The 57,496-nt window shown below is 41.7% G+C and overlaps 1 protein-coding gene, 1 long non-coding RNA gene and 1 pseudogene across 4 annotated transcripts; 2 read left to right on the plus strand and 1 right to left on the minus strand.

The window, feature by feature from the left end:
• Positions 1–19,512: 19,512 nt before the first annotated feature.
• LOC120442381 lies at positions 19,513–21,250 on the minus strand. Its single transcript, XR_005614697.1, has 5 exons — positions 21,193–21,250; positions 20,777–20,952; positions 20,525–20,569; positions 19,749–19,824; positions 19,513–19,616 (listed from the first exon to the last, which is right to left on the minus strand). It is a non-coding gene; the product is annotated as an uncharacterized LOC120442381 (long non-coding RNA).
• A 17,324-nt stretch (positions 21,251–38,574) lies between these two features.
• Positions 38,575–43,393, plus strand: LOC116330294 (filamin-A-like). 3 transcript variants are annotated; one of them, XM_039617913.1, is made up of 5 exons: positions 39,037–39,204; positions 42,264–42,393; positions 42,506–42,598; positions 42,676–42,816; positions 42,916–43,393. In XM_039617913.1, the coding sequence occupies exons 2-5, from the start codon at positions 42,309–42,311 to the stop codon at positions 43,104–43,106; spliced, it is 510 nt and encodes a 169-aa protein (XP_039473847.1). In that variant the 5' UTR covers positions 39,037–39,204; positions 42,264–42,308; the 3' UTR covers positions 43,107–43,393. The 3 variants fall into 3 exon arrangements, with proteins under 3 accessions (XP_039473849.1, XP_039473847.1, XP_039473848.1); XM_039617914.1 differs by having other exon boundaries at positions 42,499–42,598; positions 42,916–43,121; XM_039617915.1 differs by lacking the exons at positions 42,264–42,393; positions 42,506–42,598; positions 42,676–42,816; positions 42,916–43,393 and adding exons at positions 38,575–38,590; positions 41,027–41,121; positions 42,059–42,223.
• A 978-nt stretch (positions 43,394–44,371) lies between these two features.
• Positions 44,372–44,785, plus strand: LOC116330219 (annotated as a pseudogene).
• The last annotated feature ends 12,711 nt before the right edge of the window (positions 44,786–57,496 follow it).

Below are 57,496 nucleotides of genomic sequence, written 5' to 3' on the forward strand. Positions count from 1 at the left end.
GAAATGTACTATTAATCATTCTATTACATGTAGTAGATCATGTCAGATGTAATTCATATTTTAGAGTAGTAATAGTAAATTACTACGTGCAATCAAGATGAGAGACCACGGCTAAAAAGCGAAGGTGGATTTGGGAAGTCTGTCGCAGCCATGTCCTGTCCGTTTGTACGCGAGCAAGGAAGGTGCAAGATTGATAAGGAGAGTTTACAGAATTTAGCGTATATTGCGGGATAGACGGGATCCTTTAGCTCGGCGCGACGGTGTGCTCATAGAGAGATATCGATTCTCCCGTGAGGTTATTATTTACTTTCTCTCTCTCTCTCTCTCTCTCTCTCCAAATATATATATATATATATATATATATATATATATATATATACTTACTGTACTGTATATACTTACTCCCGACTTACTGTGCATGCTTCAGTCACCCCTTGCATGGGAACAGGTAAAAGTGATGGAGTGTTATTCAAACTACACACATAAAACCCACAATGTCAATAAATGTCACAGTACAAAAGGGGTGTGACGAGGGGTGCAGGACCACCACCTGTCTTTATTTGCTCTGCCCTTTTCTTGGTTGCTGTTATAAACAAACAGATTATTCCAGGGTCTCTTGTCATAGACTAAAAGCAATATAAGTGATAAATATTACCATTCTGTAGAATATTCTTATATTTCACTTTTACTTTTTCCCATGTTCTAGTGGGTCCTGTTGTGGCTCTAATGTGAAAGAGGATATGATGTAATATAATATAATGTGGAATGAAATAATATCACATGATATAATGTAATATCATGGATCACTTACGAGTTTAATTTGTCAGCAACTTTCTGCCAGCCCTCTCTCCTTGCTTTTGCAGCCTTTGCAGTGTTCCCCTGCGTTTTAATTAAACTCTGAAACTCCTGATATCCCTCAATCAAGAGTTCTTGGTCTGCTGCCGTGAGATATACTGCGCGCTCCGCCGACATCTTCGCCGACCAATCACAGGGTTGCCGATCAATGTTTCTACTATCGATGCGTAGCCCCTTTTAAGCCACCCAGTGATCTCAGATTACTTCAGCCAGCTATACTAATCGTCAACAACAGGTGCGTTCGGACAACCGGATTAGCGAGCTCACGGTTAGCGCGATGATTTGATCTTGGATGTGTCATTTGATCTTGGATGTAGTAAGCGAGGTACGAAGAACATCCCCCAGGCGCGGTCTGTGACACGGTTGTTGTTATCATGGGTTCCCGAGCAAGTAAGACTGCCTCACAGGGAGACGACACATTCATGCAAGAATTTACTCCCGGCAGTGCGAGGTATTTATATGCTCATAACTGTAATCACCGTAAACCAGTCGTTGGAGAATGTCAAATGTTAGAAGTTGTCAGAAAACACAGCAGCCTTGAAGAGCGTGTAGAGAAGGCCAGCTCACATCAGCAGCAGTTAAGTTATGCTCTGGTGAATGGCTTCCCTCACCCGTTGCTGATTTCATTAAGAAACAAAATGTTAATCATAACTCTGACATGCTTTATGACCGAGTATGTATGAACTGTACCCACCATGCGCAGGAAGTCATTAAAAATAACAAAACGAAGTCACAAAGCGCTGAGGCCGCTGCCTTTTTAGCAGATGAAATGTTGTTTCAGGGACAGGTTGGGAGAGGGCGAAATGGAGGCAGGAGTAGGAGAAATAGAACCTCACGGCAATTAAGGGGGAACCGGAAAAAGAGATGATAAGTGCTATGCATGCAGGGAAATGGGCCACCACGTAAGAGAGTGTCCTAAGCGCAAGCCTGAGTAACCCCACCTGTAATAAATGATTAGTACCCATCAAAACTGCCAATACACACACATGTTTAGATTATTTTTTTAGCTTGCCCTGATCAACAACAGCCGTGCTCCAGACCACAGATTTGATTGAGGTGGATAAGTGTTAAAAGTAATCTGCATTAAGCTTAAGGTTGCTCAAATTCAGTACAATGACATATGAGATGAAGTAAAATAGGCAAATATTTTACCTAATTACGTGCATAGAGGCACTTGACCTGTTTGAAAGACTGTCATCCCATTATGAGCCATTGTTGAGATATAGAGCACACCTGTGAAAACAACTATTATGCTGAACCCTGTATGAAACAGCTGAAAACTACATGATGGAGAAGGTGAGTTGAATATGAAAATGTAAGTCTTTGCCACTGTGGGCAAAGCACGCAACCGCTGTGTGAGGTTGTGTTGCTGTCTCTTCTGAGCTGATGAGCAAGCTACACATTATCAGATCAGGAGCTGGCTGAGAACTCATCAAAGAAAGGGGAAGAGAACTATGATAACTCGAGTATGTAGTGTATCCGTGAGTTCAGCTTCTTCTTTCAGATGCGCAGCAGTTTTCCTGGATCTTGATTCATGTGTGTAGAGTGTTCATAGCATCAGCATCATGTTCTTGTTTATTTGCTTTGTTGGGTTGAAAAATAATTAAATAAACTTGTGATCATACTTATGGATCACCATGGCATATATCATCAGCCATATGATTTATTTATGCAGATGAAAAAGTGAGTGTGAATGTGCCTGATGTCGCAGTGTGTGTGCGTTGTGTAAAGCGTAATTGTCTCCACTTGTGAGAGCGGTGATTCTGCAGGTCACCAGCTAGTGTAAAGAAAAAAAAGAGTAAAACAGAGACAAAATCTACATTGTAGATGGAAAATAATAGGAAAAAAGTTTTGTGTTTATTAGCCAAGAACAACTACAATCTCATTTTCTGCTTTTAAGAAAGGAGAGTTCTGTGTGTTGGTTAAGCAGTGATAATAATAATGGAAATGTCTTAGTTTTGTCACTTTCAGATGAAACGCAGACCTGGATCAATTTCCCATATGCAGCAGTCGGAAGGAAATTATAGTTTAACATCTGTGAAGGGGAGAAATATTTTACTGCTATTATTTGCTGCTATTTTGATAATCATCATTACCGTTTCATGTTAATAGTGATGTTGCTTTTCTAGATGCATTCAGATGTTCAAATATATTGGTATCATATTAGCCTTTATTACAGGTCCAAGAAGAACCACTTTAAACGGTTGAGTTGAATCTATAATTTAAATGTTTTTAATGCTTCTATGATCTCAGTGTTTCTGTGTAGAAGGCAGAGACAGGAAAATACACTCTGTGCCAAAATGAGACAGGAAAGCAGCGTCTGCAGAGCATGTTTTGCAGAAGTGAAACTGAAGCCAGAGTTTAACTGCAAGTTAAGAGCAGGGTGTTATTATGCATGTATCGTTGATTAACACACACACTTAGTTAGAGGGATCACTGATAGGGGAAAGTTCAAATTGTTTTGCTTGGGGTGGCTTTTAGACTATATTAGGAGGAGCAAACATATTGGCAGATCTGAGATCATCATTCGAGTGTGACATTTAGGCCAAAAGTCACTCATAGTTTAGCTGTATGAGCTCAGGCCTTATGTCTGGCTATGACAGAGGGGTGAGGTGAAGCTGGGGTGTGGGAGGTCATGACACGCACGCAGTACACAGCATGCATGCGCCGCCTCGCATGCACGCACACACACATACACACCATAGTAGATCTATTTTGGTAGGGCAGAAGTGAAGATGTATTTTTGCTGCAAATGCAGAATTGTGCCGACGCACTTAGAGGAAGTGCAACAGATGTCCTAGGAGAAAGCGACAGCGAAGGCGAGCTGAGGGGAAGCACCGACCGAAGACAATGTTCTTTAAAACTATGTTAAAGTTCACGGAACATTTTGTGGTTTAAGTTGACGTAAGCTGTACTTTGTCTGTTTTTGCAAAAGAGGGGGCTTTGTTGTCTCAACCCTATAAAACCTTTGTCTAAGTATTTTAAGTTCAGTTCGATTGCTGACTTTGCCCAGCTTCGGACTCCACGCGTGTAAACAATAAATCTTCGCTTTGATCACATCTTCCGGACCAGAGTTGTTATTTGCTTGTGAGCCCTCCGTACTCCTTTTCTCCAACTTTGAACCTTAACATTTGGGGGCTCGTTCCGGTGGTTGGAGAGGGAGAAAGACCTGAGGAGGTGCTGGACAGGGTCCGAGGTGGTCGGGCGGACAGACGGTAATCAGTGGTCTGAAGTGAGAGACAAGCCGGCTTAAACAAAGGTAAGGCACATACCTGTTGAATTTTCCAAAATGTGCTAGATTGGACATGTCAAATTAAAGTCTACTCACTGAAAATTACTGGTGAATGTCTGTTTTTTAATTTTGGTGAAGTTTTCATGAAGTTTACCGGTTGAAGTAATGATAATGAAGTATAAGTGACAGTACTGAGTAATGAGAATAAAGGAATGAAAAGAGAAAGCAGTTGGACTGCTAAGTGAACTCTTAGAATGATAGGGAATTTGGTCATTGTGTGGGTTCAAGTCCCATTGGTTATGTAACCCTGAAGAAGTTTCTCGGAGGTGACGCTCCCTGCTGGATAGAGAAATCTATCCTTCACCTAGCTGTGACTAGGGATAGTTTCGGGCAACATTCGAGGAGGACTTGGGAATCTCCAAAACTGTTGAGGGTTGTCCTTAATCTTAATCCTGTTTTGGGTGTAGATTGTTGTTTCAAATTATTCTAAATTACTTTAGGACGAGGAGTCTGGGACCCTTAAGAAGCGCATTTTTCTCCTTGGTAACGCTTGCACCTGGGCAGGACGCTGACCCTTGGCCTACCCTGAAGAGTAGGGATAGTACCGTCGACAGCGGGGGAGAACTTGGGAACCTCCGAAATTGCTAGGAGTTAGAGTCTCCTATTTGCGCTTTTTTGGCTACGATAAATTTGGTTAGGGCATTAGCAATCGGGCCACCGTCAGGGACGGAATACTGGCTAAAATTGGTCGCAAAAAAAGTCAGGGACTTTTATCGGTCGGACCGTTATGGATAAATTTGTCTAAACTTCGTAGGATTTAAGAGGCCTAGAATCTGTGCAGTTGTAATTAAAGACGTCTGTAATATAAAATATGAGATCTATGAGTAAGATCAGTCTCTGTGTCACCAATGCACAGCCGGATGTGCACTGATGGTGTGTGTAAATGCAAATGAGCAGCGGTGATGCGCAGAGAGGGTGGTTTCAGTTTCGAGAGTATTGAGCTTTATGACTATTGTTTGCCAATTTCGATAAATGCCTGTATATAAGAGGTTGGTTTTGCTTATCACGAGAGTGTAAATACAGTTTGAATATATTAGTGTGGATGTATAGTAAATGACTGAATTTTGATAGATGTATATTTCGTGAGCCATAAATGTTGGTGTGTTTTATTTTTCAGTTATGTGTGTATGGGGAGAAGCTGTGAGGACGATGAGAGGTTTCAGTTTTCTTTTTCTTTTTTCTTTTGACTTGCTCTTTCTGATCATGGAAGGCATGTCCAAAATACTCGTATGAAAGCGTATTTCGAGTGATTTTAACCGTGTGAATGCTGTCAGTATTTGATTTGAGTGACTCTGCATGATTTGTCTGAGTGAGTGGAAAATGGAAGTTTGAGAGAGAAAAGGCAGTGTGTGTGAGACGAGTCATGGCGTCTGAAAGAGGTTAGAATATTTAAAAGTGTGTATGAAATATATTTCTTTTGTGATGTAAAATAGGATGTTTAAAGTTTGCAAGTGCTTTAATTCAAGAAACGCGTGAGTGAGGTTATGAGAAATTGAGTTTATTTTTTTCTGATGGAAAACATATAAGTGTATACGCTACAAACTGATCTAAAGAAGGGTGAAGGGTGATGTGTGTGGAGAAGTGTTAGTTGTTCTGATGTGTGAAAGAGCTCTATTTAAATGTGTGTGAGTGAAATGAAGGTGTATTGTTTTTTAGATCAAGATCTAGTAGAATTAAAGAGGGTTTTTAGACTATAAATATAAAGAGAGACAGACTCTGGAGAGAACAGGAAATAGTGAACAGGAACTCTGCATGCCCATAAAAGGAACTGAGTGTGTACAGAAAGAACACAGAGAGACAGATGAGGCCCATGAAGCAAATGAAGCCTTTAAGAAAAAATGAATATAATACTAATTGTATGCTTTAGTGTGTCAATACAGGTGGACGTCTCTCAACTTTGGAACCTTGAGTGCAGCACCAGAACAATAGATTAATAGAATTGGGAGAAAATAAGCCAGGCTTTGGCTCGAAATTGTGCAGCTTGATCTCTCACTTTGTCCCTGAAACTGAGAAGAAGTTCAAAGGACAGTTAATCGCCTGATGAAGACCGACAGAACATCGTGGACTTGAATACAGCAGGCAAACGGCAGTGCCACTGATCCAGTAACACTGATGACGACTGATGACCAGCAGCAGCATGTAAGACTAATGCAACATGTACTGTGAAAATACAGGCTGGGCAGTTGAACAGTGGGATAAAGAATTGTGGAAGAGCACTGGACATTGAGTGATATTTTGCCATGCTGGGACTTAACTTAAAAGAAAAGACTGTAAAGAAACAGAGAAGAAGACAACAGCTGAGTTGAGACTGTGTTTGCTGGAGCTTTGAAGCACGAACAGGACACTGTGAATGAAAAAGAGACCAGTGAGAGATGAAGTTGGACAAGTTTAATTGCGAGAATACAGGATATGTTTGGACTGAAAATTGAAACCTGAACTCATGACTGTTTAGGGATGTCCACCACAGCATAACAAAGAGGTAAACATTAGAAAAGGTGAGAATAATGAAAGAAAATAATTGTCATTACCTTAATGAATAGAAAACACACATACAAATTGTTACATGTGAGATTATTTTTGAAATGAATCAGAAGTGAGATAGTTTGAATCTAAAGCTCAGTGGTGAAATGCATAAATTAAATATGAATATATAGGATGCAATGAAGAAACAGCTTACACGTAGTGTACATTAACATGAATACATAGAAATGCAACGAAGAACTCAATGAATTAATTCAATGAAGAAGCAGCTTACACTCAATTAACATAAAATGCAAGGAAGAACACGCTTACATGCATGGCATAATTGGTGTTTCTGATCAGAGATAGAGAAATGGGTTATTTAAGCACTTGTGATAATAATGAAAACGTCTTAGTTTTGTTATTTTCAGGAGTAAAGCAGACTTGGACCAGTTCTCCAGACGCACCAGTCGGAAGAAAATTATAGGTTAACATCACTGGATAAGTTAAGGCAAGTTTCTGGGTGAATTGTTCACAGCATGATGTGTCCAGGAACCTGAAAAGCAAGCCCTAGCTCCTGGCTGAAGACCAGGAGGGTGGTAATTTAAGGTGGGAAATCAAAAATGTGGGTTAGTAACTCGGGGAAAAAGAAAACTGACTGCTTAACTGGAGAATTGGGAAGTGTCAGGGAGACTGTGAAGCCATAGATGCAAAATAACATATACCCATACACACACAAACAGAAAATGCATTAACCTTATAAAGACAAGCTCCTGAAGCTTAATGAACAGATATTGATTAAAAACCTGGCTAAGAACATAAGCATATGCAATGAAGATCTGCTTGCTGCTTGTATGAGTGAGAGAATGGTGTGAATGGTTAATAAAATTGATGGAAAGATTTAAAATAGATGGAAAAAACAAAAGAAAAGTGTTTATAAGAGTGACTTAGGAGTGCTCTCGTACTGAGTGATCAAAACCGGTGATTAGTATAGAAAGAAAATGAAAATAATTCAATAATGTGATAAGGTTTAAACATGTATTTCTCTTGTCAAGTTGGCTGTTGAGCTGTGTGTCTATGCAAATTAGCTGGGGCAGAGACACTTCCTGTGTGCGTGTGTGTCGGAGGCTTTCAGTTCAAGAGAGAGCGGTGGCTGTTGAAGATTATTTGGCGAAATATATAATGGTAAAGTATCAGGATATTTGATTACGGTGGTCAGGTCTGTTCAGAGGGGCAGATTTGGACAGGAAATTTAAAATTTAGTGAGGGTACGTTGTTGAAATCGGTGTAGATCTTATGCTGAATGAACACATGGTAAAGTGAGGAAGGGAGACATTGTGCAAACGGTTTTTGATCTTTTGACAAGGTTTTCAATGTGTTGAATGGGTGAAATTTAAGATTGTTTAAGATTTTTTGGGGTTGTTGTTTTTCATTTTAATAGAGGGAATTTTGATAAACATGGACATGTCTAAAAGGGCCCATAGTTTTTGGAACAGTGCACTTAAGAAAAAACCTGTCAGGTGATTTTGTTTTGTACTTTGATGAGCTAATAATCAGCTCTCTTTTTTCATTTTTGTTCTAAGCAGGCCTGGAAGACAGTGAACGGACGGCGTTGACAAAATTACCAAGTATGAAAATCAGGTGGGCTTTACAGAATTATAATTGATTACAATCAGAGACTGATTGGCGGTGAGTCTCTGTCTAAAAAATGATTGCAGCGAGTCAATCCAGTCAAAAGTATAGAGAACTATTTTCCTAAAAAGGAAAACGAAATAAAACAAATGATTGAGCTCATTTTGCTGATGTGGAGCATTTCATTATTATTTCATTATTTGCGCAGAAGGCTGCAGTATCAGCAAAAATATCATGTGTGAATGCATGTGAGTGAATGTGAGTGACTAGACTAAGGTGGGGATGAATAAATGTGGACAAATTTATCATGTGAGGAAAAGAAAGGGGATGCTGATTTTGGGTTGCTGATGTATGGTTGGAGAAAATTTCTTTTTACTGGGGTTAGATTATGGGATTACATTATATTGTTGGAAGAATGCAAAATGCTAAAAGGGAAACATTGTTTGATGAGATTCAAGTTACCATTAACTGAGGTAACACATGATTAATAACTGTTCTGTTTAAGTTTGTTTTTGTCATGACACAGATTGGATCATATAGGGGGAGAGTTGAGTAAAGGTTTTGTTTCCAGGAAATTCCAAGGATCCAGAGTTCGATGGAGCAACGAGTTTGAGAAGATTTGACATGATGATTAAATTGATTTTGTTCCTTAAATACAGGTTTTCAGGGCTGGAGCAAAATACCGGAGAGGAGGATGGCTGAAGTGTTCTGAGAAATGATATGATATGACTAACCTTTTTTCCTTTTAATTGGTTAAGCTTGGGTGAAGCATTTTGAGTTTTTTGCCACATGAGATGTGTCAAAAAAGAGAGGGGTTTAAGATTTAATTTATTTAATTTGAAATGGGTTTTAGTATGATTTTATAATGATTGGGGTTGTTTGATAATTTAGATATGGTAAAACTGAGGCAGAGATTGTTAATTTTAAAGAGAGGATTAAAATGAACTGAATTCTGTTTAGAAGATAAATTCCTGGGGTTAATAAGAAGTTGTACACCAAACTTAGAGGGAAATTGTGGGAATAAAGGATACGCTTTGGGGAAAATAGTGAACATTTTATGAGTAGAAAATGTGGGATTTCTTTTTGATTTTTAGAATAAGTTGTCACAGTGACATAATGTTAGAATGTGGTTATAATGTAGGCTTTAGAAACAGATAGTAAATAGATTTATTTCTAGGGTAGAGGAGAGCTTTTATGAGGATGTTAAAAGTCTCGCTGACTCAAGTGAATAATATTGGAGATTATATATGTAGAAATGATTTTTATACACATTGCGTTTTTGTGCCTTTAACGGAGTTGTGGCTCAGAGAGTCGTCTCTTGAGGGTCACAAACTTTTGGTTAGCGTTAATGATTAGCCAATCTACTGTGAGAATGACCTGAGTTATTGAAGGATTGCACACGCTTACAGACATATAGAGTTCATTAAGACACATGACAGTACTGATTCCAGGCAAAAGGCCTGAAATTCATTTAGCATTTAACTGAATAGGAGTTTCGCTTGTAACTAAATTGGGTGACATGTAAAATATTGAGATAACACATGCAGCTCTAAATTAGTCTTATTACATAAAATGCAGGTACAGAATAACGAACGCTTGTCGAAGTGACCGAGGTTTCTTTTTTGCTTTAAACCAGGTCCAAAAGGGGGAAAGCTTATGTACTTTGGATAAGACTAATAAAATATAATGACTGATAAAGTATAAATTAGAATGAACCATTACAGTAAGAGCAGCAAAATGAAATAAAATGATATATTCAAACAGGTTATCACCCAGGAAATGGGAGTTCAAAATACAGTTAGAGTTCAGCTTTTAGCTATGATGAAATTTACTCAGGAGCTATTGATTATATGTTTACACTTAGTCAAGTAGAGTGGTTGTTTTTCTTTGATGCTTTAGTAGAATAAGCTGTTATAATGATTTTCTTGAGACATTTTCTTGTGATAGGTGACTTTAGATGAGAGGTAGGCCCTTGCAGCAGTGACAGTTTGTGCATAGGATGTTGGTGATCAGATAAGGAACCAACAGGAAGCCTGCAGAGACGTGCAAGCAGTGCTTTAAGAGTTTTACAAAGGTTGAGTAATGTTACGAATACGAATACGCAATTAGGTTCATGTTTTGAGTAATAATAGGTTAAATCAAGTTTGAATAAAGAGAGCACTTGGGGAACAGAGTAAGTTAGAGCATAGTAGGGAGAAGGTTTTTATCCATCACAGTTAAGGTGAATCTAGTTTTACACTAGGATCTACTCCGTGAATTATTAGTTTCGGTCATGCTTTTCTTTGTTTTGGTGACCTCTGGATGTTATCCAGAGGTCAAAAGGGGAAGTGTGAAGGGGAGAAATATTTTACTGCTATTATTTGCTGCTATTTTGATAATCATCATTACGTTTCATGTTAATAGTGATATTGCTTTTCTAGATGCATTCAGATGTTCAAATATATTGGTATCATATTAGCCTTTATTACAGGTCCAAGAAGAACCACTTTAAACGGTTGAGTTGAATCTATAATTTAAATGTTTTTAATGCTTCTATGATCTCAGTGTTTCTGTGTAGAAGGCAGAGACAGGAAAATACACTCTGTGCCAAAATGAGACAGGAAACGCGTCTGCAGAGCATGTTTTTGCAGAAGTGAAACTGAAGCCAGAGTTTAACTGCAAGTTAAGAGCAGGGTGTTATTATGCATGTATCGTTGATTAACACACACACTTAGTTAGAGGGATCACTGATAGGGGAAAGTTCAAATTGTTTTGCTTGGGGTGGCTTTTAGACTATATTAGGAGGAGCAAACATATTGGCAGATCTGAGATCATCATTCGAGTGTGACATTTAGGCCAAAAGTCACTCATAGTTTAGCTGTATGAGCTCAGGCCTTATGTCTGGCTATGACAGAGGGGTGAGGTGAAGCTGGGGTGTAGGAGAGGTCATGACACGTACGCAGTACACAGCATGCACGCGCCCTCGCACGTGTACGCACACACACATACACACCATAGTAGATCTATTTTGGTAGGGCAGAAGTGAAGATGTATTTTTGCTGCAAATGCAGAATTGTGCCGACGTACTTAGAGGAAGTGCAACAGATGTCCTAGGAGAAAGCGACAGCGAAGACGAGCTGAGGGGAAGCACCAACCCGAAGACAATGTTCTTTAAAACTATGTTAAAGTTCACGGAACATTTTGTGGTTTAAGTTGACGTAAGCTGTACTTTGTCTGTTTTTGCAAAAGAGGGGGCTTTGTTGTCTCAACCCTATAAAACCTTTGTCTAAGTATTTTAAGTTCAGTTCGATTGCTGACTTTGCCCAGCTCCGGACTCCACGCGTGTAAACAATAAATCTTCGCTTTGATCACATCTTCCGGACCAGAGTTGTTATTTGCTTGTGAGCCCTCCGTACTCCTTTTCTCCAACTTTGAACCTTAACACATCATTGGAAACATTCGGGCCAAGTTTTTGGCTAACTTATTTACAGCACCATGTGTCCCTCGACCTCACAAGTGAGCTCTCACTCCTCCCTGAAGACAAGGAATGCAGTTCCAAAGAGCAATAACATGGCAGATAAGAGGCAGCAGCAAAGTCCTGAGCAAAGAGTCCCAGCAAGCAGCAGCAGTGTGGACAAACAGCATCGGAGAAGAAAAGCAAACCCATCATCCTGACTGATCGGATGAATGACACTGTGTTTCCAACAAGCTGCAAAGTCACTGTGCTTGCGAAAAGGACTTTTGAGGAGAACTGAGGAGACTGTTGGAGTTTGACATTTGCCACTTTCGGAGCAAGATGGCAAGAAGAGACAGTGGAACACAGGACAAAGCTGAAGAAGAACTGCCGGCTGTTGGACTGTTGAAGTGGGAGAGGACAACAGAGTGAGAGCAGTAGGTGAGAACACAGAGGAATTGCTGTTGTTTAATGTGGGAAATCAAAATTTGGGTTAGCCAACCTGGGGAAAAGAAAACTGACTGCTTAAGTGGAAAATTGTGAAGGAATCTGAACCACTGCAAAAAGAAACATATACAAAATCACACACACAAGCAGAACATGCATTAACCCTACTAACACAAACACAAGAGAGCCCATGAAGATTAGACAACATCTTAAGCATGTGAGTCTGTTTATCATCTTGTCCAAGTCACTTCGTGTGATGAGAAGTGATGCAAACACCAGTGGACTCATAGTACATTAGTTAAAAATGATCAAATAATAGCAGAGAAGTGTGTAGCGAAGGCAACTTTAAGAACATGCCCTGCTGGAGATGCAGCTCCACAGACATTGATTAAACCTGCCTAATAACACAAACACACATGCAATGAAGATCAGCTTGTTCTCTCTCATCAGTGTTAAAATAGTGTCAATTTAACAGACACTTGTTATCAAATGTTGAATTTACCCAATGCTTACAGTTAACTCTCTGGGTTGCAGGACAACAGTTTAATTTTTGTGGGAAAAAAGGAAAGATTCTGGTTTGACCAACCAGTGATCAGACAATAAATTTAGTTGTTAATATAGTAAATTGGGAGATGCTTTCTGCCTGATTGATGCAGCACAAGTAATTTACTGTATGAGGGAAATTCCATTTTTGTGATAATATTTTGAACATGCATTTCTGTTGTCCTGTCATCTTAGTGGGTTAATAGCTGATATGCAAATTGGTTGATGGTTCTTAGATTAAGGAAAGGTGACTGAATTCTAGCACAAGTGAATGGGATGTGTTGGAGTTTGTTAGAGTGGAGACTCTAAAACACTGAGTTTCCTGTTGTGATGTGCGAGTGAATCCTGCACCCAGATACACAACTCTGAATACATAAGAACAAACGTTTTTTGTAAAATACCTGATGACATGTCACATGTTTTATGATGACGGGGAAAAGGAAAACTAAATAAAATTTGTGGCCTAAATGAGTAAAAAGTACAGATTAAATTCATAGCTAATAAGACATTAGGGTTATGTTGTGTGTTGTGCGGCTGATGGTTGGTTTGGAGTTTATCTAGCTGATGATTTTTCTTTTGTTGTGAAGTTGAGCCTGCCAATTAATATGATGGTATGATAAACCATGCTAATGGTATGATTTACCCTCCTGAGATGAGGAGTGTGTGTCATGACTTAACGAGGCCTTTTTATTTTGATACTTTCACAGTGCACTGAAAGTTTTGTTTGATGACCTCGTTTGAAGCAGATCTGCACGATTAGAACGGAAGCGCTATACGACACGTCGTCGAGAAAATTGTTGCAAGTGAGTTTCTCCACATTAAAATGGGCCCAGGAGAAAGTCACTTATATGGGACAATTAGAAAATAAGTTCCTGTCCAAAAGGATTCAACGAGGAAATCCAGTCTAAATTCTTTTCTTTTTGAAATGACGTCATTTTGCTGAGAAGTGGAAATGAAAATGCGACGTTAATTTCCACTATCAGCAAAGAAAGAATGAATGAATGCATGAATGAATGAGTGAGAGAAAATAAAACTGACTGACTGGTAAAAGCGGACAGAAGCTGACAGACTGACTGACATCACTGTGCGAAGTTAACCCCCACCTGACAAAGGTGCAGATGAATCTATGTGTGTTTCTTTTTACAGGAGCAGAAAGATGACAACAACATCGAGGTTACGTGATGATTTAACCTTTTAAATGCCACTTTCTGTGTCTGTGCATCTACCAGGGGTGTTATTCACTACCTTGTGTTGTTCACAGAGGTGACTGTGAGAAAGTGTGTATACACCTGCGCAGCGCTAACTTTTCTACAGCATTACAGTTCTTCATGTGATTTGATCATGTGATTTATACCAGGATGGCTGGTTGATGTTTTCCTACTACAGGATTTCTGGGTTCATGTGTGAAGAAAACTGTGTTTACAGGTTATGGGTGATGCTGTTACACTGTGTTGTTGGGAAAATGTTAAAGGTTACTTTGACGATGTGAATAACATGTGAGACATTTCCTGTGTTTAAACTAGTGTCACTTCTTTCCACAGCTATGGATGGCTAACTTTATGGTCTTTTATAGCACCTCTGGACCCTGTCAACTTCTGCCTGACCTCCAGGATTGTCCATGTGTGTTGCTGATGTTTGTTTTTTCTAAGAGTGCATGTAGAGGATTCAGCAGAGACGGACAAGTAACATGAGAAAGCAACTAAGAGATGCAGTGTTTGTGGAATAGTTTGATATGGGGCTCATTAGCTGGCCACTACTGAGCTCCTAGTGTTAAATACATGGAGTGACTTTGCTTAAGGGAAGTCACCGGTTACACTAATGTTAACTGAGTACATAGGATGATCCATGTCTGAGGCAAATTATGCCAATAATTGTAGTTTACTGATTTGAGAAAACCTGCACATGATACTTGTCCTGCTGATGCTGAGTGCTTTATTACTCTAATGATACAATTGTTTATAAGTGTGGAGTTTGATTTCACTTCCAGATCTTGTTTTCCAGGCCATGATGGTGTGTATGCAGGCTCCAGGCGGAGCCAGATGTGAAGCAAACTTATTATGCAAAACACACTAACAGCTTTTATTGCAGGGTTATAGGTCCGGGGTGGTGCTGCTCCAGAGGGGGAGACGCCCTGATGTTGCCTGGGACATGATCTAGCTAACCTTTTTCTTTAAGACAGGAATCTGGTTTTGATGAGTTGACTCATGGGAGTGTCCATGCGTCAAGAGGAGGGGTCCAGAATTACAAGAATTACATGAAACTATGTTTTCTATGTTTTCTGAACTATGTTTTTTAAGATTGTTGCAGTGATTTGTGTGATTAACAGTTCATTTACGGGTATTAAACCTATGCAAAGTGGTGCATCTGTGTTCAGATGAGGCTTTGATGGTCCATAAATGAAGCTCACTGAACTAAAGAATGTGGTTTGATGATGCTTTACATGCTTTCCAAGTAGGAGTTTTTCCTCCTAGCAAGGAAATGCAGGTGCAGCAGTTAAAGTATTGCTGAAAGGAATCTCCTGAGAAACCTTCAGAGGCCCAGTGAGAAACAAGAACCATCCCAGGCATAGCTGACAGTCCAGGCAGTGGTTGAGGTCAAAGGTCGAGCTGTTTGGGGCCCACCATGGGATCAGATTTCGGAGCCACAGCAAGGACCATGAAGCTGCGTTGGAATGAGAGCTGTGCCAAGGGGCTTTCAGACGCCAACGGAGGAGATTGTGGACAACAGACGGGCACCTGAAGGATGAGGGGAGCGTGCCAAGCTCCACCGACAGCGCAGGGGGAGTTCAAGGATGACATCATGATTCTGTGAAAAGCACAGGAACCAGAAGCTATGGTGGTGATGACAGCAGTTTCCTATGAACATCACCTAATGCTGTGTCACTGTACTGTGCACACGATGGCACACTGAAGACTGCTGGGATCATAACAGCAGTAAGATAACTGGATCCAACATCTTTTCCATAGAGGATTTTTCCTGCAGAGGACGGACAATGGAGGATATGTATCCCCACAGTACAGAGGCCTGAAGTGAGGTGATGGGGTTGGCAGAGAGGCCATAAAACTAGAGTGCTGAAGAGCTCTGCAGCTTTCACGATGTTGACAAACAACAAACTCAATGTATGTTTGATTGTCTATTCTACGTACATTTGGACTCTGGTCCTATGAACAGTGATGGAAACAACTGGAAGAGACATTTATGACGTCCTGCAGAACTTAAACCACTCTGCAGAGGCGATCGCGATTTACATGTCTTGCAGAGGAGCACCACCAAGCTGGAGTGTTTTTGAAAATGTTAATTTCTCTTTTGACTGTTGACAATTCATTTGTTTGCTTGTAGGATGCAGTTTACCATTGGATGAGATTAATGAGAAATTGGATAACTGCTAATATATTTGTCAAACTGTGTACGTTTACATATGCTGAGTATAAAAATGTTTGCATTGACACTGTCAGACATGAGGTATTCATAACTGGGGACTTTTCTAGCATAATTGTCAAAAGGGGGGAAATGTTAGATTTGTATTGTGATTGTCATTTATGCTTAGAAATATTTACTCATATATGCTTAGAGGTGTATAATCGATTGTGTAGTGATAGGAGGTTTGATCCTTAATAGTCTGCAACGGCATTGTGTGCATTCCAGAGTGTTCTGGTTTTCACACCCACACTCTGGGAGCATGGGAGAGGTTGTACCTTGTCTTATTGCTTTATGGTAGGATAAACGTATCTATATCTGTTTTAGTCTAAGTGCCTTTTGTTTAGATGGACGGCTCTGGGGAGTCTTCCTGGGGTCACAGTTTGACCCCCCCACACACACACACACACACGGTATTCTTCGTTCACATGTATACCTATATAAGAGGTCATATGTTAATGACCCTATGCATATTCATGTAACCACAATAAAAGGAGTGCTATGGGGAACCTGGCTGAGAGTCTGACGGAGGTCAAGTGGGTGGAACGACACTTGGCTCCAGGCAGGTCTCCCTCATGCATGAGTACTACAAGGAACTTTGCCTACTTGTGTCTTGTTTTTGCTGTGTAGCAAATTGTCCTGAACGTTCCAGCGAATAGGTTTATGTTACAAACCTATCATTAATTTATACTGAACATTTTAATTTCACATTGTAAATGTTAGAAAATAAGTGCTAAGCACACGTGGAAAGAGTGAACTAAGTACAGCTTTATTGTGGAGTTCACTGGATTCAAAAGTCAGAAATCCTGGCTCAATGATGCACTGGAGCCATGCTCAACATGACCCCTGCACTAATGCTGTAATGTGATAAATACTAGTGCACATGAGCATATGAAGAATTGCTCAGCGAGCAGCTTATCGGCAGTCTCTCTTTACTATCTCTATAGTTTTGCAGTTGTGCTTTCCTCAAGATAAGTAGCATCCAAATCTAGACACATTATCTCTTTTTAAGGATGGATTTATGAAGGTTGGTGCATGTCATTTAGTTTGGTGTGTAAGCAGTTAATCTGTCAATTTTTCCGTATGGTTAAGATTACACTTACACAAGCACATATCTCATACAGCCTTTCACAGACTTCGAACACATGCACTTGTTGGCATTTATGAGTGTGTTTATACCTTGTTGAGTAGAGGCAGGTAGTTTCTTACACAATCCATTTTTTTCAAAGCTTCTCTGAGATCCCGGGACTCGCCTGGCGAGATGTTCCTGATGTAGATTATTCGTGCTCCATTGTCAGTCACTTGCTGCTTCAAGAAAACCGGGTTAACATGAAAAAAACAACAACCCACAAACAATATGACATTCCAAACATTCTTATACTACAGTTCCAAGATCAAGGTCATAAGTTTGCACTTATATTCACACAGCAGGTACGCACCCTGGCAGCTATCTTCATTATCCAAACAATTTATAATTGCAGCTCTTGCTGTTTTTGATAACACTGGTTGAAAAAATATTTAAACTAATGTACACACAGTGCTGTGAAAAACGCATTTGGCTCCTTCCCAATTTTGTAATTTTTTGCACAAGTTTCAAATCATTAAACAAATGTTTAAAAAAAAATACAAAATGCATTTTTAAATGAGGATTTAATTTATTCCAGGAAAAAAGTTCTCCAAACCTTTCCTAGCCCTGTGTGACTATCTGAAAAAACGGGTATGTCCCCATTTTTCAAGGTGTTTTGACTTGGATGTGAGTGCTTCCAGTTATGACTTTATACTCTGACCAATAAATCTAAAGGTATTCTAGTGTAGTCTTTGTTTCTGAGATATGTGCGTTACTTACATAGCATAGCCGTTTCATCAGAGACTTATAAAACTCAAGCTGAAAGAAAAAAAACAGTTAAAAATCATTACATCACTTCGGATTCGGTTTGATTTATTTCAGCTTAAAGATATTTTTTTTCTACAAAAAGAAATATTTGTTTACATTTATAATCACACTTTAAATAAACAAGCAGAAACAAATATTTTCAAATAATTTTAATAACATCTGTCACAACAGTAGATTGCATTATCTACACACAGTGCTTACCGGCGTCATTAAAATGTTGCCCTTCTCAACCTGCAGTCGAAGTTTAGACCCATTGAGAATAAAATCATGTTTTTCTGATGCTAGCACGATGTTTTTAGCTGCCACTGCTGTCGGCATGAGGGCAAAAGCCTGAAGGAAAAACAAACAACCAAACACTGATTTTTACTGAATGATCATGAAGACAGGCACTCACAAAATATGTATTAACTAACTAAATGTTAGTTAGGTGGTCTTAGAAAAGATATTTAGAGCGCCATTAAAATGAAGGTCATAACCCAGCCCAATGCAAACTGGTGCTTACCATGCGTGCCTGTGGTATAACGTAGATCGTGTCGTCGTAATATTCAAATCTGTGTCGAGTGAGCAGACCGGCGATGTCCTCCTCTGCGTAACAGCCATCGTGATACTCTGGCAGGTTGCTTATTAACAGCACCTTGTAATCAAGCAAAACAAGCTGTGCAAACGAAAAGAATTTCAGGATCAGTTTACAATTGCAATTGAAGAAATTCCAGACAGAAATCTGAAAAATGCAAACATTAACTTATAAACTCTGCCTCACTTTGAGCACTGTCTGCAACTATGAACACAATCAGGTACCTATTACAAAATGTTTCTGATGCTAATTTTCCTTTTACTTTGCTTCTTTTTTTCTTTTCTTTTTTTACGTAGTACAGCTCTTCCTTGACTCACTGATAAAAAAGGCAGTAAGAGTCAGCTATGAAAGTACTTTTCATTTAAGGTGGATCCATAAAGAGTGATAACTGATTCACAAAAGGCAATGTGTAAATAGCACTATTGCACATTTCAAACTTGGGAAGGAAAAACGTTTTTAAGCACTCAAAACCACCATGTCCTGGATGACTGTGCATATAATTTGAACATGTTAAACTAGCTTTTCAATAAAGGAGTTTTAGTATGTGTTAGTACATGAGATAATTGTTTTATTACAATACTAAATCGGTAACCAAGAATGGTGCAATTCTATTGGTGTCTATACTGACTACAAAATCTCTGGTATTGCGACATCCCTAGTGAATTTTTAACATTTTTCTTCATTTACACCTACTTGAGCGTCACCTGACAATGAGATATAACCCAACTATAGGCTTTTAAAACAAACTGAACTATTTCAGATCAAAACTTAACCACTTTGATAAAGCATGTTTTTCTTACAGGTATGATTTAAGTGTTTTTTTAATGTTACCTTTAAATTGGGAAGTTTGACTGTCTTGAGAGAACCTGTAAAGTGCAGAGCAAAAGAAAAACAAAAAAATAATTATAAAATAGAAAATATCTTCACATTGAGAAATCTTTCATACAGATCTTTGGGGATTTCTTACGGATTCTTTCTGGACTCAGTTGCTCTTGTATCCGCTCCCAAAATGTTGGGTGGGTAACAGCGACCGGCTGATCCTTTGAGATCTTCTCTGCAGTCACAGAGTCTTGGAATAAAGGAAATGTAGTTAAGTTAAATAGTGGTAGTTTAGATAGGATGCAAATTACCCAGCTGATCTAAATATAAATCTGTGTGGTTGAGGCCGTTTCTGCTTTGGAAGCCAAGACTTTTGGCTCACCGTCAACTGCAGCACCTTTAATTGGTTCAACAGCCTCCGTAGCCTTGGCTGTATTTTTAGGTGCCACCGCAGCTTCCTTACAAACACACACACAACAAACATACATTAGTTTGTATTACTACCAAAACTGTTAAGTTACTACATTCACACTAAAAATCATACACGAGCACTTGTCATGAGCTTACAAGTATTTACAGACAAGTTGGAGTCTTCCAGGCAAACTACAAGCAACTGTGGCAACTTGCAAGCAACCAGTGCGATTCCAAGGATGTTTTCAGTGCAATGTGTATATATAGATTTAAAAAATGCATAATGCAACACAGCAAAATAAAAACAAAGTACAGTGTGTATGCTTTCATAGCATTAGACTTGAGCGTAAACTTTCTGACATGGGGATGACTATATAAAAGCTCAGTATAATCCAAAGTAACCATGAATTTGAGGGGTGCGAGACTATAGAAGAAATGTAAGGATAACCGACTGACTTTAAACCGCATAATGAATGCAGGACTACAACCGTGGACGGACAGTATATTTATAGAGAATTGTAGCTACGGTGCATAAATATCTATCTTAGATTGCAGAAGCAAACCAGGAGACAAACAGGAGAGGAACTTTCTCTAGATTCACAAGTAGGTCAATGAACTCATCCATCTATAACAGTGAACAAATTTCAGTGTACATACCTGTAATTTTGACCTAAACAAAACAACTGACTTAGTTTTTCAAAATTTTTCCATAGCAGAAATCACATCACTGTGACAGAGACTACTTACAGTCCCTTGTAGCCTCACCATGGTCGGAGGGGAAGATTTACCAGCCTGTGGAAACACAGAGAAGAAAAATATGAACAAACCAAATGCAGATTTCATCATGACAACTTGACTCAAAGTATCTGCTTGTATAAATCTGTGTTGAAGGATTTAATCTTGGTTGTGTGGCATCAACAATCACGTCATCTGTCACTGATCACATTATAAATTGTCCAAAACTGTGCATTCATGAAAAAAGGCATAATATGAAGTCACCTTTGTCTTCTCTGTGCTAGGCGTCCCTTTAGTTGTTTCTGGAGATGCAGAACGTGAGGACGATGATGATGATGTTGATGGGGACTACTTCATCTTGACTAGCTGAGCCAGCAGGGCAGGAGCCAAAGTTTTGACAACAGTCTCCAGGTCAGACTGTTTTGATAAGGACTGGAGAGCTAAAAGATCACAGGTCCAAAAGAGATTCACACTTTCGTGGGTGCCAAGTCTCGAAAATCATCTACTGTTTCTGAAAGTTTTATAATAGTAGAAAAAACTATACTGACATTTCTGGTGCCACTGGTCTTTATTTATCCTTTACATTAGTAAAGTTAAGGTTGTGAGGGGGGAGGATAACTTTGATCTTAGAAAAACTAATGAGTACATACAAAAAATAAAACATGAAGCAATTTTCAAACCTGATGTTTCCGGCAGTTTCTTTGCCAAGATCTTTGAGCTGCTCGACTTCTTTTCGCCTAGGAGATGACCTCTCAGTCGACGATCGCCTCTCCCAGCTTCTCCTCGGTGATGAACGTTTCTCATCTCTTCTTCTCGGTGAGGATCGTCTCTCGCGGCACCTTGAGCGTGATCGATATCGTGAAGAGGAAGGACGGTCATACCATGAGGAGTCAGAATGAGACCGGGACCTGAAAAAAGTATGGATCAAAGAACTTAATGACTCATAAACATCTCAAAGCACACACCCAGCATGGATACAAAAGGTAAATTCTTGTCACCAATTAAGTTTTTTTAAGTTTATATTTTTATATATATGTTATATTTCGCCCTTTAACAATCCACAGGAGAGCTAAATCTTCTTGATTGATCCTAGTTCTCAAAATGTTTGTTGGACAGACCTGCGATTCTGTCTGGACCTGTACAGAGATCGTGATTGGCTTCTGTGTCTCTCCCTTTGGGGGCTGCGTGATTGAGAACAGGAATGACTGTTCCTCCTATGCTCCAAGTCACGGCGGCGACGTGGGCTGCGAGAGCGGGAACGGCTACTTCATCTATTTCTTCTTCGCTGTTTCTTTGACGAGGAGCCCAAATGTGAAATTTGGTGCAGCAAAGGAAGGCACATCCATAAAGAGAGATTCAACAATCAGTCAAATTAAAGCTGGTGCTTGTGTAGCTCATGACTGGGCGCAGCGGGTGCTTATGTTTGTGGTAGTAAAAGTCTTGTGACACCGAAACACTAACTTAAAGTATGAGTAAAGAAAATCAGTATTACACAAAAACAAGGTGCCTACTGATATGAAATAAAGGACAAAAGACACTATTCTTCACTCTAGTGACAAAAGACAAAAAGGGGAACTTTTACATTCAGCAACAGTTCCAGAAAAAGCAAAGCTGAATGTGCACTGTGGAACAGTAGCCCAAGGACAGAGACAAATGAAAAAACAGCCATCTTCCAACATTTTCTGATGCACAGGTTCTTCATGCTTGCAGATTCTTCCTCATCATGTCATCTGAGGCCTTGGCTCCATTGTTAGCAAATGCCTTGAATGTCTTCGCATGGGTTTACATCAAGTCAAAAGACATTAAATCTATCAATTGCAAGTACAGACCACTCAAGTTTCTGAAGGTCTCTTTGAAGTAGTGTTTTTAAATTACAATATCTGGTAGACATATAGTTAAGTTTAGTCTGCACTGTAATCCTTCAAAAATTCTGTTACAGAATACTGAATTGCAGAAATATGTGAAGATTTGTCCAAATGTTTGCAGTCCAAGTTGGTAGTCTTCCTACAGTCATCATTATGCAGTAATAGTGAATGAAACAAACCAAATAAACTTTAAAGTAGCATCCATGAAGCTTTTTCAAAACCAAAATCCTATAATGGGATTCAAAGTCAAATAATTAAAAACAACCCCAAAACAAAACAAAAAAACATTGCGTTTCAAATAAATAAAAACTGACTGAAAGCAAAAACATCAAACAATCTTCGACTTACCTTCATCTGATTACATTCCTTGTTACACAGAGAGCAGGTATGCGGAAAGACCCTAGGTGAAGTGGCAGTGTAGTCTTGCATCTGGGCCAGCACTGGGATATTCCTTGTCACTTCTAAGGTAAAAGGCAGATTGTCAGGAGTGATCTGATCTTCAGAGTATGAGATCGGATGTTCCAGGTCCTCTTTTTCAAGTCCAAATTGCATAAGGATGTTCACAGCTGTTTCTGAAGTAGACTCTGCAGAGCCCACAGGTTTGGACCTCTTTATGTCCTCTTCCATTGAAGTCTTACTCCCTTCTGGCCTGCAGCTCATTGGCATAGTTAGCCGTGATGGGATTGTTCCTCCAGATTTTGCAGGAGTCGCAGATGAAACTCCAGAAGAGCTAAAGCTGGACCCAGGCCCAAGATGAGGAGATGTCTTATGAGAGTCTCTCTCTGCCTGCATACTCGACTGTCCATAGCGCCCCTGGGCTGAACTTTGTTTCCCAGAGGCATAGAGGTTATATAAGGGATGGGACATGGTGTTAGCAACCTTCAGAAGGTTTAGTAGACTGATGGCTGCAGCTGTCAGGAAAGGGGGGTGTTGTGGATATAAATGGGGCGCGTGTATTGGTTCGGCCACCAATAGCAATAGCGTTATTTATCTGTGTCAACGCAAGGTGGGCTTTCAGCTGAGCCAGCCGCAAGCATGCAGCTTGCTGTCCGATCAGTAAAGAGCTCCCTGGGAACCCACCATGTAGGGGGCTCTGTTTGGGCCCTGGTGCAGGAGAAGGGGTGTAACGCTTCGATGGCAATGGAAAGCTGGAAAGTTAAAAATAAAGAAAACAAAGAAAAAAGGTTAATGAGTTGTACTGGGCCTCAGAATCTTGGAAAGATGAAATCCACACAGATGGACCTCGACTGGTGCAAACTGCCATAAGTCATGAACACATCCTCCTACCCCCTAAACATGATAGCAACAAGCAGGATTCACTGCACTGTTAATGTTAGCTATGTTATATTGCTGCCTCTGTTCGGTGGTGTCGAGCCAAACGGACTTTAACGTGTGTTTGAACGAGCTGACGGTTCACTCGTTAAGCTGAAAGAAAGATGCTTTAATCACAGGAGTCACACATGTGTCCACTGGACCATCTGGGAACTCTTCTTGTTTAGCACTCGTAATAACACAAACACTAAATCCTCCTTCTCTTGTGCTGTTTTGTAGCAGTGTGTACACCTGAGACTGTCACCTGTCTGTCTGTCCTGCACTCTCTCTCTGTTTCTTTCTCTCTGATTGTGGAATAAAAGTATGAACATGTATTTATAAGTTACACTTGTGTTTGAATCCTGCAGCTTATCACACATTTGATTTCCATGTGTGACAACTGCAAGTGTCCAGAGTGAGGACAGACTGAGGGACCCACTGCTGCACATCATCTGTGAGGCTTTGCACCCTGATGATCCACCAGGACAAACTCAGCAGTGTGTGAGGAAGAGGAGGAGGAAGAGCCAGCAGCAGCTGACAGATGGAGAGAATAGACAGACTGTTCCCTGTTTGTGAAGGACTGCTAGAAAAGTTTAACATAACTAATTGTCTGTCCTGAATCAGTCTTATTAGGTAATGTTCATCCCAGTGTTTTCAGTGTGGGAGAAAGTACTCAGGGCCTTCAAGTTACACACTATGAAAGGCAGCAACAAGTTTAATATTCAGAAACCTAAAGTATGTATCAGCAGCAGAATGGAGCTAAAAATAAATGTTTGTTTCAGTTCTATGAAGCTTTGAGTATTTTGGATTAGTAGCACTGCTGTGTTTGTTGCATCATATTGCTGTAACTGTTTATATGCTTTATATATTCTGAGGTAAGTTGATCTATAGTGTTACATCATATTCTATAAGGATGTGATGTCCAGTTTGACCCATTTAGTAGAAGTCAGCCTGTTTAAGGCTCTGATATCTATTCTGTATGACTTAAAGCAGTTATGACATGGTCTGATTTTCTCACCCAATAATGGAATATTTCATATATCAGTCTACTCTTCATTCTATCAGAAACAGCTATCACAGCGAGTACATTTTCCTTTTTACACATGTATGTAAGCATTGAGCCAAATTTAGTAATGCCAACATACTAAAAGAACAATATTTGTCTTTTATATATGATACATCTATATATACACTGTGTTATGATTTAATGTTGTCACTGTTTTGTTTTGTTATGTTTAAGGATTTGTTCTCGTTTCCTGTTTTATTGTGAAGGTCTGCGTCTCATGTGAGTGTGTTCAGTTTTACCTCTGTCTCGTCTTGTTGATTATTCCCAGCTGTGTTCCCCACCTGTGTGTAATCTCCCTGTGTTTCCCTGTGTGTATTTAAGTCGCGTCCTCTGTCTTTGTAGTTTGGCTGGTCTGTCTGTGTATCCACCATGTCTCATCCGTGTGTTTCCCTGCTGCCCAACCGTCATCTGTTTTCTGCTCGCGGTTATTTGTGTTCAGGCTTGTGTTTCTGTTCAGGGTCAGTAGATTAGTTTTCCCAGTATAGTTTAGTTCTCTGTTCACCATTTTGTCCATCTCTTTTGTTGTGTTTGCCTTAGTGGCACCAGCCATTTTTAGCCAACCTGGTTGTCCATTTTAAGATAAAGCCTCTTCTCACCCACAACCTGGTATTCATCTTCTTTTATGTTGCGGCCTTGAGCCGGGTCGTAACAGAATTGGGGGCTCGTCCGGGATCCGTCTGTCTTCGCTGGAGGGTCCGTCTTTATTTCCAATAATTGTAACAGTTCTTTATCTGGTCTTCTCTTATCTGGATATTTTTGAAAGATTCTCCTTATGGAGTTGATTCCCTCTCTAATGTCTATATTTGTATAGAGGCTGTCAATATCAATGGAAAATAAAAAAGCATCAACGGGGACTTCTATTTGTTTCACTTTCTCTACAAAATCATACGTATCTTTAATGTAGCTTGCATGCCTAATAGACAGAGTGTTCAGAAAATAATCCAAATATTCAGCTGTGTAATACGTCTCACTGTCACAGTCCGAAACAATAGGTCTTCCTGGGGGAACCTGGAAAGGAATGCTCCATTTGGCAGGATCCTTATGGATCTTGGGCAGCATGTAAAAGAGCCGTCCCCTTGGTTCAGCGGAACCCAGCAAATAGTTCCTTTGTTTTATGTTAATGAATTTCTTTTGGTGTAAACTGTTAATGATTTTTTCCACCATTGGTACTGTTTCTAAATAAATCGGTTTATTTAATTTCAAATAATATGTTTTATCCTTTAATTGTCTGTAGCCTTCCTCCAAATACTGTTCTCTATCAAGGATCACCACAGCACTTCCTTTATCCGCCGGTGTGATGATGATTCATTTGTTTTCTTTCAGTTCTGTTAAAGCTTTCAATTCTTCAGTTGTCAAATTGGGTTTAATATGGTCTATATGGAATTGGTTTTGGAAGTACTCATCGTCAGTCCTCACCAAGGTGAGCACCTTAGGTGGAAGCTGGCCGATCGGTGGAGACCAGTCTGATTTTGGAGTGAAAGGCTGGGGTTCACAATCATTCTTATCCCCGTAGAATATAGCCAATTTCACACGTCTGTGATACTGTTGGAGATCATTCTTACACTGTAAACGTACATTTTTATTGTAACCTTTTGTGGGGATGAATGTAAGGCCTCTATTTAGTAGGGTCCGCTGAGCAATGGAAGGCTGGAATGTTTTGCACAGGTTAATTACACCATCAGTTACCTTCTCGTCACTCCGGCCGTCCGCTCGCCCCGGCCGTCCAGCCACGATCTCCTCTCCGGTCCCTGCGCCGTCGGACCACGGTCCACTGTTCATCCGTGGCAAATGTGGACATGTTTGTGTGTCTCCTAATGACTTTAGCTGTATCGTATGGTCACTCTTGACCGTGCTGATGATGCTAAGCGCTAACGGATTACTCGTACTACTGACTTATGATTACTGAGCGCTTTATTTATGCTCAAACTTAATAAATCATAAAACATGTACATACAATGCAAGCCAAAGTCGCAGTCAGTCCGATCATGAGACATTTGTATACAAAAAGTCCATATAGTACAGTAAAGTGTCCCAGTTAATATACACAACATACAATTGGCATATAGTATTCTAATGGTCCATTATCACAGATCTGTGAAATTAGTTCACCCTGAAACTTACATAGGGGTTGAGGAACAATCATAACAACAGAAAAGAACAGGTATATAATGTATTACCTCAATATCACCTTATACATCTAACCTTATGACCCCTGACCTCCATACAGGTTTTAGAGTGGATACAATAATGTGTGTTTTTTTATGTGTTTTCCTATAGGGCATCGCAGTGAGGGGTCCCGGAGAAACCCAAGTGAGCGGAAGGGCGGCACGGGCCAGTTAGGGGAAATCAAATTTGGGAGTCCGGTCCCCGAAGGGGACTAATGCCCAATTAGTCTTGCCAATTAGTGGTTAAGACGGTTAGGTTTAGGCCCAAAATCACCTTTTGCATAGGGTCCACTGAGGTTAGGTTTAGGGCCAGTGTCTGGGGTGAGATGCTACTCAGACACCCCTCACCAGAATCCTGACTGGGCCACATAAGACACAAAAAGAACAAAGGTAAGAACAATAAAAGCAACTATATACAGTATCTGAGATCATGTTCATTTAAATCCCTTTTCATTAAGACCTGTTGGGTATGTCGTATCTAATTTGGCAATCCAAATCTTTTCAGCTCTCCTCCTCTGTTCTGTTGTCCACCTCAGATTCGCCTGCACTGCTGTGGCACCAACAGATTCCCAGCCATGTGCTACAAAGTGGTTTACCAGGTACGTGTGAGTGTTCTTCTTGTGTAAGATATTGTATCTGTGCTGGGTGAATCTAACCAAAAGTGTATTTCCTGTTTCTCCCACATATTGGATTCCACAGTTCCTACAAGTGATCAAATATACACAGTTTTTAGATCTTGGAGTCCCTTTGCACAGTGATAGAAAAACATTACCATTGGAATAACTGTGCACCCACTTGTGGTGCTGGAAAAATTGCCCTGATCTCTGCACTTAGGCTCAGAGAGAGGTGAGATTTTAGCCTTTACAAGGAGATAACTCAGGTTTTTGTTCCTCCTGAAGGCTGCAATTGCCTTGTGATCCTGAAGCATATGTGTATCCTGAGTGAACCTTTGAAAGTTGCTCTTGATAACTCTGACCAGTTTGCAGATGGAGGGAGAATATGTGATCACCACTGGGATGAGGGGAGAAACATCAATTGGCTTGGTCTGCAAGAATGAATTGAAACATTTTCTTAAAAAGGACCAACAGTACCCCCTAGTGGAGAGAGCTGAGAATAAAATCTTGACAGCTTCCCCCAAATCACTCTGTTGAGTGCAGATCCTGTGAAATCTCAGTAATTGGGATTTAATTATCCCTGCAAATGTGTGTTTTGGGTGAAAACTTGTTCTGAACAGTAAGGCATGTGTATCTGTAGGTTTGAAAAAGACTTTAACATCTAATTTGTGGTCATTCGAGAAATTTGGGCCCTTAAATGTAGTTGTGTCTAAAAAATCAATTGAGGATTTATTAATGGTGGATTTCAGTTTGATGGAAGCATTATGGTCATTAAGAGTCCTCAAAAACACCTCAAAGTCTCGCTCAGGATGTTGCCAAATCCCCCAGATATCATCCAAGAATCGATAATAATATAATGGCTTTTTAACACATTTCTCCAATGCAGAGGTCTCCCACTCTGCCATGAAGATGTTGGCATAGGCTGGGGCAAAGTTTTCCCCCATTGCCGTAACCTTAATCTGTAAATAGAATTCCCCGTTGAACTCAAAATCATTCCTCATGAGGTTTATTTCCAATAATTGTAACAGTTCTTTATCTGGTCTTCTCTTATCTGGATATTTTTGAAAGATTCTCCTTATGGAGTTGATTCCCTCTCTAATGTCTATATTTGTATAGAGGCTGTCAATATCAATGGAAAATAAAAAAGCATCAACGGGGACTTCAATTTGTTTCACTTTCTCTACACTGTGGGCGTAAAAGTCCACTGCTGAAGGAGCTGCTCAGTGCTCGTACAGTCTCATGCAGGGGGTGGGAGGTGTTGTCCATGATGGATGTTAGCTTAGACAACATCCTCTCCTCCCCAACCTGCTCGATGGACTTCAGCGGACAGTCCAGGACAGAGCTGGCCCTCCTGACCAGCTTGTTGAGTTTCCCCCTGTCCCTCTCTGCCATTCCACCACTCCAGCAGACCACAGCACAGAAAATAGCAGACGCCACCACAGTGTCATAAAATGTCCTTAGGAGCGTCCTGTTCACCCCAAAGGATCTCAGCCGCCATAGCAGGTGGAGACGACTTAGACCCAGTAGAGTGGTTGAAGGAAAAGGAAAAGGGGGACAGGTGAGGTGCATTTCATGTCCCCGGTGCTATGGGGGGTTGCAGAGAGGTGTGACGAGCTCTGGTGGATGGGGGAGGGAAGTGCTACTGAATCAAACCTGTTAAACAACTGGTTCAATCTGTTAGCCAGAACCTGGTCTCCAGACTCTGGACCCCCTCCGCTCACAGTGCTGCATCCAGTGATGGTGTTCGGTCCTCTCCACACACCTCTGGTGTTGCTCTGCTGGAGCTGCTCCTCCACCTTCCTCCTAAAAGGAAGCATTACATTTAGAAAATAAAATACTTATTTTATATTTGTTTGTATTTTTTGTAAGATAATACGCTATATACACGGAGTTTATCTGGACGTAGTGTTTTCAGTGTCATCCAAGTGACTCTAGAGGATGAAAACCTGTTGGAGTGTGTGCTAATGTCTATAGCAGGGGTGTCCAAACTACGGCCCGCGGCCCATTTTTAATTGGCCCGCAAGAAATTTTATAAATAGAATAGAATATGGCCCGCACTTCAACTTTTGCTTGAGTGTATTGCACTTCTTAGTTTTAACACCAGGGGAAGCTACTGTTGATCAAGGCAGTTGCTCCACCAAAAAGGACAATCCTAGAAGAAATTTACCCCAAGTTACTAAACATGGCAGAACCAAAGAAGCGAAAGGTAGAAAGTGAGTGCAGAAAATTTCAGACACGGTGGGAGAGTGAATATTTCTTCAAAGAATTCAAGGGGAAGTGTCTGTTTTATCTGCACTGAAACTGTGGCAGTTATGAAAGAGTATAATGTACGACGTCATTATGAAACCAAACATCAGGTCTATGCATCCTACACTGGTGCTGAGCGAGAGCAGAAAGTAAAGTAAATAGTAGCTGTCCTGCAGGGTCAGCAACAGTATTTTTGTGCTCAAAAGTCCAGGAAAAGGCTCCAATAGCAGCTATGAGGTGGCCCAACTCATCGCAAGACGTGGAGTTACAGAGGAGCTGCTCGATCTTAAGAGTCTAAAAGGCACAACAACGGGTATGGATACTTTTGAAGCTGTGTCAGACTCAACTGACAAAATGGGACTTAAATGGGACAAGCTGTGTGCAGATACAACATACGGGACTCCAGCTATGGCAGGTGCGCACAAAGGAATGGCGTCTATGATGTGCGCTGAGGTGAAAGAGGCTGGAGGTGAGGCTGTTAAAATGCACTGTACTGTTCACCAAGAAGCCCTTTGTGCCAAGACAGTCAATCTTGGAGATGTAATGAACACTATTGTAAAAACTGTCAACATAATTCGAGCAAGAGGACTGTAGCACAGAGAATTTCAGGCTTTCCTTTCTGAAGTGGATGCTGAATATGGGGATCTACTCTACCACTCGGAGGCGCGCTGGCTAAGCCGCGGCACCGCGCTGAAGCGTCTTTACTCCCTGAGGTCAGAAATTGACCATTTTTGAAAGAGAAGGACCGACCTCTTCATGAGCTGAATGACCCTCTATGGTTGGCAGACCTTGCATTTTTAGTTGATCTTGCTGATCATTTAACCACCCTGAACAAGAGCCTACAAGGGAAAGAGCAGCTTGTACCACAACTTTATGCGCACATGAAAGCATTTTGTGTGAAGGTCAATCTCTTTAAGACACAACTGCACAACTTCAACGTTGTGCAGTTCCCCACACTGTCCAAGATCACAACTGCTTATCCACAGGCCAACCTTTCTGCTAAAAAAGGGAAATATGTGTCTGTGATTACATGTCTCGAAACAGAATTCAGACAGCGCTTCCAGGATTTTTCTGACAGTTCTACAGGAACTTGGAAAAGGAAAAGTTTCCTCTGATGAGACGCCATGTGAAAAAAATGATCAGTCTATTTGGCTCAGATTTGCTCCATGATCAAACGACATTTGTCCGGATTTTTGGCACAAGTGACGTCGGATCAGTACCGCAGCTGGATGGCCCGATTTACATACCCAGCGCAGCTGATACTCACCAGAAATCTACACTATTGGACAGACGAGCCAAAAGATCAGATCACCTTCTTTGAATAAAGCTGTGGTGATAATGGGGAGGAAGAAACAAGCACCAGCACGAGCTGGTCTTTGCCAACAGCTATCTCTGCCAGAACAGAGACCAAAGAAAATACACTGACACCTCTGATCTGCTCGAAAAGCTTAGATTCATTTTAAAAAATTAAATGAAAACATCAATATACTGGCAACTGTACAAGGTGGGGGGGAAAGCCATCGTAAAAACATTCATGCTTAGACAAACATTTAAAAGCAAATGATGGTTTCATAGGTTATCACTAGGCTTTATGTAGCCTGAGGCTTGGTGTCAGAAGGTGTGGATGTACAAGAACAATGACAGAGGTACATACTGTCTCCCAGGCCTGTCACCTTGACCTTGCTAAGGTCCAGCATGGCTGCCACGCTGCCACTGAAAGGGCTCTTGGGAATGTGATCTCCACCGTAGGTCACGCAACTCCCAGGGGACCCTGTCACGGGAAAGGGAAGCGATCCACATTCTCCCATTTAATATGATGCATAACAGCCAGAAGAACGCTTCCTTGTCTTATAAGAACCCACATAATACAAAGTAACTACAAAGTAACTACAATCCACGCCCGCATGTGTGAGCATTTCTTCTCTCGCCTTTGCACAGGTGTATATTTAACAGTGTGTGTTGGTGTGGTTGCTGATGATTTCAAAGTCATTCACAGCCTGCTGCTACTACTGCTTTGACTGGTACACAGTTCAAATGACAGCTCAAAAGGACCTGTTTACATTCGCGTACCAACTATAACCCTGTTTATTCATGTTTATTCTTGTTTTTAAATCCTTGCGATTGTGATTTTAATTTTGATCTTGTCAATTTCGTCAAACATTTTCATAAAAGTGTTATGAAGAGTTGTTCCATGTAGTATGACGGAAAACATTCAGACCGTATTATAGACCAATAAACTAAATAAACGGACTGTTTTTTGTTAGCACTCTCTGACTTTGTGAGGCAGTACAGGTATTCTTACCACTGCGGCTGAGTCCTGGTCCCTCTGCCTTGAGAAGGATCCACTTTGACCCTGAAGGATGTCATTGGAATAGCCTAAACGCAAACAGCCTTTGTCCTGATGGCAGAGGACAAAGGCTGTGTTAGCATGTTACCTTTGCAGGTAATGCTCTACAGTCATTTTTAGCCTCAAACAGCAGGTGGGTTAAATAAGTTTCCCTGTAATATCTGTTGTTTGGAATATTTCTTTGACATGAGCATATGTTTGCGCTCTTTACTCTCACACACACAGTTTTATGGAGCTTTACCTTGACCAGACTCTGAGCAGTCAACAGTGAAGTATGTTGGCTGGAAGGCTTGGAGGCCCGTATTTGCCACTCCAGGGTCAGAGACCTTCACCTTGTTTGGATGACAGCCTGCTCCGATATTCATCTGTGGGCACAAACACCAAAACTCTAGAGACTTTTCAGTGAGAAGAAAAGGCAAACCCTGCATGCAAGAGTGAAAGTGAGTGCATACTCACCCTGAATGGACTCTCAGTCTCCCCAGGAGACCATCACAGTGTGCTTCACAGGCTTACGTGGGGTGTAGGTGCAGGTGTATGTGCTGTTGCAAGAAATCTAAGAATAGTTGTGTAAAGATATTTTTTTTTTTTTTTTTTTTTTTTGTAAAGATATTTTAAGTGGACAAAGAAGATAAGGCGTTTGTAAACCCTGTTCAAGGAATTCTATCTAGCAAGATATGTAAAGATATTTGAGATTAAAAAAAAACAACAACCCCAAAACACAGGGAAACATAGGAAATAATTTTTTGTCAGGCAATGACTTGTTGGTAGCCATGACAACAAGGAGGTCCCATAAATCGGGCTGGGCTGTTTGTTGCTGGCAGGAAAAAGAAAAAACAGAGAAAAATAAATATCAGGGGAAGCCCAGGCTGAACAAGGTTCATCCCTTGGAATTTTCACTCCAAGATGCCCTGCCTGGTCCTCCCCCTAGCAGATGAACATAGAGAGGCAGGTGAGCCGAGGGCTCGAACCCGAGCCTCTATGTTACGAACCTGCTAGCCCACCACATGTCGCCACATGATGGGCGAACAGAACGTGGAATATCCTTCTACAGTGGCTTGCAAAAGTATTCGGCCCCCTTGAACTTTCCCACATTTTGTCACATTACAGCCACAAACATGAATCAATTTTATTGGAATTCCAGGTGAAAGACCAATACAAAGTGGTGTACACGTGAGAAGAGGAACGAAAATCATACATGATTCCAAACATTTTTTACAAATAAATAACTGCAAAGTGGGGTGTGCGTAATTATTCAGCCCCCTGAGTCAATACTTTGTAGAACCACCTTTTGCTGCAATTACAGCTGCCAGTCTTTTAGGGTATGTCTCTACCAGCTTTGCACATCTACAGACTGAAATCCTTGCCCATTCTTCTTTGCAAAACAGCTCCAGCTCAGTCAGATTAGATGGACAGCGTTTGCGAACAGCAGTTTTCAGATCTTGCCACAGATTCTCGATTGGATTTAGACACCAGACAGGTCAGGGATAAAGTTATTGAGAAATTTAAAGCAGGCTTAGGCTACAAAAAGATTTCCCAAGCCTTGAACATCCCACGGAGCACTGTTCAAGCCATCATTCAGAAACAGAAGGAGTATGGCACAACTGTAAACCTACCAAGACAAGGCCGTCCATCTAAACTCACAGGTCGAACAAGGAGAGCGCTGATCAGAAATGCAGCCAAGAGGCCCATGGTGACTCTGGACGAGCTGCAGAGATCTACAGCTCAGGTGGGGGAATCTGTCCATAGGACAACTGTTAGTCGTGCACTGCACAAAGTTGGCCTTTATGGAAGAGCGCAAGAAGAAAGCCATTGTTAACAGGAAACCATAAGAAGTCCCGTTTGCAGTTTGCCACAAGCCATGTGGGGGACACAGCAAACATGTGGAAGAAGGTGCTCTGGTCAGATGAGACCAAAATGGAAATGTTTGGCCAAAATGCAAAACGCTATGTTTGGTGGAAAACTAACACTGCACATCACTCTGAACACACCATCCCCACTGTCAAACATGGTGGTGGCAGCATCATGCTCTGGGGGTGCTTCTCTTCAGCAGGGACAGGGAAGCTGGTCAGAGTTGATGGGAAGATGGATGGAGCCAAATACAGGGCAATCTTGGAAGAAAACCTCTTGGAGTCTGCAAAAGACTTGAGACTGGGGCGGAGGTTCACCTTCCAGCAGGACAACGACCCTAAACATAAAGCCAGGGCAACAATGGAATGGTTTAAAACAAAACATATCCATGTGTTAGAATGGCCCAGTCAAAGTCCAGATCTAAATCCAATCCAGAATCTGTGGCAAGATCTGAAAACTGCTGTTCACAAACGCTGTCCATCTAATCTGACTGAGCTGGAGCTGTTTTGCAAAGAAGAATGGGCAAGGATTTCAGTCTGTAGATGTGCAAAGCTGGTAGAGACATACCCTAAAAGACTGGCAGCTGTAACTGCAGCAAAAGGTGGTTCTACAAAGTATTGACTCAGGGGGCTGAATAATTACGCACACCCCACTTTTCAGTTATTTATTTGTAAAAAATGTTTGGAATCATGTATGATTTTTGTTCCTCTTCTCACGTGTACACCACTTTGTATTGGTCTTTCACGTGGAATTCCAATAAAATTGATTCATGTTTGTGGCTGTAATGTGACAAAATGTGGAAAAGTTCAAGGGGGCCGAATACTTTTGCAAGCCACTGTATTTAAAGAGCGCAACGTGCACATCGGGCACCCAGCCTTTCGCAGGAGACCACACATTTTTACACTCAAATACTCACCACATTTCACACACTCACACCTGCTTTTTTTCCCTGCCCACCTTTTTCTCCACTTATTTATCAACAACCACTCCTTTTTCATCTCTGCTACCTTGCCTTTATTACATCCTCTTAGCTAGCATCAGTGACCGGAGAGCAACAACAGCAACCCAGTGCTTTTCTCATCATTTCTTTAGTCACGGTCAATTCATTGGCCTCTACAGATTAGCTAAACCAACTTTACAAAACAAGTTTCCCCGAAGAGCCCAGTTGTCATCTTAGCTGCCTAGATTTGAGGACCTAGCTAAGGACGGTAGTTACGGGCACAAACACATGTAACTTACCGAAAAAAAGCCTCGGGTCCCTCTGTCACTGTGCTTATTACTGCTGATAATTTGATGTAAAAGTGGGAGACAGTCTGAAAAAATGAAGGCAGAGTTGGTAGCCTGAAGAGAGAAAGTGCAAGTTGTGGAAGGTGGAGTAATAAGCGAGCAAATAGTTGAGGAATGAAGAGCTGACAAGCATCTGTATTTTCCGGTAATAAAAGGTAATAAGAGAGATGTAGAGTAGGCGGAGGAGTTGGCGAGAGCAGGAAAAAGGAGAAGCAACTTGGCTTCTCCCTGCCCCCCAAGAAAGGGTCGTGGCAGCGAGTCCGTGAGGGGTTCGAACTCGGGCGCTCAGATGCAAAGCGCCACTACGTACGTCTTACGCCAAACGACCAGCCGCAGAAACTGGGGGAAAAAAGGACATTTATCTTTTGTTCAGCAATACTTGTTTTTTGGGGGGGGGGGGGGTTCTGTAAAATAGCTATTAAGTTTATATAATATTGTATAGTATTGTATAGTATATATAATATTGTTCCACACAAAAACTGCAAAGCCACACAAGTCCCAGCGTCTCCCACAGCAGCAGCAGCAGCTGTGAAAACAAAGTGGACAAAGGATCAATGAGTCTGTGCTTATCGGCTCTCCGCTCTCCCCCAAGCTGGCGTTGTTCTTGGTAGCCATGACAATGGAGATAGTCCCAGCTTTATAAATAAAGGCCCCAACACCCCAAAAAAGAAAAAAAAGAAAGAAAAAAAAACCGGGATTCCCTGCGCAGACCAGGAATCCCGCTAGCAGGCTGAAGCTACAGAGATGATTTTGACCGAGTGAGACTCGAACCACCGCCTGTCTGTGCTTCAACCTGCCAGGGGCCGGCAAGTGCTCTGCGCCACCTGCCAGCCGTGGAATTCCTGCAAATTTGATATATTTGACTTCTCTGAAGACGAATGATTTTTGAAAAGGAAAAATAATCATTTTAATGTGAGGCAAAACATGTATGGTGCTCGGTAAAGATGACACGCCGACTCACTTCTTCTTTTTTTGTTTTTTTTTTGTTTGAGAAAGTTTGTTTTCATATTAAACCAATGTCAGTGACGTCATTCTACGCCACTACCACAGGTAAGGAAAAGCCTGAATCTGTAGATGTTTTTCTTTTCTTTTTGTTGTCTAAAACACAAAAATCCCGAAACAGTCAGCTCACAAAGTTGCAGGTTGGTGGGAATTTGGCAGAACAGCCAATGACTTAAAGCATTTAGGTGCATATATCTTGCCACAAGACATGTGTGCTAAGCTAGCTAAATTAGTTTCTGTTAGCGAATCAAGTTCAAGCTCCTCACATATCATCATCCAGGGTACAGTCATATGCTGATGAGGAGATCCCATGCAGGCAACATTAAGGCAGTGTAACAAGTTAAATATGCACTAATTTTAAGGTATTTCCTAATATCTAACCATTATGATAAATGTTTGCCTGCAACTGACACAGCCAACACAAATGTCATTGAAAAAAACCAAACCCTGTGATACCATGTTTTTGTTTTTCTAGAATAGAAGAAGCACATTTTAAAAAGCCAGTAGGAATAAATCTTTGTTGTTACTGCATGATTAGAATGAAGTAACAACAAGTCTGGCTGGAATAAGAAGTGGTAATCTGTGTACTGTGCTAGTGATCTGCATAATTCACCTTAGATGGTCATCTGTTTGGATGGCTGAAGTGGGTTAACGACACAGCTAATTTCATCAGGCTGCTAATGAAACATCTAGAATGATAGATGGTTAACTACACAACGGAAGCAAGAGCATTACAATCACTTGATTTAATTAAAGATTTTCCCCCAAACTTTTGATCCAAATGAGCAAAGTACTGCAACCATCTGAACCTTCTAGGTGTTACATGTTACAGTGTTGCACTCTGGCCAGCTTTAAAAGTGGAAAAGTCTTTGTGTGGTTTACTGGGTTCTGTAAATGAGGCTCCTTTCATTTGTGAGACTGTTGTTCTTCTCTTTCCTTTTGTCCACCCTTACAAGGTGAAGGTGCTGCCCACCCATGATGCCAGCAAGGTGCGTGCAAGTGGATCCGGCCTTAAAACCACTGGAGTGCCCACCTCTCTGCCAGTGAAGTTCAACATTGATGCCAAAGATGCAGGTGAGGGACTGCTGGCAGTGCAGATCACTGTGAGCGCATGAACATGGACCACACAATAATGTAACCAAAGTGTTGATATTTAGGTAACAGTTTTTGTTTTCTCCTGAAGGACCCAGACGGGAAGCCCAAGAAGCAAATATCTGTGACAACCATGATGGGACCTACCTGGTGTCTTATGTGCCAGACATGACTGACAGGTACACCACACTCATTAAGTACGGAGGAGAAGAGATCCCTTATTCACCCTACTGAATCAGGGCTCTGCCCACCCGAGATGCCAGCAATTGCACTGTCACTGAATGTTGTCCAGTGGCCAGGTAGGACTCAGTCCCTTGGTTGCTTATAGACTTTTAGTTTTCTTTGAAAACGGCCCTTTAAGTCACTTGAGCCATGACTTGAGTAAGCACTGTCCTGTTGAGTTTGTGGGCTCAGATGACAGGCTTTCAGGAGCAGGAAGGCTAAAGGCTGTTTAATGTCTGATGTAACTGTGTCAGACATTTGCGTTCTCACGTGCATGGATAATATCTTGCAAACTTCAGAGCTGCAGTGCATGTGTAAAAGTGGCTACAAAGCAGTGCATTAACATGTGTTTTGTCTCTTTGCGTAGCTGCTCAGTCCATCCAGACTCCTCTCCATATGCAACAGTGATGCCGGCTCTCTCCAAGTGATTCCTTCATCATCAACATCTGCATCCACGAGCCACCAGCTCAACAGCAACATCTGTCAGCTGTGCATCCAACTGGAGGCCTTCGCCTGCTGTGCTCAGGCGCTGGGCCTGAGCACAGCAGGCCCAGCGCCTGATGGTGAGGAGACGCTGCTGGTCAGCCAGGCGGCGCTGAGCTCCATATGGAACATCAATAAGGTCTGTGGATACGCTTCCCTCAAGGAACTGATCAATGAGAACTCTGACTACCTGCTTAATGACATATCACTCAACCTTCAGAGACTCAGCCAGCATCCACAGGTAGTTATGAGGTGTTTTTGTTTTTAACCCAAAATGGACACAGAAATAACTGCTGGAGGGTTTACCCGATTTCCTCCTTGGTCTGCTTAAGCCTGTGCTGCCCTGAGCTTGTACTGTATTTCATTATAATCCTGTCTTGTTGGCCAGGCTCCACCGGTGTTGACAGTTCTGTTGACTCACTCTGACTGCAGCCTGCTGGTCGGGGACATGGTTCAGGATCTGGATCTCAGCTACGAGCGCACAGCTGCTCTTTTCTGCTCGCGCTGCACGCGCTCATGAAGGCACTGGGTAAGATTTCAACAGTGATGTCAGCTTGAGTCTCACGTATACTGGGAGTCAAAGAGGACAAGGAAGAAAATGTGACTCATTGCATGCTCTGCCACATTTTTTATGTTGCTTAACTTTATGTTTTCTGCAGTGCCTTTCAAAGTTTCTATCAAGGAGTACACTTCAGGATGTATAATTTGCTCGTTATCAAATTATCAGTATCTTTGGAAACATTTAATACATCGTGATGGTTTAATTGCTGAGTGGTTTTCTGTTGTAGAATTAATATTCATAATAATATTCATACAGAAGTTTTACAAGCCCTCACAGTAAAAATGTATGAATTAAATGTTACTGATGGGCTCTTTTCAAAAACATCAGCATCTGTGTCACACTGATTTTGATTAGCTGACTTATTTTATTGTAACCAAACCTATGCTCATATTGTTGTCTTGTTTTTCCTTTAGCGAGGTGGTTTCCTTCCACTTGTAGCAGGACCAGTACGTCTGCCAGCTCCAATCAAAGCTCCGGTGACCAGGAAGACCTCAGCATTCGCCAATTCCTGCTGAATTACCGCAAACAGAAAGAACTGGCAGAGGGCATTGGAATAGAGGACGATGACACTGAAGACCGAGGTAATAGGTCTGTCTAAGGGCCAGTGGAATATCAGCTGTAGACTGTAGTGGTGGTTATATTAGATTCAGAGTGTAGAGGAGATGACCCTTTTATGACCAGCAGGAAGGCACACACACACACACGCAGTGTCTTAGGTTAATGACACACCATATGGGGTTTACAATGGGGGGGTTGCTTTTATAAAACTGTTTGTAACAAAGAGTTGAGATTTGCAGAGGGACTCCCGGGCCATGCACATCTCCATTCTCGAAGATGAATAAGTGATAGAAGACAAATAAATGGTTGGGAAGTAACTATTAACCCTCACTATAAAGACATAAATGGTAACTATAAGTAACCACACAAGAGGTTTACTGCAGTGTAACTAAGGGAGGGTTCAGGGTCACCTGATCCAAGGCTGACTATATGCTTTATCAAATAGGAAAGTTGTAAGTGTAATGTTGAAAGTACAGAGGGTGTCTGTCTCCTGAATCCAGACTGGGAGCTGGTTCAGAGCAGAGCCCTGAAAGCTGAAGGCTCTGCCTCCCATTCTACTTTTAGAAAGAGCTAGTCTGAGAGTGAAGAGCTGTACCGGGGTGATGTGGTACCTTAATGTGTTTAAGATATGACGGGCCTCATAATTCAAGACCTTGTTGAAATATTGCCATGTCTTTATAACTCAGTCTTCCTACGTGTTGCATCATTGCTGGAGATTTGTTAGGACAGCTCAGTGATCTGTGGTTTGTTGGGCTCCTCTGAAAATATGACACAGTGTCTGAGAGTAGTGGAAGACAGAGTCAGTGAGCCTTCACTACCATAACTTAGCCAGTGAGTATGTAGACATGAACTGACCTGTCACTGGAGATACTGTCACAACAGCTAGATATGTAGTTCTTTACTCCAGGACACCGTCCAGCTGCTGGGAGCAAGCCCTGAAGCAGTCAATGACATCTGCTGCAGCAAAACTTGCATTTTGCTAGTGTTTATACTCAAAATCAGTATATAATAATCAGTCTCAGAAAGCTCTTGTGGTTGTTAGTCAGTCCTACCTTCTCTGTTTCAATGTATATGTGAGAAGGGAATTGCATAAAAAGGTAGATGTGACTTTATAATCTGTAATATCTCAGGTATGAACCAAATCTGGTGGATACCGTGCTGTTGGAGGCAAAGGAGCCAATGAGTAGAGAGGCGGTACCCCAAAGTTTAAAGCCAACTACAACTAATATTAATTTATTTTACGTGCATTTTCTTGAATATTGACTTGCTTGAATATTTGAATTTTAACATTGAAAACTAGTGATAAATATTACTAAGATTGTATGGATTAACTTTTTTTCTTAGGTGCACCAGCACAAAAGTTAGGTGCACCCAAATTTTTCATCGCATCGCTTAACCCCACTGTTTTACATGTTTCACTTTATTTTAATTGCTGTCATACAGACAATATTGATTTGTAAATGATTAACTAACAAGCTTGTCGACACAAAGTTCTTTATTTGGAGCACAGTTCTACAGGAAAGATAAGTTACTGAAATAGTGCTTGTGCTTAAAGTGCTTTGGCACTCTTTGGCAATATTGTAGACAATGTTAAACTTGATCATCATCTGGGCCTCCTCTGACAATCTGTTTGCTGCTGCCTGCCGCTGAAAGGCAGTGGGGAGAGGGGGCACTTGGGCAGTGCATTTATCACGACATGTAATGTGTTTTCTGGATACACTGGTGCTTTTTAAGCGTTCAGAGGTTGATGGCTCTGTGTCAGAGCACTGGCTATGAACTTCACACAGATCAGACGTAACGAAAAAGTTATCAATTGTTCTTTTCATCTTTTCTCATTACCCACAGCTACATCCACTTCTCAAGCGCCACAGCCTGGTGAGTATGTGATCTGCGTTCGCTTTGGAGGGGAGCACATCCCTAGCAGTCCATTCCAAGTCGCAGTGAGTGAGCTGCATTTAATCCTACGTGCCTACATGCTGTTTTGGCAACTTTCATGAATAAAACTGAGTTTTCAGTCTCAGTCAAAACAATCGCAAACAGGCAGAGTACAGTTGTCAAGAATGACCCTCGAGTTAGAGAAGCAGTAGTGTCTTATGATGAGTCTTAAGCTGCGTCAAGTCAACGACATGAAGCACCTATGGGCGAGATAACTCGAGTAGATAGGACGTGGGCAAGACCCAAGATAAGCTTTTCTCAAATTCTACATAAGCAATTTAAGTGAGTGCTAATAAGAGTGACAGATGCCACCGACTGAAGTAAATGCATAAGCAGTCCCAGATGCCAAAGCCCTGATTGAATATCTTTGTTAAAGCCAATAAAGTCACATATGTTGTGTTGCTGTGAAAGCAGGAAACTGCCCATGCTGTCCAAAAACAGCTTTTTTTTCCTGCTGTAAAGGTGGACATGGGAGCTTATATGAGAATGACTCTTGGAGGAATCACATTGTTTGTCACAGCTGTACTGGCTTCATTTTTAATTGTTTTTATTTTTCAGCCATTTAGTACTGATGAAGTACTTTTAAAGTGCATTTAAGGAAAGTTCTCATTTCTCAGTGTCAGTAAGACGGTATAAAGGAGTGGGGTCTGTATAAGAAGACATTTTCAGATGAATAGGCAGTTGATGTAGAAATGGCGCGCATTACAAGTCGAACTTGATAATGAAGAGTGTTTACGTTGCTCCTCAGTACAGTAACTGCTGAGGTTACAGGATTTACGAGTGCCCTGGAGCACAGATCCATTCCCCTACAGAGGCTTTGTGATTGGTCCTGATGGCTGCAGCCGTTTCGCTATATCACTTTGACGCCGTTTTAATCCGCTCCAATGCCTTATCTTTTTCCCTCTCTCAATTCCTCCATCATCCCTGCCTACACCCTCCAAGTACTGGAAGGAGCTCCGTCAGACCAGCTCATGCAACAGAGCCAAATGCCCCAACAGCCCTGGGTATCTAAAACCTCAGCCTCCGGTCTCTCGGCCTTCTCAGCTTCAGTTTTTGTTCAGCTTCTCCCTGTTGTCCCTTTGTCATCTATAGCACACATGGTCTCCTTTCATCAGACTGCATCATTGTCTGCTGTCTCTCATTGCAGGTGTTTCATCACTGAGAGGGTGCGTTCTCTCATTTCTCTCTCTCCATGTCAAAAACGGGATGCCTGAAACACATGGACAGTTCAGCAGAGCTGCATAATGTTAAGAAGCCACAGCCTTCTGATGTTACAGGTCCTGTATTAATTTAGTCTGTGACATGTTGTCGCTGTAACCAGAACTGTTGCCACAATCTCTTAACAACCTGTGATCTGACGTGTGCACTTGCGTGTCTCTCAGGCAACAGACCGACCAATGGGAATGATCTGGCTGGATGTGGCAAGTCTGAGACCATTTGACCTGGTGATTCCATTCACCATCCAGAAAGGAGAGGTCACAGGTAACAAGTCTACTTAATAAACAGATAGTTTGATCATAATGATGTGTGTGTGTCATTGTTTTTGTCCTCTGCTTTAGGTGAGGTCCGAATGGCATCAGGCAAAGTTGCTAAGCTTGACATCACAGACAACAACGATGGCACAGTTGCTGACAAGTACGCTCCCACAGAGGCCGGTCTGCATGAGATGGATATCAAATACGATGGCACCCACATCCCAGGTATCTGCATATGGTCAGGAGAAATGCGTGGGAATGAAGTGCATGGAGAAAATAGTTTGGAAGGAAGTCACTAACTGCTCTTTTTCTGTCTGTCAACAGGAAGTCCCTTGCAGTTCTACATGGATTGCATGAACGGTGCCTATGGCCCTGGCCTTATCCACGATCCATCTGGAGATGTTCCAAGACTACATGCCTGGAAACATTCTGCCCGAAACCCACTGCTTCACCCCTCCCCTGCAGCTGAGCCACAAACCACAGCCCACCACAATATGATAGAAAAGGTGCATTGATGCCATTAGCATGTGCCCTAGGAATCACTGCTGGATCTCTAGGTGACGATTCCATGAGGATGTACCATCTGAATGTGGGCTCAGCTGCAGATATTCCACTGGACATAGGAGAGCTTGACCTCATAATGACCTGTCCCCTTCCACCCCCTGCATGAGACTGTACGAGCATTGAGCAGCTCCTTCAGCAGTGGACTTTTACACCCACAGTGTAGGAAGGAGCGCGACCGCAGGTCATTCTTGCCAGCAGCTGTCAGACTCTACAGTAGATACATCCAGTCCAATGAATTTAATGCATGCTGTAAATATCCTTCACATTGTTGATATTGGTCTGGTTTAAAATGTTCAGAAATATCATCTTTAGTTGATCTAATTATTAAAAATGTTCCACATAAATACACAGCTGCTTCAGTGTTTGCAAATGACATTAGAATAGAATAGCCTTTTATTGTCCTTGTACATGCAAAACAACATTATAGGTGTTGCATGCTGACTGTGCAAGAGTAAAATATAAACAGTAAGGCAGCAGGAATGAATACGGAGTAAAATGTGCAACATCTGTATGCTTTGTGTCATCCAGTTTTGAGGGATTGCGCGCACTGAAGTGACCTCCCAAAGTATTGCAAGTGTCCTGCATCGGCGTGTTTTCTCGTGTTCCAGCACTGTAATTTGGCTTCCTTTCATTAAAATCACAAACAACCAATCTGAGATTCACTTCCTCTCGCCATTTCTTTACTACACAGAAGAGAGACACCCCCACCCCCCAAACTGCTCCTGCTCTTTAAAGTCACTAAGTAACTTTAATCACTTTGTTAACTGTCATTGACTTTGTCATCATGTGCTGGGGGCCAGCGTTACTTCCACAGGGTTGAATAACTGTAGTTGTTTCAAATCTGGAGGCACTTGAGTCAGTGAGGGACAGAAGGTCAGTGAACAAACTGTACATTTTGAGACTAAAGTCAAAATGTGGACATTAAAGCTGTTGTTTCAAGTCTAACAACTGGCACAGCTAATATACCCTCTAGTGTCGAGTGATACAACATACATTCTGTTTTCTTTGTGAGGTTGTAATCATCAATATTGTTGCGTCTGTCCTTTGCCCAGTTATTTAATTTTGTAGTGATAAGAATTTAAAGTCCTTTACTGAGGTGCTCTGTTGGGTCTGTTCAGATGTGTATTCAGGAAGGATTTTTCAACATCTTGTTCACATTATGATCAATTCAGACCAATTTAAAGTTTTTTATATAACCTAAAAACAGTCTATTCCTATGATTAGAACCCAAAACAGTTTCAACATTTTACCAAGAGTGAAGAGTTCAGCTGTTGAGCGGCTCATCCCACCATCGCGGATCCCCACTCTGCCTAAACACACCGGTCCTACCCCATCAGGCTGGATGCCTGCTGCAGGATCTGCCCGACCGCCGCCTGCCCTACATGATCTGCAGCTCCCGCGTGCACGACATCCTGATTTACACTGATGTAACCAATAGCAACCGGAAATTAACGCTGATATGGAAAGGGGAGGGTGGCACTTGGGCTCTAGAGAAGGACGTGAAGCAGTACCTGATGGAGGTGATGGGGAAAGAGCTGCCTACACAGGTCAATGACGTCACCATGACCATGAAGGTCAAAGGTCACTTCGATATGAGCTGAAGGACTGGCTGGTCAGCAAAGGTTTCTGACTGAAAGAGCTTCCAGTGCTGGCATTGACCTGCTGAAGGGACAGAGAGCCGTGGAGGAGGAGGCCTGTCAGCAGGAGCACACTTCAAAGCCTGCTTCAGTCCTTATGCAAGCATGACTGCTGACCTGGGCCAAGTTAACCAACTCTTTGACAGCAGTAAGATGTGATGTGACCACTGAGTGTAAAATGATGCAGGTCAGTTTAAGTAATCATCATTAAACGTAGAAGCATAGCAACTGCCTGTTTAATGTCATCCATGATTTCTCAGAAAAAATAGGTAAAAAATCTCCACTCACCGTTTGTAGATTCTTCAGACTGAGTTGCAATTTGAGTATCCACATTATTATTTACATTATACACATTAGGACATTCATTACTACAACAGTGTGCAACAACATTAAAATGACCTGCTTTATGTCATGTAGGTCCTTTAACACTGGCACTTTTCTGTGGAGGTCAATGTGTAGAAATGCTACAGGTGGGCTGTTTGTTTGTTTGTTCTTTAGTCAGTGTGGCCGACAAGATGACGTCAGACGTCTGTGATATGAGTGTGACAAACGCTTTCAGCCTTAAAGGGTCCAAAAACATTTATTACTGGTGAAATTCACAAATCTCTACATTCACACTGAGTGCAGCACGGAACAATAAAAACATTTCCAAATAAAACCACAGCAGGTTGTGATGGAAATACACATGATATAAAAAATTACACAAGATGAAGCAGATTTCTTTAAAAAAAAAAAAAAAAAAGATAATTTAAACAAGTACTTTAAGCACTTTGGCAGAATTGGCTTTTACATGTGCTATATTTCATAATGTTTAATAAGCTTCATACAGTTAAGCACAATCACTGCATGACAGAAACACAAGCTTAATCTCTCTTAATAATAACAGTATACAGCTTATTAAATAAAAACAAACAGGTTACAATGCTTTTATTTTAATTTTAGTAGAGACTCAAAACTTAGAACAGAAAGCTGCTGGGGTTTGAAAAAGAACTGAACAAATATTTTAAATATACTTTAATCGTTTCTGGAGCAGCCTTTGGGATCTCCAAGTATTAACGTGCTGTTTCTGCTCCTGGTGAAAATAGTTCCTTCTGAATTAAAATATTTTAATGTTAAATGTAATTCAGAGTCAGCTGTTTACATTAGAAGAGAACATTTTTCATCAGGAGATACGACAGGTGAAATATTCAGTTTAAAATCTACTGACAGCTCTCCAAGTAAGACTTTAAAATTAAATAAAACAGTCTGGTTATGAAGCTGAACTTTAATCTCAGCCAAACTGATTTGCTCAGGAACAAATAAACACCAAAATAAACCCAACATTAAGATTAGAATAAGAATAAAATTGTAAGAAGTCATCAGTTGATGCAGTTTAAGGACACTTGTTCTTCTGTGCAGTCTCACCTGGAGCTCACGTTTCTAGTTCATGCCATCATGACCAAAGATTCTTCAATTAATAGTTTAAAGATGTCCATGAATGCACTGCTAACTGCTCTTCAACCTTATAAAAATCAACATGCATTTTGAATATGAAACACTTTTACAAAACCAAAAGCTTCACTGTGCTTAGTGATTTATCTGTCTAAAAAAACCAGGTTCAGTTTGTAACTGAGAGAGCGGCTCGGTGGCGCTTATATTTCCAATAGAAACACAATTTCATATGTTGTAGTAACAACACACTGCCACAAGATGGCAGCCTAGGCCTACTTTACCATGCTGTTCCAGTAAAAAAGAAAAAGTGACAGAGCCTTGAAAGAGTGACAGAGACACTTTTTATGAACTCATCTGTAATGTGTCACCTTTTCTGTAGAATGAAGAAGTGCTTCCCTTCTTTTAAAGTAAATACAGGCTTACAAAGATCCTCTAAACATGTTTCTGAAATAATCCTAAACACAATCATGAAATCAAAAATGCAAGAAACTATTTATTTAATCACTCTTCTTAACTTAATTCCTTAACTTAGTAAAAAGATAAACAAGGACTTTTCTGCTGTCTCACCTGTCAGTTTTCATGCTGTTGCAAGAACAGGTGGAGGTGCAGGTGGAACTTTGACTTCACTGTGGTTTGTATGTGCAGGCAGGAGTGTGACATCTCACAACAGCAGAGGATTGTGGAGCACGGTGACTCCTGCTGCGACGCCCCCGTCTGAGTGTCCTGAGCTCTTGGTCCTCAGCAGATGGCCCACACACTCATTTATCACCATGTCTTTACCCTGCCTGTAAGAAAACAAAGAAAAGGCTAACATTACAAACAGCCAGCAACCAATCCCTTTTATTCCACCGCCCAAAAACCAGTGACAAACACTAGCTAATATTAACTTGGAATCAAAGTCCACTAATCCCCAGGCTCCCAGCATAACATACAGTCCAACACAAACTCCACAAACTGTCTTGCTTCAGCTGACTTTCCTTCACCTTCTCTCCAGAGAATCTGTTGTGCTCTTTTCAGCACGAAGCCACACTCCTGCTCACTGATCGTCACCTCTGTTTAACCTGGTCTCAGCAACTTTGTCCCATAGCTTGCACATCCTTTCCACCTCCATCTTTCTTCTCAGCAACCTGATACATACCTTTTCTCCTTCCTTGGAGAAAAGGAATACTTGAAGAGAAAGAACAGCTAAATACTATCATAGTGGAGGTGTAAAATTACTGCTAAAATAGCTCATATGAACCCTGATACTGAACTATGTATTTATCAAAACAAATGATCTGATATTACAAAGAAAACTAATGATTGTTTTTTACAGTATTAGCCCAGAGTGATGTAAGGCAGGGTGGTTAGTCAGCCATAACTTGCTGACAACTTGTATCTGGTAGCTTTTTCACATCCTAATCAATGTTGTTGTCAAGTGTGTCTCATATACACTATTATCTCAGTCACAGTACAGCATGCATGAATCACAGTAGATACACAGTAATGCAAAACAGCAGGCAGTCATGTATGTGTCGTCACTGTTTTGACTGAGGCTAGCTCATACATGGAATGCAAGCAAATCCTGCATGTGTGTGCAGATCCATGCACTGCTTAAGCTTCCCTAGTTTAACAAATGGTGAGCAATAAACAGAAGCTTCAGCATTTGCTGCATTGTCAACATTTTGAAAGATGCGTCTGTCCCCCCGCTGTACCTCCTCCTTCTCACTGAGGCTTCAAGACAAACCGTTCTGCTGCTGCCAAGGCCATTGATACTGTTTTGTCCCTCTCTGCACCCTGTAGACGAACGCAACCACAGAGAAACAAATCAGAGGAATAAATGTGAATGACATTGCTTACACTGAACAGCAACACCCAGGTGAGGATTATCTAATGCCAAATTTTCCAAACAATGAAAAACTCGTGTCCTTTTTCTCACCATGTCTGGAGTGTAGAGGTCAGCCAATGTTGCTCGGATCTGCTGCACAGCTTGAGGCTGGTCTGGGAAGAACCTCTCCAGGACTCCAGGTCTGGCGAGCACTTGCTGAACCTTCTTGGTACCAGCCAGGTGAGCGCTGATATCTGGACCCTTCACAGCTCGAGAGCGCTCCATCAGAAGACGAGCATCCCAGCTCTGCAATTGAAAACAGACAATGAATTCTCTGCTTGTCTTTTTATCATTAGATGTATTTCAGTATTAAAAAGTTCAGTTTATTGGGACACTTTGTGCAAGAAAAATTTTCCCCCCATAAAATAGCCTCTACCATTTCACTAACTTTTGGAATCTTATTTCACTGCTGCTAATAACGTTTTACACTCTGTCACAGGTTTTGTAGCTTCGTTCGTACAAACTTTCTCGTGGTTGAGATTCTTGACCAAACAGCCAGCACACCGACCAGCAGAGCGTGACAATAGTTGGTTTATATTACGCTGAGATTTGACAGACAGAGACAGAAGAATGAAGGAGAACAACACAGAGTCACGCTATCAAGGAGAACCTGGACGGTAGATTCAGCAGTTTGGCTTGAAACTTGCAAACTGTTTTAACTTGTTATGTCCGATTAACTTTTCCTTCCAGGGTGCTCGCCAGTTTTCTTTCACTTGTGTCCTGTTCCTGCCAGCAGAATGCACACACAGCTGCAGTAACTACACACAAATGCAGACACTTGGCTGTCTTCAGCAACAAAAACGCCATCAAAAAAGTCACATTATCAGAGCAACATCAGAGAAACAATAAAGTCTAACCATGGAAGGTTTTTTATAAATATATGCATAAAAACACAAAAACAAATAACATCAACAATGAGCACCTTTCGTTTTGCTGAAAGTGATATAGCTTTCTGTTCCCATCAACTGAAACCGCCAACATTTCAGGTGTGCATGCTGGGCAGCTGAAGCTGACATCACAGCACAGCTGCTCTTCCTCATCAAGAAAGCTGTGCTGCAGTGCAATCAACTATTACATTTAGGCAAAGATTACTTTTCATCCCTAAATGATTGACGGTCAGAAACTCTGACCTTGTCTCTACAGACAGCAGAGAGCTGCTGCCTTTCTGTGGGTAGGAGTTCATTTTTACCCATCACCCCAGTTAAATTTCACTGGGGTCTGTCTCATTTATATGCCAGAACCAACACTTTGAAGCACTTTTCTTTGATCACTTGTAGCTCAATGGAGACACACATTTATGATCAGGTCCCCCAGTTTGAGACACATTTGCACAAGCACACAGATGACCAATATCTCACAGTGGTTTAACACAGTTCTGTCTGGGCTAAAGTACAGACATCGAACGCTATGACAGACGGAGGCAACTGTGACCCTTGCAATTTTAGAAGAAGTCTGCTTGAAAGTAATCATGGACAAAATTCATGTTTCAAATTATTCTAAAAATGCACTTCAGCAAGTTTTTTTTATAATGTCTACTAAAGATGTTTTCAAAGGCTTTCCCAGATATGGATTATTTCTAGTCCCAGATTAAAAGAATAATTCAGTGAAGACCTCAAGTCAAGTCAAGTTTATTTATAAAGCACATTTAAAAACAACCAAGGCTGACCAAAGTGCTGTACAATAAAATACAAATATAAAATACTATAAAACACAGGTACATAAAATACCTCACTGATAAAACAATAAATTAAAACAATAGGTTAAACCTTGCTAAAAGCCAATGAAAAGAGGTGAGTTTTAAGAGCAGTTTTAAAAGTTCCTAGGCTTGTGGAGAATCTGATGTGAGGGGGTAGACTGTTCCACAGTCTGGGTGCAGCCACAGCAAAAGCCCTCTCTCCCCTAGTCTTTAATCTGTACCTGGGAACATCTAAAAGCATCAAGTCTGCTGACCTCAAAGATCTCCTGGGGCAGTAAATGCTAAGAAGCTCTGCCAGGTAAGGAGGTGCAGTACCGTTAAGAACCTTAAAAACCAGCAGTAAAATTTTAAAATCAATCCTAAAAGCAACTGGGAGCCAGTAGAGAGAGCAGAGGACCGGAGTGATGTGGTCTCTCTTTTTGGAACCGGTCAGCATGCGAGCAGCAGCGTTCTGCACCAGTTGGAGGCGATGCAGACAGGAACGATCTAAACCAGCATAAAGGGAGTTACAGTAGTCCAGCCGTGAAGTGATAAAAGCATGGACCACCCTTTCTAGATCGTTCCTGCACAGGTAGGACTTGACTTTAGCTAAAATCCGTAGGTGATAAAAAGATCCCTTGACTACTGAGCTGATTTGTTTATCAAATTTAAAAGCACTGTCAAAAGTAACACCGAGGCTCTTAATGGAGGAAGTACATTCAGAAGTTAGGGGTCCCATAAAATCAAAGGAAGGGTTGGGGTCTTTAGGAAGCCCAAACACAATGACTTCAGTTTTACTTTCATTTAGATGTAGAAAGTTAAGAGCCATCCAAGTCTTAATGTCAGACAGACAGGAGAATAACGGCTGCAGAGAGTCCTTACAGTCTAACCTCAGAGGGAGGTAGATCTGAATGTCATCAGCAAAAGAGTGGAAGGACACATTATGTTTGCGCAGCACATCGCCCAGAGGGAGCAAATACAGAATAAACAGCAGGGGGCCTAGAATGGACCCCTGAGGTACACCACAAGTTAAAGGAGCTCTGGGAGATGACAGTTCACCGAGGTGAACAGAGAAACTCCTGTTATCCAGGTAGGACTGGAAAAACTTTAAAACAGTACCTTTCAAACCGACACAGTGTTCTAAGCGGGATAACAGTATGTTGTGATCGACAGTGTCGAAGGCTGCTGTCAGATCTAAGGTTACTAGGACAGCAGCACGACCAGACTCTACAGTTAAAAGCAAATCATTAAAAACTCTCAGTAAGGCGGTTTCAGTGCTGTGACGAGCTCTAAACCGGACTGAAACTTCTCATAGAGACTGTTGTTGTCTAAAATGACTGGAGCTGCCTGAAGACAACTCGTTCCAATACTTTGGACAGAAAGGGCAGATTGGAGATGGGCCTATAATTAGAGAGTATAGATGGATCCAGGTTAGGCTTTTTGAGGAGAGGTTGAACAACAACATGCTTAAAAAGTGTTGGGAAACAACCAGAGCTGAGACAGGCATTGATCAGGACCAGAAGGACAGGTCCAACTGAGTCCAGGACCTGCTTCAGAAGACGAGAGGGGATAGCGTCAGTGGAACAGTTGGTAGACTTGACCTTGCAGACTGTTTCATGCAGCTGAGAAAGAGAAATTAGCTCAAACTGATTAAAGGCAGATTGGCACGGAGAGAAACACAGGGATTGAAAAGTGGAGGTGGAATGACAGACTGCAGGAGGAAATCTTATTAACAAAGAAACATAAAAGTCATTGCAAAGGGTGGCAGAAGGTGTGAGGCGAGTGGGACGTATGAGGATCAACAATGGAGTTTAAAACACGAAACAAAGTCTGAGGTTTATGGACATTACTGCTAACCAGGTTAGATATGTAGGAGGACTTAGCCTCTTTAGCAGCTTTCTGATAAGTTAAAAGAGAGTCTCTCAGGATATTGAAGGAGATTTGCAGCTTGTCCTTTTTCCACTTTCTCTCAGCACACCTGCAGGAGCGCCAGAGAGCGCGAACAGAGTCTGTAATCCAGGGTTCAGCGTGAGCTTTGGGACGGAGTGATTTTAGGGGAGCGATGGAGTCCAGAATAGAAGTGCATGTTGAATTAAAAAGAACAGTTAAATCTTCTGCACACAGGGAGTCAATCCAGTCCACCGTGGAGAGCTCAGAGTTGTTAAAAGCAGCAGAAAACTGGGATGGTACATGGGTATTGATGATCTGGTGGCGGCGTGAAGGAGCTTTAACTGCAGCAACAGAACATTGTGCAGTGGCAGAAAACAGAACAGGACGGTGATCAGAGATACACGCACTCTCACAGATTTCAGAGACGTGGATACTCAGGCTGTGGGACATGACGAGGTCCAGTGTGTGACCTTTCTCATGTGTGGAGCCAGACACACACACCTCCATTTAAACAACTTTAAGCCTAGCACTAGGCTTAATCCATGTCTGGGAAACTGCAGCCAATACAGGAGAAATCTGCTCTCTCTTTCTAGTCCCTGTCAGAACTCTTGCTGCAGCATTTTGGATCAGCTGAAGGCTTTTCAGCGAGTTTTTAGGACATCCTGATAATAATGAATTACAGTAGTCCAGCCTGGAAGTAATAAATGCATGAACTAGTTTTTCAGCGTCACTCTGAGACAGGATATTTCTAATTTTAGAGATGTTGCACAAATGGAAGAAAGCAGTCCTACATATTTGTTTAATATGTGCGTTGAAGGACATGTCCTGGTCAAAAATGACTCCAAGGTTCCTCACAGCATTACTGGAGGCCAAGGTAATGCCATCCAGAGTAAGAATCTGGTTAGATACCATATTTCTAAGATTTTCAGGGCCGAGTACAATAACCTCAGTTTGATCCGAATTAAGAAGCAGAAAGTTAGCGGCCATCCAGGTCTTTATGTCTTTAAGACATTCCTGCAGTTTAACTAATTGGTGTGTGTTACCTGGCTTCATGGACAGATAGAGCTGCGTGTCATCTGCATAGCATTGAAAATGTATACTATGTCTTCTAATGATGCTGCCTAAGGGAAGCATGTATAATGTAAACAGAATTGGTCCTAGCACTGAACCCTGTGGAACTCCATAATTGACCTTAGTGTGTGAAGAGGACTCTCCATTTACTTGAACAAATTGGAGTCTATTAGATAGATATGATACAAACCACTGCAGTGCAGTACCTGTAATACCTACAGCATGTTCTAATCGCTCTAATAGGATATTATGGTCAACAGTATCGAACGCAGCACTGAGGTCTAGCAGGACAAGCACAGAGATGAGTCTACTGTCAGAGGCCATAAGAAGATCATTTGTAACCTTCACTAAAGCTGTTTCTGTGCTGTGATGAGCTCTGAAACCTGACTGACACTCTTCAAATAAGCCATTCCTCTGCAGATGATCTGTTAGCTGTTTGACAACTACTCTTTCAAGGATGTTTGATATGAAAGGAAGGTTGGAGATTGGCCTATAATTAGCTAAGACTGCTGGGTCTAGAGATGCTTTTTAAGTAAAGGTTTAACTACAGCCAGCTTGAAGGCCTGTGGTACATAGCCGATTATTAGAGATAGGTTGATCATATTTAAGATTGAAGCATTAATTAATGGCAGGACTTCTTTGAGCAGTTTTGTAGGAATGGGGTCTAAAAGACACGTTGATGGTTTGGAGGAATTAATTATTGAAGTTAACTCAGAAAAATCAATTGGAGAAAAAGAGTCTAACTTAACATCAATGGTACTGAAAGTAGCTGTAGATAATATTACATCTGTGGGATGATTATTGGTAATTTTTTCTCTAATGATAAGAATTTTATTTGTGAAGAAGTTCATGAAGTCATTACTAGTTAACGTTAAAGGGATTGTTGGCTCAGTAGAGCTCTGACTGTTTGTCAGCCTGGCTACAGTGCTGAAGAGAAACCTGGGGTTGTTCTTATTTTCTTCAATCAGTGACGAATAGTAAGATGTTCTGGCTTTTATGGAGGGCTTTCTTATAAAGCAGCAAACTATTTCTCCAGGCTAAATGATGATCTTCTAAATTTGTGACACGCCATTTCCTCTCCAGCTTACGAGTTATCTGCTTTAGGCTACGTGTTTGAGAATTATACCACGGAGTCAGGTACTTCTGATTTGAGACCTTAGTTTTCACAGGAGCTACAGTATCCAGAGTCGTACGTAGTGAGGAGGTAAAATTATTAACAAGATGATCGACCTCTGTTGGCGTAGCGTTCAGATATGGAACGCTACGCCAACAGGAAATAAACCCGGCCTAGCAAGCAGAAGATCCCATAGCTGAAGAAATGAGGTGGTTCTGGGATAATGAGGAGGCTGAGCGTGACAGCGACAGTGTCCCTGAGAGTGGTCCTGACAGTGACACCGATCACAGCAACACTGATAACAATGGCAGTGATGATGATGGACACAATGTTCAGGATGCCCCTGTGCTATTGCTCCCCAGCCCAGTACCGGAAGGTTCACGGAAGACACCAAGGGAAGAGGAGGAGAATGATGAAGAGGGAAGAACAGCGACCTGTTCACCTGACTGCCACGTGCCACCTGTGGATATCTGTTCAGCCTGTGACCCACTATGATTGAGCTTACAAGTGGAATGCAACAAGTGTGTGTTTCATACCACTGGTACCTTGTTAGGTGGTGATGATCGTGCTCTTACTGGTCCCAGTTACGGAGGGAGTCGTCCTATTGATTGGCTCCCAGATTAGGAAGGCGGGGTTGGGGCCTTCCTATCTTCTTATGCTAACGTTATTAATATTGTTTGTCTGTCTTCCTCCCCTCAACCCTGACTGGTCGGCGCAGATAGCTGCCCCTCCCCGAGCCTGGTTCTGTGGAGGTTACTTCCTGTTTAAAGGGAGGTTTTCCTTCCTACTGTCACCAAATCCTTGTTCATAGGGGCTCATCTGATTGTTGGGGTTTCTTTGTAATATTGAAGGGGAGATGAAGACAGTGAAAGAAAAGAAAAAAAGATATGCTCAGGAAGGAAGTCAGCAGGCTCCAAGAAGAGGTCATACACATGGACGAGCTTTTCAAAGGCGCCTTAGAAGGACGGCTCACACTCAAGCCGACACAGACCTCCTGTAGGACCACCTAAACAAGGAAATGGAAAATGCAACACGCTGCAGGTATGCTGCCTTGACTGATCATTATACCTTACAGCAGTCTTTCTCAAACTGTGGTATGCTAGTGGTACTTGGGCTCTCTCTGATGGTATGCTGAAATCTCCATTTTTTAAAGATTAAATAAATACCATTGTGCAGGTATGCAAAGACGACACGAGAGTTACCGAGGCTCTTCTGGGAGCCGGAGTGGACCAGAAAACGTCTCCCCGAGCGTGAGTCCTCTATGAAGAGCAGCCTTTCCTTATCGCCAGCGGTCACGGTCGCTACAGAGCGCTGGCCTTAAAACTGCAGAGGCGGAGGCGCTGTCACTCTGATGGTAAAAACACAGCTGCGATCCCAGCCACCATGGATGAGTTGGAGGCCCCGGGAGAATCGTGGGGGCGCGGGAGATGCCGTCGGTGAGTCCGGGAACTATCGCCTGGATGCGAAGCTCCTGGTAGCCAGGAGAATGTGACCCGCTTCTTCTGCAGTGGCGGTAATCGCCGCAGCCAGCAGCGGGGAGTTGGTGAGGCCAGGTCGCACCGGCATCTGTCGGAGGAAGACGTGAGTGAAGAGGAATCCGCCGTCATCCGTTCCTCGCAAGGACAGCGTGCTCTCCATGAGCTCGAGAGCGGCACCATCACCCAGGCCCGAGAGAGAGGAGTTTCTCGGCCGCTCTGCATCGGAGAGGGAGTAGCGGTGCAGCAGCTCTTTGAGAGCGGTGTATTTCCCTTGGGTGGGGGGATCCCGGAGGAGGGTCATCACACGCCGGGTGGACAGCGGATCCATCAAGGCCACCACATGATGGTATTGTGTCGTCGGCTGAAACGCCACGAAGAGCAAACTGACCTTCGATGTGCACGAACCGCGAAGGAGGGTCGTGAAGCCAAAAATCCGGCAGTTTAACCGCCACAGCAAAAATTCAATCGTACAGCTCTGCTGTCACTTCCAACATAAATGAAGATAGAAAACTAAACAGCAGTGACGTTTGTAGGCCTACTGAAGTTGGGGTAGCTGGTATATAACAATGCGCTACGTGGTGGCTAGCTACATAGTTGTGTTAGCATACCACAAACATAATGAAGCTGGAGGATGAATGCTAACTTTTTTTCCACTCGATGGGGGTTCCTGATGGTTAGAGACAAATGTAATGTAAATGTTTGGGGTGGCTGTAGCTCAGGTGGCAGAGCAGGTCAGCCACTAACCAGAAGGTCCAGGCTGCTCCAGTCTGCATGCCAAATATTCTTGGGCAAGATACTAACCCCATGTTGCTCTCCGATGCATCCATCAGAGTATGAATGTTAGATAGAGGACTTAAGAGCTTAGAAGAAGTGCTTGTGTGATTGGGTGAATGAATTAGTTGTATAAAGCGCTTTGAGTGCTCAGACAGAGTAGAAAAGCGCTAGTCCATTTACCATTTAATTGCATGGCAGGACGCTGTAAACGGACCAAACAAGCACAGCAGCCATAGATCTCTTTCTCTTCAACATGCCGTCAAGTAGTGATGTGTCGGACGCGAACGAAATGGCTCTTAGAGCCGGATCTTTGACGTGAACGACTCGAGCCGGCTCCTTACTGCGAGCCGTGGGTTTTTTTCTTTTTCTCACCTTCTCTGTCTCACTTTTTTTCCGCTTCACTCCGCACGTGAGCCTTGTGTTTTGCGCTGGGCAGAGGGGGGAGGGGCGGTAGTTACACTCGCAGTAGCACAGGAACAGAGTGGGAGGGAGAGAGAGAAAGAGAGGCAGGGACAACAACGTCACATTAGAAAGGTATAGTAATCATCCACAACTATTTTCAGTTGCAGATGATAAAGGATTCAGAAAGTTTATTCATGCAGGCCCATATGACAGAGAATATGCATCTTCTTTTTGTTTTCATATTTTAATTTATATTTAATTGTGTTGCGGTTTGCAGTGTTTTGTGTTGTTTCATTTTAAATTTGTTTAAAAGGAAAAAGCTGAAAATTTAAATAGTTAAAAGTTGAAATGTGAATAGTTGGTTTTTGTATTATATAAGATAAGATAAGATAAGATAAGATAACCTTTATTAGTCCCACACGTGGGAAATTTGTTTTGTCACAGCAGGAAGTGGACAGTGCAAAAGTTATATAGCAAAATTAGAATACAATAAGAATAAAATACTGTACACAACTGTACAGAATAGAATAAAATAAAATACTATATACAGCAGAATAAATAGAATAAAATATACAATAGGATAAAAATAGAATGCAAATGCTTTATAGAACTGAGTAAAAATACAACTTTGTCAGAAAAAGAGTATTGCACTTATTATTGCACGTGTGTGTTAGATCGGTTGAAGTCTTTATTGTGGAGTCTGACAGCAGTGGTGAGGAAAGACCTGTGAAGTCTCTCCGTCCCACACCGTGGGTGCCGCAGCCACTGAAGGAGCTGCTCAGTGCTGTCAGAGTCTCATGCATGGGGTGGGAGATGTTGTCCATCAGGGATGACAGCTTAGCCACCATTCTCCTGTCACTCACCACCTCCACTGGGTCCAGAGGGCATCCTAGAACAGAGCTGGCCCTTCTGATCAGCCTGTTCAGTCACTTCCTGAATATGATTTATTTATTACATTTTATGTGGAGTGAATAAATAAAAGTATATTTACGGTGGCCCCTA

The sequence above is a fragment of the Oreochromis aureus genome, linkage group 10 (assembly GCF_013358895.1).
Source record: "Oreochromis aureus strain Israel breed Guangdong linkage group 10, ZZ_aureus, whole genome shotgun sequence".
Taxonomy (NCBI): Eukaryota; Metazoa; Chordata; class Actinopteri; order Cichliformes; family Cichlidae; genus Oreochromis; species Oreochromis aureus.

What these genes read in the sequence shown, in the direction of transcription:
- LOC116330294 (XM_039617913.1), top strand. Translation starts at nt 42,309, where the DNA reads ATGTCAAAAACGGGATGCCTGAAACACATGGACAGTTCAGCAGAGCTG. An exon ending in ACAGCCTTCTGATGTTACAG is followed by an intron (nt 42,394 to 42,505) that starts GTCCTGTATTAA and finishes CTCAGGCAACAG; the next exon opens with ACCGACCAATGGGAATGATC. An exon ending in CGATGGCACCCACATCCCAG is followed by an intron (nt 42,817 to 42,915) that starts GTATCTGCATAT and finishes GTCTGTCAACAG; the next exon opens with GAAGTCCCTTGCAGTTCTAC.